Source organism: Ovis aries, chromosome 5 (assembly GCF_016772045.2).
Source record: "Ovis aries strain OAR_USU_Benz2616 breed Rambouillet chromosome 5, ARS-UI_Ramb_v3.0, whole genome shotgun sequence".
NCBI classification, from domain to species: Eukaryota; Metazoa; Chordata; class Mammalia; order Artiodactyla; family Bovidae; genus Ovis; species Ovis aries.
Genome location: NC_056058.1, coordinates 329,714 through 395,910, shown reverse-complemented (window position 1 = coordinate 395,910; position 66,197 = coordinate 329,714). Strand labels below are relative to the sequence as shown.

At 51.9% G+C, this 66,197-nt stretch overlaps 1 protein-coding gene and 1 non-coding gene across 4 annotated transcripts; one reads left to right on the top strand and one right to left on the bottom strand.

Moving 5' to 3' along the window:
- Positions 1–8,101: 8,101 nt before the first annotated feature.
- On the bottom strand, positions 8,102–49,888 carry FLT4 (fms related receptor tyrosine kinase 4). 3 transcript variants are annotated; one of them, XM_060416107.1, is made up of 30 exons: positions 49,810–49,888; positions 35,509–35,605; positions 34,608–34,852; positions 34,297–34,409; positions 34,010–34,172; positions 33,671–33,810; positions 33,231–33,399; positions 32,818–32,935; positions 30,108–30,262; positions 29,844–30,006; positions 28,215–28,344; positions 26,964–27,072; positions 25,621–25,983; positions 25,195–25,341; positions 24,965–25,096; positions 24,701–24,807; positions 24,288–24,423; positions 23,711–23,815; positions 23,043–23,156; positions 22,787–22,875; positions 22,516–22,666; positions 21,739–21,833; positions 21,279–21,401; positions 19,916–20,027; positions 18,651–18,750; positions 18,186–18,291; positions 17,437–17,588; positions 16,289–16,409; positions 15,130–15,215; positions 8,102–9,983 (listed from the first exon to the last, which is right to left on the bottom strand). In XM_060416107.1, exons 1-30 carry the CDS (start codon positions 49,871–49,873, stop codon positions 9,791–9,793), a joined length of 4,098 nt encoding a protein of 1,365 aa, XP_060272090.1. In that variant the 5' UTR covers positions 49,874–49,888; the 3' UTR covers positions 8,102–9,790. The 3 variants fall into 3 exon arrangements, with proteins under 3 accessions (XP_060272090.1, XP_042105388.1, XP_027825067.2); XM_042249454.1 differs by lacking the exon at positions 49,810–49,888 and adding an exon at positions 49,298–49,387; XM_027969266.2 differs by lacking the exon at positions 49,810–49,888 and adding an exon at positions 49,298–49,387 and having other exon boundaries at positions 28,215–28,341.
- Positions 49,889–61,578: 11,690 nt separating this feature from the next.
- On the top strand, positions 61,579–61,697 carry LOC114115101 (5S ribosomal RNA). Its single transcript, XR_003589598.1, has one exon. It is a non-coding gene; the product is annotated as a 5S ribosomal RNA (ribosomal RNA).
- The last annotated feature ends 4,500 nt before the right edge of the window (positions 61,698–66,197 follow it).

Here is a 66,197-nt window from a genome sequence, read left to right as displayed (position 1 = left end):
AGGAAAGTCCACCCCACAGTGCCAGCAGCGGCCCATGCGTTCTTGTTCGGCAAGTGGGAACTCACCACCTGTAACGCCTGTTCACTGCTTCCCAGTCTTCCACCAGAGCCCACACTGAGAGAATCGCAGCCACATGGCACCACGTGCTATACGGTGGCCACTGGCTTCCTCCATCCAGCGGAGCCTCAGGCTCCCCTACATGCTGGGTATTCTGCTGACTGCCTATTGTATGGCTGATCCTGTTTGTGATGCCAATTGTCTCACTGTATCTCACTGTGTGCACTGCTTGCTGAACCCAGGGTAGGCAAGGCACGAGCTGAGAGTCTGGAAAAAGACTTGAAGAGCCGTAAGAACTGCAGACACGTTTATTCTCTCCTGGCTGATGCAGTACCATAGCGGTAGACACACTATATTCTCTCCTCTAGTGGCTGAACCAAGGGACACAGCCATGAAACAGCAGTAAACGCCACTGCTTTCTAGGTGGAGCTCATATATCCCTACAACACAAAGTAGCCCGTGACCAAGTGAGCACCTCACGATGCTCATTGGCAGTGCTACAAATGATCTCAGCTGTTACATAGTCATTGTTTACAAAATGTTAGGTGAGAGAGCCTGAACACGCCATGTTGGTCAGTTTGCTCTCTCCCCCCATGGTGGCTGCCAGCATTCCTCAGCTTGTGGCCACACCACTCCAGTATCTGAGTGATCGCACATGATCACACTGCCCCTTCCTTTTATATGTGTGTGGAGAGAAAGAGAGATACATTTCTGCCTCCCTCTTAGAAGACTTATATGTGATTTCATTCAGGGCTCATTGTATAATCCAAGATAATATCCTTATTTCCAGGTAATTAACTTCATCAGATATGCTGAGAGTCTTTTTCCACATAAGGTAACATTCAGAGGTTCAGGAATTAGAAGCTGGATATTTTGGGGAAACTTCTAAGGCCACCTCATCCTTCAGGCTCTGCATGACATCCCCATCAAGTCTGTAGAGGGTGCTCAGAGGGATATTGGAAGCCCACCTGGCTCAGGGTGAGGGTGCAGAGGTGAGCAGAAGACATCAGCATCCACCTGGGCCTCCCGGATCTGGATCCTACATGCCTTCCTCCTGCTGGCAGAGGGCTGGGGTGACACAGAGATGCCCCTCCTGCAGATGACATGACCAGCCTGTCCTGGGCACCTGGGCAGTCCCAGGTGCAGTTCAAACACCAAATCTGGGGGCTGAGGCAGACTGGGACTAACCAGACCCGGGAGCCAGGCGCTCAGACAGAGCGCTTCCGCAGGGAGCTGAGAGGCTCGTGCAGCCGCCTCTGCCTGGGCCTCCTCTGCGGCTCTGACTTCAGCAAACCCCTGGAAAGGGCACCTGGCAGGGGTCCCTGTGTTGTGACAGGGACCAGTGGCTCCTTCACACTGGGCTGGGGCTAGCTTGCAAGCCACTCCCTGCCCCTGAGGTCCAAGAGATCCCTCACTCTCTTCTCATTCTCTTTCTGTTAGACCAGCATCTGTGTTTCTGGGCCCTGTCTGAGAATCTGGCTAAGTAAATTATTAAGCAAACTGGAACAGATTATGGACAACAGTTCCACTTCTCACTGAGGGTTAGGGTCAGGGTCAGCCCTAACCCAGCTTCGCCTTTCACACCAGTGGGCAGCTGGAGCCTTGGTTACTGTACATCACTGGAGGGTTCTTGATGCCCACAGGTTTTTTTTTAACAATAACTCACTGGGGTGTAGTCTCCTAATATCTGTGATGCTCCTCAAGTATAAACTCCTGCGTCAGTCTCTGAATCCAGTGCACATACCAGCCTGGAAACAGCCCCACGGTGCCTTGCCTCATTCCATGGTGCTCCTTTCCCAAGGAAGGTGGGGATGGAAGGGCAGTCTTGAGTTGGTTTCCAGGGTCTTGAGGCCCCTTTGCCATAGCCTGGTCTCAGAGACTCCCCCTGCCCTTATGGCCCCCCTCTCCCCTCCTAGGGATGTCCTCGTGGGCCAGGACTTGCCACACCAACCAGCCAGGAGAAGATCCCTCCCTCTCCTGTCCTGAGTAGTCACCACGACTCAGGCAGTCATGCCCAGGGCCCTCCTGTGAGCCCAGATGAGGCCATCCCAGCAAGGCTTCAGGGTTCTTCCTTGTACAGGTCGGAGCAGCTGATGGAAAGTCGGTGGGGGAGGGCCAGAGCAGAAGGCTTGCTGGGCTCGGAGCTGCGTGGTCTTCCCCACGGTCACACCTTGAATCTCTGCCAACACCCACTTTTGTTTCCTCCCTCTTCCTCCTACGCATTCATCTGGGCCCTGGGCTCTGGACTATGTCGCCAGCCTGTCTATTCCTGCCTCCATGGGCACCTTCCCCTGGGTCAATATTTATCTGGCTCCTTCAACTACTTCCATCTTCCCCTCCCCTGTGCAAGGCTCACCTTCTCTCAGAGTCCTGCTGTGGGGAGGGTGGACAGGGTCAGCTGCCATCCACGTGGTTTTGCTGTGTGAAAGGGGTGCACTGCACTGGTTAAAGTGATGGGCTATGGCTTAAGCAAAGAATGAAATTCTGCCTTTTCAGCTAGGTGTCTGGCAGCCAGCAGTACCAAACCTCAGACACTATTTCAGGCTAGGGGGACAAGCCTCTGTCCTCAGGGCCAGTGTTGCACTGCTCCAAGTGGCCAAGCTGTGTCCTGCATAATTAAGTCCAGTTTGCCTGTTTCAGCCTGAGCTAGTGGGATCCTACAATTCGTGGACTGAAGATACTGTCAGCAGTGGTTCCTTACGTGGAGTGGCATCACCCTTGTGAATCAGAAGAAAGGCAGCTCAGAGAATGCTGGTGACCTGCCAGGGGTCTGCAGCCAGTTCCAGGTGTGTCTGCAGGGTCTCCTTGGTCTCTCCTTATGCCTTCTAGTGCCGCTCAGGACTGCAAGGTCCCCCGCTGAATAGCACCTTGAGCTGCCTCTACACACAGGGGCTGGGAGCAGCCACCCGCCAGCTGAGCAATGGGAGTTGGTGGATCGAGCCCCGAGGAATGTCCCAGCCCAGAGCCCACCCATACAGAGATGCACTCCCTGCCATTCCAAAGTGAGGACTCTCTGAAGCTTATTCAACAGCTTCAAACCCAAGGGCTTGATAGGAATCCCTCTGTTATTCCCATCTCTCACAGGCCATGGAGGGAAGCATGATATCCGTCAGTGCCCAGGGTGGGCAGACTCCCTTCTAGGAGTCCATGCCTGACTGTACTGATCCACACAAACCAGCTCTGACAGACATCACCCTGGGAGACATTTTGACCTGTCTAACTGGACCTTGTGTCCCATGGAGGCTGACTGAGGCTTTCAAAGATGCTGCCTTATCACCTTCCAAAGCCCTCAGTTCCGTCTCTCCAACCTCTCTGAATTCTTCCCTTAGCCCCTTTGTGTTTCCCTGTCAGTATCCCTCACCTCTACCCCCCTTCCCCTGCACTGGGCTGATGACAAACTTTGCCCCCTCTGGCTACAGCTGGGAAGTAAAGGGGTTTCCACCTGGATCTAAAGAGACAGAGGTGCTCTCATTCCGCTGTGTACCAGGCCAGGGGCGACTCACTCGCAGTGGTGGCTGTACCCAGCTGCTCTAGCATATCCTCAGAGGAGGCTCACTGACTTCCAGAAGGTGCCCGTTTGGTCTCATACAAGCGATACATTTTCTTCTATTAAGGTCATCTTGACCCTAATCCTCCTAAAAATAGGCTTTTCCACCTCCCATGTCTATTCTCCTAATGAAGCCCTAACCAACTAGCTGAGAATAACTCTGCCCCCATCCTGTGGCTGCCACCCTCAAAGTCTCTGTGATTCCTGATGGGGTATTTGTGGCGGCTTAGTTCCCATTTATTCTGCCATGGGGGGATAGGTGTGGAAATGGATGTATGTTTGTATGTGGATACGGGGCTTCCCTGATGGCTCAGACGGTAAAGAATCCACATGCCATGCGGGAGACCTGGGTTTAATCCCTGGTTTAATCCCTGGGTTTGATCCCTGGGCTGGGCAGATCTCCCGGAGAAGGAAAGGGCAACCCACTCCAATATTCTTACCTGCAAAATTCCTTGGACAGAGAAGCCTGGCAGGCTACTGTCCATGGGGTTGCAAAGAGTTGGACATGGCTGAGCGACTAACACACACACATGCACACACGCACACGCACACACACACGCACACATGCACACACGCACACACACACGCACACGCACATGTATGGATAGACAGATCCATGGATAGAGGGATGGATGCATGCATGGGTGTGGACAGATGGATGGACGGACAGATGGGTGGGTGGATGGCACAGTGGGTATCTGGATGATGAGCAGGAGAGTGAACCGATGCAGGGGAGGTGTTGGTGTTGGGTACCACCGCAGACAGGGTCTTTCCAAGCTGAATTACTGTTGCTTTGAAGGACATGACTTGGTGAGGGCAGGGCTTCCTCCTCAGTGTGGTCACTCCTAGGGGCAGTTAAATTGTTACCATCACCACCATCTCACCATCAAGGTGGCAATGTAGCAACTCACAAATAAGAGACCAATGCCCAAAGGGGCAGGGCCTGGCCCAGGGCCACCCAGCCTCAGGGTGCCGTGGGTCGCCACTCTCTGCTGCAAGAAGCCTGCAGAGCAGCCTGACCCAGACTCTCTGCCCGGTGGCTCAAGGCACCCGGGCCCCACTCAGGGGCACCGAAGGGCAGGCCTCCATCCTGGCAATGCTGCAGTTCCCGCTATGAACCTGCATGTGGGCATCTGGCGGGGTGGACCCCACGACATGGGCACCGGCTAGTGCCTCAGGCACTGTCTCCAGCGGATTATCTGGGCTGAGTGCCCGGCCTCAAGAGTTGGCATGGCACTGCTAAAGACAAGCAGCCCTAGGGATCCACGTGGGGGTGAGGGAGGCCAGTGTCTGTGAAGTTTAGAGCTGCTTTCTGGGTTCCCCCTGCAGACAGTGAACACTGAGTTCATGGGTCCTGTATGTCTGAGGGCGCTGACAGGGCTGGGCATCCTGGCCGACCCACTCGGGTGTCCCTCTGTCTCCCCAGGAGCCCAGCATTGCCACTCCATCCAGCAAGTCCTGGGTGCTTCCAATACTGCTCTCCCCTCTTTTCTCAACTATTTCTTCTCCCATTGGGACGCTGGCCCCTGCCCAGACCCGAGGAAGTCAGGAAGTCCCCTTCCTGTGTGGTGTCAGGCCCCATGTCCCCATTGTTCTCTTGTCCTTGTGGCTCTTCCCCTGGCACTTGGGTTCTTGGACTGAGAATGCCCTGGGCCTCAGGCAGTGTGGGTAGAGCAGGTTTAGGACTGGCTCTTATAGAAGTCCACTTAGGAAAAGGGATTTTTCTGCATATCTAGCCTGGATAAGGACCCTCCTAAGAGTGGAACTCCTCTGCCCTTCTGGCATCTTCCAAAGCTCTCCTCTCCCGCCCCTCACAGATCACTCTGGTGCAGCCCAGCCTCTCCCCACCAGGGTGTCACCCAGCTCCCGGGGGGTCCTGTTTTGCTCCTCTAAGAGGTGTGCTTCATAGAGCATGCATGGAAGTCGAAGATTGTTGCCGCTTTCTCTAAACTTCATTTTGGGCTGCTAGGCCCATAGGGCGGGCTCCTGTCAGCCTCTGCGCCTCACCTCCACCCACCTCTCCAGATCCCTCTTTTCTTCTGACTCAAGGCCTTCAACATCAATCTTCCTCCCTTGCAAAGCTCTGCCCACATGTCACTCCTTACAGTGGGGACTGTGGGGAAAGAGACTCTGCCGCGTTCCAGGGCCTAGGACGATGTGCGGCTCAGAGCAGGGACCGATGCTAAGGAGCAGTGGTGACATTACTGCAGAATCAAGGGACACTCAAGTGTACCCTTGGCCTGATTCCTCCTAAAGGAGGTGACTCATGACTCTCTGGTAGAAATGAGCAGGAGTGTGAGCCTGGGGAGGGGAGGAGGGGGGATGACGGAGTGAGCGGGCACCCTGTAAGGGGCTGGGGCCTGAGAGAAGAGAAGCTTCCAGGAAGTGGGAGGGGCTGAGGGGTCAAGAGGTGGGAATACTGTTGCCTGGTGAGATGCTCCCTGACAGTACCCTGCTGGCTGTGCTCCGATTCATACCGAGTCTCTGGTGCTCTAGGGACATGCCGTGCAGCCCTGAGCATGCAGCCCGGGTGGCACCAAAGAGGCCCACAAGGGCAGCCCAAATTGGAACTGGGCACAGACGGGACACTGGCTTCCGCCACATGTGGGCACTTTGGGCTGGGTAACCAGGCAGGCATCTGGATGGCTGACTCCTAGGTTGAGACATTCACCAAGGAAGAGTGGCTAAATTCAACCAATGATATTATAAAGTTAAAATGTCCAAACTCAATGGAAGTCTTTTCTGTATCCATGTTAAGGATTATTATAGAGGTAAAAATAACAGCAAGCTCAGTACCACCAAAAGCTGCCTTTGTGGGGAGGCACTCTGTCCATGGGAGAGGCAAACAAGGCTGGGACAGTGGGCATCACCTCTAGGGGTGCAGGCATCCCTGAGGAATGAGAGAAGTCTGAACAGGGTAAATGACCAGGGCCCGGCCACAGGCTGGCTTCTGACTCCTGATCTTTCTGGGCCTTGGTCTGCTCCTGAGGTGTCCACTGGGCTGGCAGCTGCGTCCATGGGACATGGCCCACTTTCCTTCCTGAGCCTTTAGCATTGCTACTGGTCTAGCCCTTCCTGGTATGCCTTCTGAGGCTGTGTCCAGAAGGCCAGTGTTACACACCAATCTAAAGTCACTATTATGCCACCCGTGAAATCACGCAAACATCCCAGGGCAGGGCTATGGAGGGCCCTGCCACACTCTCCTGACACGAGTTCATCTCTCTGGGTGGAGACTGAAGTTGGGGTCAGAATCCCCCGATCTTGAAGTTCAGGCATGTCCTAGGTCATCCCGGATGCACCCTTCAGCCGTCCTGTTCTGTCCTGTCCTCATCTGTGGGCTGTGATGGAGATGTTCACAGGCTGTTTCTGGAGGGGGCAGGTGAGACTTGGGGAGGTGACTGCAAGGACTGAGCTTGGGCTATGTTCTCAAGTCCGTGGGCCATCAGAGCTCACAGCCTGAAGTAGCATTGGGTTTTAGTAGGTGAGGACAAAATGCTGCCACTTTATTGATAAAGTAAATATTTGAGGAGTGCCCATGCTTAGCTCTCAGACGCTAAGTTAGGCACCTCTTCAGTGAGTGGAGTTGAGTCCCAGTGTCCCAGTGCTTCCAGCGCCCTCTGCTGGCGGCTTTGGGGGACTCCCCAGCAGAGTGAAAAAGCTAGCTTAAAATTCAACATTCAAAAAACAAAGATTATGGCATCTGGTCCCATCACTTCATGGCAAACAGATGGGGAAAAAGTGGAAACAGTGTCAGATTTCATCTTCTTGGGCTCCAAAGTCACTGAGGACAGTGACTGCAGCCACGAAATGAAAAGACGCTTAATCCTTGGAATAATAGTTATGACAAACCTAGACAGTATATTAAAAAGAGACATCATTTTGCTGACAAAGATCCATATAGTCAAAGCTATGGTTTTCTACATAGTCACGTATGGATGTGAGAGTTGGACCATAAAGAATGCTGAGTGCTGAAGAATTGATGCTTTCGAACTGTGGTGTTGGAGAAGGCTCTCGAGAGTCCTTTGGTCTGCAAGGAGATCAAACCAGTCAATCCTAAAGAAAATCAACCCTGAATATTCATTGGAAGGACTGATACTGAAGCTGAAGTTTCAATACGTTGGCCACCTGATGTGAAGAACTGACTGATTGGAAAGACCTTGATGCTGGGAAAGACTGAGGGCAAGAGGAGAAGTGGGTAACAGAGGATGAGATGGTTGGATGGCATCACTGACTCAGTGGACATGGGTTTGAGCAAACTCTGGAGATACTGAGGGACAGGAGAGCCTGGCATGCTGTAGTTCACAGGGTGGCCAAGAGTCAAACACAACTGATTGACTGAACAATAGCAGCGTTTTGGGCAGAGAAAGGGGGCATGGGCTGCCTCTGCTGCCGTTTCCTTTGCATGGCCTGTCCAGTGGCCTTGTAGGGCTGACGATCAGGTGGGAGGAAGGCTAGAATACAATCTTAACAGAGATCTGGAATTTAGCTGAGACTCTATTCACTGTAACTCAAGACTGGCATCACATTTATTATTATTTTTTGTTAAATACTTTATCTTTTTGGAGCATATGTCCTGCAAGGGGCAGGGGGAGGCTTTCTTCTCAGTACATTTTTGTGTGTGCAGTTATGTGGCAGGAGCATGGGTGGACACGTGTCAGGAGGGGTCTTGGGCCTGGGCCACTGCACGAAAGTCTTTGAGATGCTTCTCTGATGGAAACGCCCTCTGGACTTCAACCAGGTAAACCTGAGACCCAGGTCTCACAAGCAGGTGATATCAGGGGAGAAGGACACCTGGGGACAGTTAGGGTTACAGCCACACTTACAGTCAATGTATCTTAAAGGAACAATGTACAACGTGGTGGTGGGTGGGGGGCGGTGGTTCCTGCCGGGCATGCCCCTGCTCACTGCACGGCCGCCTGTCCTGCAAGCGTCTCGTGGTGGGGAGCGGGGTGTCAACCTCCGTGATACTAGGGATGAGGGTCTTTCTCCTGGGGTGTGGGTGGCCAGGCAGTGCGGAATGGTCCAGCCTCCAGAGGGCCCTCCACTGTTCTGTGGCAGCAGAGGCTTGACCTTCCAGACCACTGATGTCAGGTACAGACCAGGGGGCAGGAGACAGGGGCCTCCATGGGGGTGTAGGGACATCTGTGGATTGCCTCCTGGTATACAGCAATACTGGTGGGTTCTCTGGGCCAGCCCCAAAGCCTTTCTTAAGGAACCCATAGTATTTGGCTCTCATAAGGATGTTCACAGCTTGGGCGGTGCCTTGGGTAGCAGATCCAGGCCCCAGAGGGAAGAACCAGGTGGCTTTCCAATGGGCAGCTCTAGACAATCAGATGACTCTTCCAATTCTGGACCAGGCAGGTATGGCTGGGGGCCTTCTCCAGAAAGAGGTGGCAGCCACAGTGGGGTCTTTTATGCCAGCAGTTGACTGGGTGTCAGAGGCAAGAATTTTCCAGATTCAGAAACACCTTTCCTGGGTTCCCTTCAGACTGAAGTTTTTAAAAGTAAAATTTTCACAGCAGCTCAAATAGCCTCTGAAATTCTAATGAAAAAAAAAATGTTGAATAGTTCTCAGCACTCAGGAGAAGGCTGCTGTAACTGGTTTGGGACTGCAGAGATGGCTACTCTGAGCTGCTTGGTCAGCTAAGGAAAGGAGATCTCCATTCCTCTCCACTCAAATTTCTCATTTTTTGCTTTGAGTTGGAAATATGGCACCTTCTCTGAGCCTTGGAGAGGCAAATGAAGAAAGCCATTCCCATGGGACGGGGCAGGGCTGGGAGACCACACTTCAACCTCGACTATTATGTTATTCCCATATTTCTCATCAGAAGTCAGGGATCACACCATCTATCATGCTGAGAGAGGCACCCAAAGAGATATTTCCTATGAGAGTGCCCAGCCCAGAGCTGGCCTCTGTGGGTGTTGAACCAAGTGGAATCTGAGTCTGAAAGAGAGGAGGGCCCCAGGGATCTGCAGGGTGTCCTGGGCAGGCATGCTGATGGAATTGAAGGGAACGCTGGAGCCTGGGTTTTGCTCTTCCTAGCTAAGGAGGAAGAAATGTCTCCTGGCCCAAATTAGATGAGACAAGCTTCCAGCCTGGGTCTCTAGCCCTCTGTTCACTGGCCAGGCGTGACCCCCAACCCACTGTTAGAGCCCAGGGTCCAGGGTGGCTTGTCCGAAGCTGCTTTAGTAGCTGCTGTCTGTGAAGAAGGGCGCTCGGGCGGCTGGGGTGCTGGAGCTCTCCTCCGGGGGCCCCGCCAGCTCCCCGTACTCGCTGTTGTAGAACTCCTGGCCCTGGGGCCCCGGGTCGGGCCGCCGCCTCCCTTGGGGGTCGAGATGTGCCGCGGTCACGCTCACATTCCTGCCGGGGCCTTTACAGCTGCCGAGACAGGAAGGTGACATCAGTCAGAAACGAAGAACAGTTGGAACTGTGTTCGGGTCTGACTGGGATCACCAGAAACAACAGAGCAACAAGCAAAGCCGATGGAAACACACGCAGATGTGACTTAAATAGAAAAACAAAGCAATGTGCCGCCGGCAAACACCAGAACGTTCCTCGTCGTGCCTGGGCGCGGGACAATGGAGAAAGCCCGACTCCATCCCTCCAAACCTGCTTCTCTCCCAGTCTTGCTCATCTCTGTAAATGGCACCAACGTTGATTTAGCGTCTCAAGCACCCAGGTGTCTTCCTTTCCTCCTCCCCTTCCCTCACCCCTCACATCCAGCCCACTCGGCAGTCCTGTCCTTTCCGCGCTGAAATGCGCCTTTAGAGTGAGCTGCCACCACCGTGCGCTCTGTACTGCCCTGGCACATCTGTTTTCTCCCACTCATGCCTCCCTACAGGCCAGCCTTCAGAGATCCTTCAAGTCACACCCTTCAACACAACTTGTTCACTACAACTCACTCTCTGAATAAAGTCCAAGCTTCTGCCCCTGGCCGAGAAGGCCCTGCAGCTTCCGGTCCCCTCCTGCCTCACCGGTTCCCTCCTGCCTCACCGATGGCCCAGTGATTCCCCCTCCTTAGCACTCATTTTCTTTGAGATTTCTGCAAGTTTGTTTCATTGCTTTTGCTTTGCATGGTGCTATTGAAAAGCCTGATGCTTCAATCTCTCTCTCTTTCTCTCTTTTTTTGGTGACTTGATGTTTTACCTGAATGTTTATCTCTAGCTGAACCTGATACTTCAACTAGGAAATGTCTCAGAGTTTACTCTTTTGGGACCAGTTTTTCCAGGTACCCTTTTAACATGTAGATTTGGTCTCCTTTTATTTAAGAGCATTATCTTGAATTACATATTTAAATATTAGTTCTAGGGAGGGGGGTTCATGTTTGGGAACTCATGTAAGAATTAAAGATTTTAAAATTAAAAAAATAAAAAATTACAAAAAAAAGATCATAAAGGTAACAAAATAAAAGTAGACATTCAAAAAAAAATAAATATTAGTTCTATTTCACTGTTGGCATTTCTCTTCTTCAGAGACACCAGTTTTACATATGCGAGAGTTTTCTATTTAACTTCTAAAATTTTCACATTCCTTCTGACCCTTTAGATCTCTTGATTTATTCTCGACCTCTTTTCATATCTATCAAATGTGCCCTCCACTGCAAGTCTGATCATATTCAATTGTCCCTTGGGCACTCTGCTCTTCACTTTTGAGAGGATTTGTCTTTTATTTCAATTCCTTCCATAAATTTAGTCGGCTCCCATTTGATATTGTCACACTTTGTCCCTTTTTATTCTGAATTTTTGAATTTATGATTCATAGTGCAGCTACTTATTTCATTATGATTTATGCCGCTGTGTTGTATCACAGTTTTTCCATGCTGTTTTTGGAGTGTTTATGGCTACTGAAAAGTTTTAGTTCTGATTTCCTTTTTTATTCTTATAATAACTGTATGGATAGTGCTCATTTTTTTCTGTTCATACTTATCAGGCTGAGATTACCTTATGGGTTTGATCTGGACCGTAAGGAGATCAAACCAGTCCATCTAAAGGAAATCAGTCCTGAATATTCATTGGAAGGACGGATGCTGAAGCCGAAACTCCAATACTTTGGCCACCTGATGCAAAGAACTGACTCACTGGAAAAGACCCTGATGCTGGGAAAGATTGAAGGCAGGAGGAGAAGGGACAACAGAAGATGAGATGGTTGGATGACTTCACCAACTTGATGGACATGAGTTTGAGCAATCTCCGGGAGTTGGTGACGGACAGGGAAGCCTGGCATGCTGCAGTCCATGGGGTCGCAAAGATTCGGACACGACTGGGTGACTGAACTGAACTACCCTATGGCAGGAGGGCCAGGAATGTAGGTGTCTCCGCAGCTTTCTTCATTCCGGAGTACTGTAACAGCATAACACCTTGAATCCAGCTGCATCCCTCTCTCCAAAGGCTCCATTCACGTCCCATGCTGTATCACCAGCGGGGACTTGCCCCTCCCTTAAGAGGGAGTGCTGGACACCCCCCCAGCTGCTGCTGTGCAGCCATACTGACCAACCACAAGCCTAGCGCTTTCAGATCGCCCTTTCACCTAGACTTGGATGAACTGCCATGTCACAGGGATCCTAAGTCACATGGCATCCCAAGTGCCGCTGAAAGGACTGGGTGAGTCACCTTGAAGTGAGGATGCGTTAACTTCCCACAGGGTGAGTACTAACCAGTGGTTAACAGAAGATAGGAAAGAACAGAGGAGATAAACTCCTTCCTTCTCCCTGACAGATGCTTTCAAGGTACGTTCCATCCCACCTCTACATCTGTTTGGGGAATGTTCCATTTGCCAAGTGACCGGCTACACCTCTTTGTGGCCCATCACGATGTGTTTCTAAGGGAACCTGGGAAGAGAATAATGTCCTCTGTTGCTCCCATCATAATGTGCAGTTTCTGTAATGAAGAGACCCTTGGGTGTGTAACTGTCTTTTCAACTCTTAATATAATCTTGTTTATATAAGGCTCTTCTCCCCCACTAGGCGCCTGAGATGCACATTCCCCTCCTGCTCACTGTCCTTTCAGAAGCAGAGCCTTCCTAAGGCCGCTGTCCTGGTGCTCACACTCTGCAGTCTCCTGTCTGTGTGGCCATGGTCCCAAGGACCTTGATGGTCCCCTCTCAGGGGGCAGTTCCCAGACAGCTCTCCTGGGCCAGGCTGTGGGCATGGCTGTGCTGGTTCTGCTGCTGAGTTCTCTGCTCACACACAGCTGGGTCTCTCCCTCGCTCATGTCACAGTCACGGGCTCTGAGAGGTCTTGTTTCCTGTGCTGATTTTAGAAAGATGTGTGGAGACTGGAATTTAAGGAGTTAACATCTTCTGGCTCATCCTCTTACTGAAATACTTTTTGGGGAGATTAGAAAACAAACAAACAACTGTTTGGTAAAGAAAAATTAGCCAGAAACTATTTTTGTTGAATAAGTAAAAAGCATTAGTTTTTCAAAACTCGGTTACTCATACAGGTTACGTGACAGAATCAATAAAAACAAAGAAGGAGGTCAAGATGCATGCTGGAGGTACAGCAGTCATCTGCAGGCATGCGACCCCACGAACCTCTGCGTTCACAGTGCTGCAAACATGTCTTTGCAGGCTGCTGGGAAGGTAACAGATATTTGGCTAAGTTGCAGAGATCTTAATGATACCTACAAGAAAGGTGAAGAATGACCTCAACTATCCTGCTGTGATACAAATTAACACCTGTGGTCTAGGGTAAACTATTCAATGATAACACCTATTGATTCAAAAACAGCCTAGGCAGAAGACAAAGAAAACTACACCAGATGACCCCAAAAGGGGTCCCTGAAAGACACAGGTGTCACACAAGGATCTGTAAAAAGCAAAAGAGAGCACTGTTTATATTAATATAATATTTTAGGTTCTATCATTTAAACAATGAGCAAGTCGATTACTAAAGTATGAGCAAGTCGATTACTAAAGTAAATAAGTAAAAGTACAGCTGGATACGGGGCACATGAAAAGATGCTCAATATCACTAACCATGAGAGAAATGAAAATAAAAATTACAGTGAGCTATCACTTCACACTGGTTAAAATGGCCATCACCAAAAAACCCACTAAGAATAAACGTTGGAGAGGGTGTGGAGAGAAGGAAGCCCTTCTTCACTGTTGGTGGGAATATAAATTGATAGAGTCACTATGGAGAACAGTATGGAGGTTCCTTATAACACAAAAAATAGAGCTACCATGTGGCCCTGCAATCCCAACTCCTGGGCATATATCCAGAGAAAAACATGATCTGAAAGGATGCATGCATCTCAATATTCATTGCAGCACTGCTTACAATAGCCAAGACATGGAAGCGACCTAAATGTCCATTGACAGAGGGACGGATAAAGATGCGGTGCACAGATACACTGGAATATGACTCAGCCATGAAGAAGAATGAAATAATGCCAGGTGGAGCAACACGGACGGGCCTAGACACTGTCATACATACTGAGTGAAGTGAGTCAGACAGAGAAGGACAAAGATCATATGACATCCTTTACATGTGGGTGGAATCCAAAAAGACTTGATACAAAACAGAAGGAGACTCACAGACTTAAAGGATGAACTTACAGCTGCTGAGGGCAAAGATGTGTGGAAGGGACAGCTAGGGAGTTTGGGATGGACATGCATACGCTGCTATATTTAAAATGGCAAGCAGCAAGCATGCACTGTATAGCACATGGAACTCTGCTCCATGTTATGTGGCAGCCTAGACGGGAGGGGAGTTCGGGGGAGAATGGACACGTGTATTTATGGCTGAGTCCCTTCACTGCTCACCTGAACCTATCACAACATTGTTAGCCAGCTATACCCCAATACAAAATAAAAAGTTAAACAGGAAAGACACTGATCTTCACTTACGTGCTTCGCTTATATGCAACTGAGTATCTTAGGCCATTGCCCAGACCCATCTTTAATGCGCAGTTTCCCCTGGATTTTAAGAGACGGCTGTGTGAAAACAGAATTGTGTGTTCCAATGAAGTTGAAAAAAATGGATCAAAAGTTAAAAAAAATATGTGCTCATTTAACTATTTAATGTATACCCTTAAAAGTTTAAATATTCAGATCTATTTTTAAAGAGTGGAGGTATCTTCTTGGAAAATGGAGGTCATTGTTTATGGAGCTCACCCCCTATGCAAGCACACTGGAAGATTTCTCTGTAACTGTATTCTCATCAAAGAAGTACAACAGCCAGCTCTAAGTCACATGATCTGTGGCCTCTCCTGGCTGGGGGAAGGGTGTTACATCCATTGGACACAGCAGATGTTTCTTGGTTTCACAAAGAGGTTATTGTCTAGTATCTGTCAAAGGGGAGGGAGGTTTTTGGAGACCAGCACCAGGGTGCTGGGTCAGGACAGTGACGAGGGGTGGGGCTTATGGGAAGGCTGGTGGACAAAATCCTCAAGTCCCAGTGTGGTCTGCCTTGAACACACAAAAAGGTAATTTGGAGACACGAAAAGTTTCAGGTAAGAGAGTGAGAGGCACATCGGGCTCCCCGCGCTGGGCCCTGGCCAGGAGCGGGCTCCAGAAGCCCTACCTGAGCCTGCTCTCTTCTCTGTGCCTGCTCTCCAGCTGTTCAAACTCCTCGGAGGCCAGCACCATCCCACTGTCCGTCTGGCTGTCCTGTGCAGAGAGATCACGCCAAGATTGTGGGTGGGCCCCAAGAGGGCCCGTCTGTAGGCAGCTGCCCCTCAGACCTGCCCCACTGCTGCCTGGACGCTCATCCTTCGTGCGGGAAACAGGCCTCCGTTCCATCACGGAGGCTGTCGGTCAGGGTCTCACGCCCCTGCCGCAGAGGGAGGAACTGCGGCTGGCGGGGCCCCGCCCTATGAGTCAAGAGGGTGGCAAGACTGGGACGCCCCTGTTGGGAGATACACAAGGCGGCCATACACCTGCTCAGGACACAGCAGAGTAGGAGCACCGGGAGAAACAGGGGAAGTCTAGAAAGAATCTGACAGCTCACAGTACAGAGAAAGGATCCTCAGATACCTCCAAGGTTTGGTGGGGCTATGTCACAATCAGTGTGACTTGGAGTGGTCTTGATTTCTGTGGAGGGGGACTGAACCGCACTCTCATCAAAGATGGGGGGCCCTCCCCCTACGCCTTTATCTGACCCTGGGGATGGGAGCTCGGGTCGGCATGGCGCTGGTTCAGGGCACCCATCGCAACCCCTGTACTCAGCCTCCCCTGGGCCTGTACTCACCCCAGCCCCATCTGGATGGAGGCTACAAGGCTGTGCTTTTACACAATTGCCTGACGATTGCCTCCAGCCTTACTGAGCTGTAAGAGGTCTCCTCTGCTTGACCACATCTGGGAACATGAGTGGTCTTCCCGTGCCTCTTACCCTAGACTTCTAGTCTAGTACCCCATCTTCTCCTCTCTGGTCACGGGGCCCGATGGCCACCCACAGGGGGCCCTGACTTGGGTCGATCCCAGGAGAACCGTCTAGAAGGAGGAGCTGACTTTCCACTGGGTTTCTACCTTGCTGGGAGAGAGAGGCTGGGTGCTGGGGAGGGGAGGCCCTGGGTGGGTGAGGAGGGCACAGTGAAAGGAGCAGAGACATGGTGGCATGGGGCTCCTTGTGCTGAGCTGGCTTCTGCCACGAGCCTCAGGACTTCCTGACGTCCAGCTCCTTGTGGAAGGAGTCCAGCGGCCCTAACCTGGGGCGGCGGAACAGGCCCATGCATCCCACTTACCACTATGGCCTTGTAGGTAGTTGGGGTCATGGGAAATTCCTCAAATGTTTTCATCCTGGAGGAACCTTGGGTTTGAGTGCCTCTGGCAGGGCATCCCGGAAAGGACACACAGTTATAATATCTGTGGGGAGGAAACGGCAAGTGCTGAGAAGTGCAGCCCAGCACCCCTCCTGAATGCTCTCTCCACCTTCCCTTCTGCACCCCTCTCCTCTCAGGAAGGACCCCAGGCCTGGGGCTGAGTACAGGGGCTGGTCTAGACGGCTCCCCAGGCCCCCGAGTCTTGCCTCTGCTCCCAGGCAAGACGAGCGAACCTCCCTGAGGCCACTGCTGGGGAGGAGGTGGGAAGCAAGCAGCAGAGGGCACCTGGCCTGGGCGTGACGTGGAGCTGGAGAGAGGAGTCCTCCCTTGGGGAGGACTTCCCTCCAGGATGGGCCACCCTATGCAGGGCAGGCAGTACTGATGTCACAAGCCCCTGCCTGACCTGCACGTGTGTACGTGTGTGTGCACACTCGAGTGCCTACAGCAGGGGTGGTGGAAGGAACCTGGCACACCCAGCTGGGTGTTGCTGTTCCCCAGGCTCGGCTTGCTCTCTGCTGGGGAAGATGGCATGGAGAGTCCCGAGCTCTTCTCTCAGCAGCACCAGTGCGAATGTGGATATTCACTGGCCTCTGACCCCAAACTCTGGATACTTAGGCTCCATTCTAAATCCTGAATAAGGTTAGTGAGTGACCAGCCCCATTCTCAGGGTCCCTGGGAACTCGCCCCTCTCCCTGCCTGCAGCATTTTCTTTCCTTACAGGGTGGAGCTGGCCAGGGTGTTGTGCCTGAGAGGGGCGCTCCCTTGAAATTGATGGCGGAGGGCCTTTCAGGGCCTAGGAGTGTGGGCAAGCAGAGGAAGCCAGAGGGCAGAACGGAGGGGCATGGAGAAAAGCAATGTTGAGAGGCCACATGGGCTTGGAAGGACTCGACACTGATCACACCCACCGGAGCATCAGCGATGCTGTCACTCAGCTCTTTGAATTGATAAACAATGGCCTCTTAAGTCCTTGTCCTTCGCTTTTCCTTGATGACTGATGAGGATAAAACTTACATGTCCAAACTGCTTTCCCCTTGCCCGGGGGACCCTTGGATCTGAAGAGGGGGGCTGACCTGGCGGCCAGGCTGTGCTGGTGCAGGCTCAGCGGGCTGTCCTCTGTGTCAGCATCCATCTCTGTGATGTGCGTGGCTGTGGTGGATGCCTGCAAGAAGCTGCCTTCCTCTGGGCTCTGAGAACCACAAGGAGCCACACAGTCCTCATCTTCCTGGCAGGAATGGCACAAAAAGCCAGGTTCAGAGGCCCCCAGGCCCCACTTCGCCCCTACTCCTGCGCTTAGGACTTCTAGAGTTCCTGATCCTTCAAGTGCTGTTCTCAAGGGCTCCAAGGGCTAAAGGAGCTGGGCAAGTTCTCCTCACAGCCCTTCCAGGTGCCCCATCTAAGGAGGAGGCAGGCATAATAACGGCGTCCTCGTTCCAGAGCCTGGCTGTCCCTCAGCCTCGAGCATCAGTACTTCCCACCCTCAGCTTGGGCAGCACTGGCCACCAAGTGCCCATCTCAAGTCCCTGAGGCTGGGGCAGCAGGCAGCTCCCTGCCTCCTCCTCCAGGTCTCAGGCTGCCCTGAGCCAGCCCTGAGCTGGGGGAGGGAGATATAAGTCAGAGGTGGGTGCAGGGGGCAGAGGGGCAAAGGGGGAGGCAGAAGAACATGTCACTCTTCTGCCAGGAGGTGGGGGCTCCTTGCCAGCTCCCTGAGGACCAGCCTGGGCCTCTCTGCGGGAAAGTTGGGCTCTGACCATCCATGTGATGATCCCTGGCTTGGGGGCCAGAGGTCGCTGCAGCAGGACAGGGGGAGTCGGGGCCTCACCTGCTGGGCCCTGCCCTGAAGCAGGTTCCCCAGGATCTCCACCAGATCTGAGAAGGCAGGCCTCTCTTTGGGGTCTCCCGCCCAGCAGCTCAGCATGATGCGGCGTCTGTGGGTACAGCTGGATGCTGGACGGCCGTCTGAGTGCACCCCGCACCCGACCCCAGCAGACCCAAGTCTCCCACCTCCTGCCGATCCCTCACATCTGCTCTGCCTGCCTCCCTCCCCTGGGCTTAGGCTGGGCCATCTCTCCTACCTGCAGGGAGGAGAGCTGTCAGCAGACCCATGGTGGAGTGAGAGACGGTGTCTGCAGGCCTCCAGCTCGGCTCCTGTGCCTGAGCCCCTTCCCGCCTCCCACCCCTGCTGGCAAGCCCCATTTCCCAAGCCTGCACACAACCCCCCTTACATTTTCCTGGTGCCCACCCGCCCCTACGGCCCCTCTGCCTCGAGGCTTCCCAAGAGACTCACATGGCAGGAGTGGCTAGCTCTGGGGCCCGCATCCGGGTGCCCTCTTTCAGCCGCTGGCAGAACTCCTCATTGATCTGCACCCCAGGGTATGGGGAGGCCCCTGATGGTGGAACAGGATCGGGGCTGGGTGGGGAGCAGGCTACCGCTATTCAGCTCAGGTCCGAACCGCCTCTGCCCCGGCCCCTCATGGCAGGAGCTCACCCTGCTGCCCCCCTCCCCTCGGACGAGTCCTTTGTTTGGTTAAGAGGATGGTGGCACCCGCTTGTGAGAACTGCCATGAGCATCAGAGCTTTCACAGGCACATTGGCAGAAGCACTTCCCATTCTGGGACCGTCAGGTCAGGGTCAGTAGAGCTTTGCTGAGCCAGCTGAGCGGCCCTGTCACAATGCCCCCTCTTCAGAGAAGCCTTCTCCAGTTCTTCGTTAAGTCCTGTGTCTCTACCAGCAAAAAGGACCTAGCTCCTGCAAGCCATACAGTAGTGGAAAGGCCCTTTAAGGTAAGGGCCTCTCCCTCAAACCCTGCACGGCTCCCAGTAGACTTAAATTCCAGGCCTTCACCCCAGAGGGCCTGCAGAGGCTGCCTGGACCACCAATACAAGCTTTTGTGGCATCTCCCAATGCTGACTGCTTACATCCTGCTCAGCTCCCCAGCACAAGGACCACGGCCCTGACCAGCCCTGCACCCTGGACTGCTGTTTTGCAGGCCCTCTTGCCTCCAGCCCACCCACCGTCGTCAGCCTGCCCCTCCTGGCCCCTCCGGCTCACATCCAGCACTGTCCTTCCTGTGCGCGCCGTGCGCTTTTATCCTTACTAACAGTATTGGTCACGGTTGCCATTCAGCGTTTTCACTTTTCTACTTGTTTCCTGCCTCACCCCCACCCTGGTTGGGGCCCTTCATCTTGGATCCAGCGAGGCCTGGTTTACTATGTGAGGTGGTAGCAACTGTGGTCATCGAGGGAGCAGCCGGTCTCCTTCCAGATGCTCCCCAGCCCCATGAAGGCAGAAACAGTGTCCTCAACGGCTTGTGAGGAAGGGACTCGGCCAGGGAGGGAGGGGTCTAGGAACTCCTACGGCCTTTCCCTCTGTGACGGGTGATGGGCCCAGGAGCTGGTGGGTGAACACAGGGTTCTGCCCTGGGCACAGGCTGGACATGAAGGGGGGACCCAGGGGGCCCTCCAAGCACCTGTCTCAGAATGAGCGGGACTGCTCGGCCCAGGCGTGCACCTCTGCTGAGCCTGCCCTGCCCTGCCCCCTTCCTGTACTCACCCAGGGAGAAAATCTCCCAGAGCAGGACCCCAAAGGACCACACGTCACTCTGCGTGGTGTACACCTTGTCGAAGATGCTCTCAGGGGCCATCCACTTCAGGGGCAGCCGGGCCTGTGGGATGGACGTGTGTCCCAATGGGGAAGGGAAGAACGGAGAGAGGCCAAACCCAGGGGCACCCCTCCCCTGCCCCTCCTCTCCCCAGGACTCTGGAGTCACCGCACAAGAAAGGCTCTTAGGTCAGGCCCACCCTGTGTGCACTCAGATGGCTCCCGCAATTGCTCTGTCCCTGCCACCTCCCCCAACTCCACTCCACAGGTGCCTGGTGACTTTGAAGGCTTCTTCCCTGCAACTACTCTGGGCAGACATCCAGTCCCTCTCTTCCCCTGTGCTCTCCCAGAGAAAACTTGTAGCCTGTCTCCAGCTCCAGACCCTCTGGCCCAGTATATTGAGGGATGCTGTATCCCTGCACACCCTCACCAGCTCCACCTCTGTCCATTCACTTGGTCCCCACACTGGAAGCCTGGCATCACTCCTGAGCCCACTTTTGGTGGCTCCTAATGTGACTTCCCTCCTATGGCTTTGACCTGGGAGCCTTGAGGACCATGGGCCTTCCTGACTTGCCTCGGCCTCCACCCGACCCCCCACCCACCCCTCTTGTTATAGCTTGCAGAGGGAGTTTCTAGACAGCTGACTGTTACCTCCATAGTCCCCACATAACTGAGAGTTAGAATAAAGGACAAAAGCCTGCATGGTGGGCCTCTCATTGTTGTCTGTTGTTTAGTCACTAAGTCGTGTCTTGCAACCCCATGGACTGTAGCCCACCAGGCTCCTCTGTCCATGGAATTTCCCAAGAAAGAATATGGGAGTGGGTTGCCATTTCCTTCTCCATAGCCTGGACCCAATTTGCCTGTCAACCTCCCTCTTAGCCTCTTCATTCATCCCCTGGGGCAAAACCCTAAACAAATTTAGATGCCAGATGCCTGCTTGGCTACGTCTGAGCACCACCAATGAGACACGAGATGCACCTAGCGCCCAGGTATTCTTCTGTAACTGTGCTACACTAGGCGTGTCCGCCTCGAGGACAAACAGCATGTGGGATCTATCTCAGCATGACCAGCCCCTACTCAGCAGGTGTGTGGAGTCAGTGCCCACCTAACGGACCAAAACGGCCAGACACGGGCTCCATTTGGAGCACTGGGGCCATTGTCAGCTCCTGTCTCCACTCACCTGCTGTAGGTGCCTCAGCAGGGTCTCCAGGATCCCTGTGGGTGCAGGTCCTCAGACCTCCTGGGTGGATGGCGGTGAGTCCCCACCCTGCTCCCTGGCCCACAGCCCCCACCCCCCGCTGTGGCCTGTACTCACACTGCCCTTGCGCACATAGTCAGGGTCCTTGTAGATGTCCCGGGCCAGGCCAAAGTCACAGATCTTTACCACGTCGTTTTCTGACAGCAAGATGTTTCGAGCGGCCAGGTCCCTGTGGATACACTAGGGGGGTGAAGAGGAGCAGTGAGGCGATCAGGGCAGGTGCCTGTGGCCACACCCGCACCTAGAGCTCCAGGATACCCTGCGTGAGTCCTGCTCTCCTGAGGATAGATTCAGTGTGCCCCACGACTTGCCATGGAGTAGCTGGTGGCACTGTGCGGACAGCGGAGAAGGCTGCACAGAAGGACAGACTGGCTCTGTGCCTAGCTCTGCCCCTGAGTAGCAGAAAACCCTGGGAGTTCGGTTCTACCCTTTGGACTCAGTCTACAGCTCTGCAAAGCGGGCTCAGCTGGTGAGTTTTGGCCTTTCTCCCCTCTGAAGAGACTGCTGGGGCAGTCACCTTTCGAGAGGCCAGGAACTCCATCCCTCGGGCCACCTGGAAGCTGTAGCAGACAAGATCTTCCATGGTCAGCGGGCTCAGCCACAGGTCCTTGGCTGCACGAAGAAGTGAGGCTGGCTAGGAGGGTCCTCAGCCGTGACTCCCGCTTTCCACCCAGCCCCAAAGGGAGCTCTTACGTGTTCACTGACCCTGGCTGTGTCCCTCCTGGCCAGGCTTAACAAGCCTGCTGGTCCCCTCTCCTGCCCCTCAGCTTGCCTTCTCTCCGTGGTACCCAGAGCAGTGAGTACTGTTGCCACACTAGACCTCTGCCTTTGCTGCTTCTGCCTGGACGGCTCCTCACCATGTTTGCAGGGCAAACTCTTATTTATCTGCTGCTGCTAAATCGCTTCAGTTGTGTCCAACTCTATGCGACCCCATAGACAGCAGCCCACCAGGCTCCACCATCCTTGGGATTCTCCAGGCAAGAACACTGGAGTGGGTTGCCATTTCCTTCTCTAGAGACGACCAAATCAAACATCAGAAGTCTCACACCCCCAGGAGGTTGACCACCCGTGAGGATTAGGATTTTGAGCTCCGACATTAGGGCACACGGCTCACTGGCTATGGCGCCCTCTGGCGGGAGCATGGGTGCTTTGCTTCCTGAGGTGGCATCTTTCTAAGGCAGCAAGCATTTCATCCGCTCCCCTGTTAAGTCCCTCCAGGAGGGCCCCAGCTTGGCGTATCCCAGGGTCCTGGAGCATGCCAGCCGTTTTGGGCAAGGGGAAGCCAGACTCTTACCTTCTTGGACTGGAGCGGCCCGCCCTGCCCCGCCCTTGCCCGTTAGGAGCCTTGTGAAGAGGGCCATGTCGCAGTTCCCTGGCCTCCTTTGGTCAGCCTTGGCGCCCTCCACCATGGAGCAGAAGCGCCTTTGCTGCTCAGCAGACTTCTCCTGAGATGCACAAAGCAGGTCGGAGCGGGAGGAGGCTCGCCATCTACTGGAAAGGCACTTTCCGCCCTCCCCACCCGGCTCACCAGCAGAGGCCTGGCCCTCGGTGGGGCGCCCACCTACCGCGCAGGGATTGAAGGCCTCCCGCTTGGCGCGCAAGAAGTTGGAGAGATTGCCATACTTGCAAAACTCCACGATCACCATGAGAGGGCCTGGGGCAGGGCAGGAGGGTGCGCTGGAGGGCAAGCAGCACAGCCAAGGACCCGCCCCCAAGCCCTCCTGTGTCCAGCCCATTCCCAGCCCAGCTGGCCCTTCACACCCACAAAGATGAGGGCACCTTGGGGCTTTGCCCTCCCCGCAGGGCGCCCGAGTTCTTTACCATTGGGCTTGGTGCAAGCCCCCAGGAGGTTGACCACGTTCAGGTGGTTACCAATGTGGATTAGGATTTTGAGCTCCGACATCAGGGCGCGATGTTCGCTGGCTGTGGCGCCCTCTGGAAGCAACATGGGGGCTTTGCTTGATTCCCGGGCCCATCTGGCCCCTGACCTAGGCCCTGAATATCCCTTTTTCCGGGCCACTAGCTCAGACGGTAAAGAATCCCCCTGCAATGCAGGAGACGCAGGAGTCCCAGGTTTGATCGATCCCCTGGTCTGGAAGATCCCCTGGAGGAGGAAATGGCAACCCTCTCCAGTCTTCTTGCCTGGAGAATTCCATGGACAGAGGAGCCTGGCGGGCTATAGTCCATGGAGAAGCAAAGAGCTGGACAGGACTGAGTGATGAGCACTTTTGCTTTCAGCTGAGCTGAGGCCTGACCAGTGCTCTTGCTGGTGGGAGTGCAGTAAATATCGCTTCCCTCTGAGGCTAAAGGTTTAGGTGGGACTGGTAAGTATTACTCAGAGGGGAGCCCCAGGCCGTGGATTCCCTGCATAACCTCTGGTAAGAATCTGTTCTGAACCTGTTTCCCTTCCGGCACCACAGACCCACCAGCCCACCCAGAGTTGCTGATCCTCACCAGCTAAGCCACCCCTTCTACCCATGACCCCACACCTTTCAGCATTTTCACGGCCACAGTGTCACAGCTGCTGCCCTTGTTGATGCCAAAGGCTGAGGCTTCCACCACCTTCCCAAAGGCCCCGTGGCCGAGGACTCTCCCTGTGGGGGCAGGGAGCTGGTTCCAGGTGAGCTGTATGGGGGTGTGGGTGGAGAGGACTGGGCAGAAGGGACAACCCCTGTGGAGGGCCAGGAAGGAAGGCCCAGGAGGGGGAGGAAAGTCAGGAGCCCCCTTGCCAAACAGGAAGTGCATGGGGAGCAGGGTGGGGAGAGAGGGAGGAGAGAGACAGACAGGAAGGCCTGCATCCTCTCCCAGCAGGTGTGAGAGGCCCACCCTGCTCAGAGCAGCAGGAAGTGACCTCGGGGGGCCTGGGAATTGGAGCCCCTATAATAGTTCTGGGGATGCGTGCCTAGATGGACAGGTCAGGCCAGGTGGGGGCCAGGTGGGACTTTCTGGCATGAGTTCTGAGAATGGAGGGATTGCAGGACTCCAGCCTGCCTGACCCCAGAGCAGCTGAAGAAGTGTCCGCCCAGCAGGACTGGGTGGGTGAAGCAGGCTGGGAGCGGGTCTCACCAAGGTGCAGCCGTTCCCGGGGGAACTCCCACTGACTAGCGTCGTAGGACAGGTATTCACACTGCTCCTCCAAAGGCACCTCCCCGGGGTCCATGATGATGGACAAGTAGCCGGTCTTGATGTCTGCATGGGTTGGCTGGGAGGTGGGGATGGGGACAGCTCACTGACTCGGCCATACCGTCCTGGCTTCAGTAAAGCTGTGCTCAGGACAGATGGCCTCTCCTTAGGGACTTCCGATGTAGGAGGAGACAGATGGACAACCTCTTGTCCTCTAAGAGTGCAGCATGGAGGGGTCTGGGGGGCCTCCCAGGATACAAGGCTTCCAGGTGAGCCAGGGTGAACCATATTCCTTAACTTAGGGGCTGGGCAGAGTGGAGAGAGCCCATTAGCAGCTCGGGAGGAGGAGTGCTTACCCTCCTCATGTTACAGAAGATGAGGAGAAGGAGGACCCAGAAGAAGACAGCGATGACTCCTGTGCCAACAAGGATCACGATCTCCATGCTGCCTTTATCCTCAGAGCCTGAGTGGGCAGAAAGAGGGGGTGGCTACTGTGCACATATTGTGGGGGGGAGAGGGTGCACCCTTCTGGCAGGCTCAACTGGCAGTGAGGTGGCCGTGAGGAGACGGCATCGAGTGCGGGCAGAAGGTGGGCCGAGGGGCGCGGGGGGAGGCTGGACCTTCCACAGCCACGCTGGCAGAGGAGTTGACGCAGCCCTTGGCGTTGCACGCGCTGCACAGATAGTGGCCCGCGTCCTCCTCGCGCACGCGCTGGATGCTCAGCCTCTGGTTCGAGTCCGCCAGGTCGATTCCTGCAGCGAGGGCGGTGGACGTTTGAGTTCAAATAGGTCTGGGGCTTTGGCCTCGAGAGCTGCCTGACCCCGCCCTCCGCCCATACCCATCCCCCTACCGGACTCTTCTTCCAGCAGCCTCTCATCTTTGTACCACACGATGCTGGGTACGTGCGCCCCAGCCACTGGGCACCGCATCTCCAAGGAATCGCTCACGTTCACCAGGAGGTCGCTTAGGTTCTGTGTGAGCCGTGGGGCTTCTAGGGCTGGGGGCGGGGTCGAGAGAGAGCTGAGTGGAGCTGCAGAAAGCAGGAGGGCACTCCAGGAAAGGGCCCTCCAGTGCTAGGAGCTCTCCAAGCTGAAGGGTCAGGGTTTGAGCTCGGGGTGGGCAGGGCTGTGCACCCCCCGGAGGGGAAGGAGAGGGGCATGGGTGCTCTTGCATGCTCGGGCTTGTGAATGGACTTCCCCGGGCGCGTGCTGGGCGGAGGGGAAAGGCTCCTTGGGGAGCGCTGCCGTCCGGCCCCTCCGGCTCTGGCTTGCCTCACCCTGCACGGACAGGTACTTCTTATGGCAGTGCTTGTCGTGGCTGCGCCGGTCCTGCACCTCGCACACGTAGTCACCTTCGTGCTCTGGTGCCACACTGGGGATGGTGAGGGTGAGCGTGGCGTGGGGCTCCCCGGGTGCCCCCTCCTCCAGGCTGGCAGCCAGTGGCGTGGCAAACAGGTGCACGTTCTTGCAGTCAAGCAGCAGTGGGTTGCCCTGCGCGTCGTGCAGCGTGGACAGGTTGAGGCGGTACCAGTGCAAGTGCTCGTACGTGTAGTTGTCAGCCCGGCAGCTCAGGCGCACGGCCTGGCCCTCTAGCGCCTCTTCTGATGGCTCTGACTCTATGCTGAAGCCGTCGGGGATGGCTGGGGACGGAGGAACCACTCGCTATGACACTGAGGTGCTGGCGAACCTACCCCCCTGCTCAGGGACTCCCTCTCTTTCTCATTGACCTTTGAACTCACTCAGCTCTCAAATAGGGGTGTATGTCACCCTGCCTGGGCCAGGGACACCACTCTGGAGACCTCTTCTCTGTCTCGCTGCCAAGAGACCAACTCTCCCAAGTCAGTTCCACCAGGGGCTCCTCTTGCCGTGCCTCCCTCTAGTTTTTCCTGAACAAGCCCCAGCTGGGTACTGCCCCTACCTCTCCCAGGAGCCCAGGCCACCAATGAGTTTCTTGCCAGCAGCTGAGCAGGTGCGCGAGGGCCCATTCCCCCTCACTGCTGAGCACACTCCCACCCCGTCCTCTTCTTGACACAGTCTGGCTCCATTAGCCTTTGGCAGGGGCTCCCGATCTCCTCTGGCCCCTCTGGCTGTCCACTGTCGAGCTCCCATGGGCTCCTCTCTCCTGCAGAGTGTTTTCTTTGGCTCCACCTCTCTTCCAGGTGCCCGCATTTAAACCTCTGGGCCCAGTGACTGTCCTTCCATGGTCTTCCTAGTGTTCCTGAGGTCATTAACAGGTTTGAAAAATCTGAGGCAACCATGGACCTTCTTTCCAGGGCCAAACGCACATAAGAACCAGCTGCCGTGCAGGATCCACGGCTCAGGAAGGGGGTGGGAGGGAAGTGGAGGGAGGTGGAGCTGTGGGGAACAAGATGGCACCCCTTGGGAGGCACCTCCTGGTCTAAGAGCAGATGGTGCTGCCTCATCCCAGTTCATATGCCTGTAGCCTCCAAATCTGTCCTCCTGCTGAGGCCCAGAGGCCTGGGGGGTTGGGGTTCCTCCTGGTGCCTCACAAGACATTCAATGGGTCCCCAAAGCAGGCATATTGTCTCCTCCCAAGCCTGGCCTCCTCCTGCGCCCACCTGGCTCCTGACCTCTATCCAGGCCTGCCCAAGGCACTCACTGGCCACGTAGAAGTAGATGAGCCGCTCATCCTGGCCGACTTTGTTGAAGACCACGCATTTGTACATGGCGGACACATTGGCCTCCTGGATCACCAGCTTGCTCACCGTCTGGACAGGATACATGTCAGGTATAAGGATCCGTTTCCTGCCTACGTTCCCCTACCCTAACCTCCTCTTTCTGCATGGAAGTTGCTGTGCCCACTAGAATAATGGGGGAAACTGAGGCTCTGGGCTGGAGATGACCAAAGGACTGGTGAGGCAAGGAGAAGGTGATGAGGTCCTCGGGCAGCAGCAAGAGGTGGCTCCCCTGAAAACTCAAGGGACAGCACGATGGACAGCGGGCCTCAGCTGTGGCTGGGGTCAGAAGGCAGTGTGAGGCAGGGCCAGAGAGGCCTCTGGCTGCAGGTGGGCTCAGGGGGCTGCCGTGCTGAGGAGGCGACAGGGGCCTGGTGGCACTGGGTTGGTCCAAGCCAGAGTTCGGATGCACGCTCGGGTCACATCGAATGTCAGCCTGTGGTCCCAGGAGTCGCTGTGTGAGGCCCCTGGGATGTGCCCACAAACACTTCGGGGCTGCCCCCTGTGATGTGCCTACAAACACTTCGGGGCTGCCTGCAGAGCCTCTCAGTGCTCTGGGTCGTGGCAAGGGGAGGAGATGGGGTCCAGGGCTCCAGAAGGACTCTGGCCTGGGGGAGTGGGCAGCTTGGAGGCAGAGGAAGAGAGAGGGCCATAGTCTCTGCCTACCAGCCCAAGAGCCCACCCCCCAACCTCAAGCTGGGCACTTCCTGGCCAGCCTGGAACAGGAAGAGGCTCTGGAGGTGTGTAGGAAAACAGGAAGTGACTGTAGGAAGTGGGTGCCTTTGTTCAGCCCTTCCCCTGCTTGGCCTCTTCTAGGGATTGCCCCCAGCCTGGACCAGCCGTCTTTGGGGAGGATAGAGCTTGTCCCCAGCCCCAACTCTGCCAGCCCTTGCTAGTTTGGGCCCACAGCTGTGAATCTCAGCTTCCCTCTCTGGGAAGCAGCGGTAGGTCAGGCCCCTGTAGTCTATTGCAGGCAGGGAAGCTGATGTCCAGAGACATTGCAGAAAGGTTACTGACTCTCAGCTGCTATTGCAAGAACTCTGCAAGTCCGGTGGAGACTGAGAAGGCTAGGAGAGGACCCCACCTCTCCTTCTGATCCCACCTTTCTTCTGAAGAAAGGACCTCACCTCTCTCTTCTTCTCCCCCAGCCACTCAGTGGCCTGGCTGGTCCATACCTTATTTTTGCCCTCTACAAACTCCGTCCAGGTGTCCAGGCTCTCAATGGGGTTCACAGCATCCTGTGTGGTCACCTCCCTCCAGTCCTGGCACTGCGGCATTCGGTCTCGCTGCTGCCGCCGCCTGCTGCTGAAGACAAGGAAGGACAAGGGCAGTAAGGGATCCAGGCAGAGAGCGACTACACTAAGGGCAGGGTCAAGCTTTTCTCATACTCAGGGTCCTCTCATCTCGTGGTGGGGAAGGTTTGTGCCCCAAAGTAAGTGAGGAGGGCAGGAGCTTTGTTTCTGGCACACTGTTCAGGGCTCAGCAACCCATCCTGCATGGGCTGCCAGACACAGCCTTAGCCAGCAGACCAGGATCTGTGCCTGCAGAGCACCACACGCCTGTGACTCTGTGCCAGTCCTCTGGTCTGCTGTGCCCCCTGCCCCTAGCCACACATGTCCCTTCCTGCAAAATCCACCTAGATCTCCTGGGGCAGCAAAGTCACTCCTGTTAACTCCTGCTACAGGAAGCCCTCTCCTTCCGTCCCTCTTCTAAAGCTGCAGCCCCTCCCTGGGACGGCTGTGCATCCCAGCACCTTTGGTCTCCTGCTGGGATGAGGGCCTAAGGGGGAAGGCGTGGCTCAAGGGAGGCTCTTGTCTGCCCCTAGGGAAGCAGAACTGACCCTGGGGCTCTGTAATCATGCAGGGCATAACAGTAGAGCATCAGATGGAAACACATTTGGAGGTGCCAGTGATCTGCAGCTTCACAGTCCAGAAGATTCTCTTATGAACCCCGAATGCTGTGGGCTGGCCACCCCTACTGAACCTCCCTAACTGACCATGCCAAGGGCCACAGTCTCTCTCCCAGTGTGGCTGCCTCGTCTCCCTTGGTTTCCCAGCTACTGTCCTTCCCCAGCCTGGGACCCTGTCCCCTGTCCCTTAGGATCTCTTGCTAAATGGCCAATGTGACTAGTCCCTCCCCTGCTCAGCACCATTCACTGTCTCTCTAGTACTTTCCAGACCACTAACCACCTTGGCGCCCTCCATTCCTGGCCCTTGCTGGTTCAAGTTTTCCGTTCTCCGGGACTGACTGTCCCACTGGCACCCAAGTAGGGCAGTGTGGCCCAGCAGTTAGGCATGCTCTGCTGCTCACTGCCATGACATTAGGAAAGTCATGCCCCTTCTCCAAGCTCACTTTCTCCTCTCTAAGGGGTCATGATGAGCACTACACAGATGAGCAGGTGAGCCTGGACATGCTTAGTGTGCCTTGGAGTTCACTGAGTCCATGCCTCGCAAAACCAGCCCAGGCCTGCCTGCTTGGTGAGGGGTGTCCTCCCTAGTGCCCAGAGGCATGTCCTTGGGTCCCCTCCAGACATGCAGTTGTGTGTCTGGGGAGCATCGCTTTCAAGGGAGAGGATGGTGGGGGCTGCACCATCCCTGTGTCCAGCCTGGCCTGACAGTACAAGGGAGGGTCTGAGCCTTGTTCAGGCAAGGTGAGGTCAGGGGTTGACTGTAATGCATGAATCATGATAGGGTTTGGGTTTAAAGTGGAGCTATGGGGAGGGGTGCTGGTAGAGAGAGGGCGTTATGGTTGAAGTCGGGAATGGGGCTGGGAAGCAGGGGGAGGCCGGGTGGAGCCACACTCACAGGCTGCGCTGGCTGAAGGTCCTGCAGGGCGTCCATGGCCGCCAGTGCCACCGGATGCTGAGAGGAGGGGGCACCCCGTAGGCCGTGCAGGTGAGGGCCTGGCGACTATGGCGGGAGTAGATGCTGGGGGAGGAGGCCTCCTTTTCATGGATGTGGGGGGGTACTGGAGACACAGGCGGGCAGCCAGTCAGTCAGCATACCCCCAAACACCCCCGCCCCCCCGCCCCCGTCCCTCTCCCCCTCTCCTGTCCCACCCGCACCTACCATTCACCACCAGCTCCAGGCTGATGTTACGCCTCAGGCCAGCTGCGGTGTTCCACAGGGCCAGGGTGTAGATGCCCGCACTGGCCTCCGTCACCTCCTTGAGCACCAGAACATGGGGACTGTGGCGCCCGGACACTGCCTTTCTGTCCTTGTACCTAGCCCAGGGAAGGAGTTCAGGGGGCTGTGTGACCTCCACCCCAGCCCTGTCCTCCCTCCTTCCCTGAAGTGCCCCAGCCCTGACCACTAGGACACAGTCAGGAGATGGGAGAGGCCTCCCCGCCCCAGACCTGCTTCTGGACTGGGGGATAGACGGCTGTGCACCCCAGGCTCAGGACCAACGGGAGTCCCCAGGGGCCCTTGTCTCTGCCATAGGCTTCACGGGGCTGAGCTGTGAAGGAGTGGAGGCGTGGTCCCCGAGGGCGCAGCTCAGATCCTGACCACGTGGGGGTCTGGGAGCTCTGACCCTGACTCTGCCCTTCCTGGAGCTCTCCAGATGCCTGGGCTTCTTGTTGCCCTGCCCCTTTTCCCAGGGCCTTTGTGCTCACTTTCCTGCTTTGCTTGGATGCTAGACACCTGCAGGGCTCCCTCTCTCCTATATCCACCATCACCCAGCCATCAGAGCAGCTGTGTGGACCAGGAGCTGGCCCTCGGCCCTGTCCCTGCTCGTCTGCATGCTAGTGTTCACACACGCGCCTGTTGCTTGTCGGTTCCCACACTGAGCTGTACGTACGGCCACCGCCGTATGCCCTATGTGAGGAGTGGCACCCAGCACACATAGGCGCTCAGTGTTCATAGGTATAAATGGATGACTCATACCCCAAAGGAGACTCCCCTCCAGTCCTGAGTTGGGAATGAACCCAAGCTCTGGCCTCTGCCTGGAAGTAGCCCTCAGGCAGGCATCGTCTTCTGGTTTACTAAGCCAGAGAGACACGAGGAAAGCACGGCCCTCGGGATGGAAAGTAACAGCGAGGGGCATGCAGGGGCCTGGCTTTCAACTGCTGCACCACAGCCCATTTAGAAGAGGTTTGACTTGCCAGAAGTCACACAGCAGGGCAGGGCAGAGAAGGGCCAGGCTGGGAGGCCTGCTGGGCTCTGGTGCAGAATCCTGGTTGCTACTTGCTGCGTTTGTGATCCTAGGCACACTCCTTCATTGCCCCAAGCCCCCGAGTCTTCACCTGAAAACCAGGGAAACCACATGCTCCTTCTTGCAGGTGTGGTCAGGTCTCCCAAGATACAGCCTTGGGGTCAGCGTGGTGCTGGACACACAAAGGCTGCTTTGTGGGGAGGACCAGCCTGTCCACTAGATCTCTGTCTATTCACTTGCTAGTAATCACCACACGATTACCTGAAGAGTGGACCCTGGTGGGGCTATGCTCACCACTAAAGCCCTGGGGCAGGTGTCTCAGTGGACAGTGGGCCCAGTGGAGCACTTCTTGGAGGCAGATATTGACCAAGTGAGAAAAAAAAAGAAAGGGCCAGATGTGGTGGGAATGGCAAGAGGAAGTCAGCTGCCTGAGGATCAGGCCTGGACCAGATCTTTGCTGCAACAGAGCTGGCCACCCTCCCAGACAGGGTCAGTACTACTGGCCTTGGAAAGCAGGGGACAGGGCCTTAGCCCAGACTGCACCAGTGCCCTGCAGGATACTATCTCAAGTGTCCCGGTCCTGCACCAGGTGGCCCGGACGGACCCCAAAGCCTGTGCCTCACAGGGAGAGTCCCAGAAGTCCCAGGCCCAGGGCTTCCAGGGCCCTCCAGGGCCCTTCCGGCCTATGGCCAGAGAAGTGGGGTGCTGGCTGAGAATGTCTGGGCTTCTTCTTGCCAAGCTCTAGCCTTTCAGAAAAGGTCATCCTGCCTGGTTGGAGGTGCTCCAGGCTAGAAAGGCGAGGCTCCCCTGGCCAATTGTGAAAGGACAGAGCAGATGAGTCCCGGGAGGCACAGGGCTTGGGCAGGAATGCCCTTCCCCTTTCCTGGCCTATTTCCCTCCTGTGTGTGATGAGAGTCAGGCTAGAGTGTGATCTCCCAGGATCAGGCTGTATGGACTGCTCAGATGGCCGAAGGGTGCATGGTGGGGTGCTGCGCCTTCCCGAGTTCTCGGGGAGCGTCCGGTGAAGGTAAAGCCACCACTGAGGGATTGTCTCTCTGACTCTTGGCATACCCTGCAAGGAGTACCTTACTCTCAGGTCACACCCAGGAGTGGGGATCTTGAATTTGTAGGCCTCCCGGAAGCTCAACTCACTGCCACACAGCTCTCGGGCCCAGCCCAGAAATCCTTGTGAAACTCTTATCATATCTCCAAAATTCTGGTTAGAAGTATCCTGGGGGAGGCAACCTGTTTGGAGAGAGCCTAGGAAACCTGAGCCATTTCTCTATGACCCCCTCCAGTAAGGGCCCTCAGGGAGGCTGAGGGGGTGCAGGAAAGAGTTAGATAAAGCCCTGTGCTAGGCCCACCACACCCACACATAACAGGAGGCCAGTATTCACACTCTTTCACAGTTTAGCAGCAATGCAGGCCAACCTTCCCTCCAGCCAAAATATCACATGACGTGTATATTCCTTGGAATCTTCATAGGGGGTCCCCCACTCCAGGCACAGGTCCTCATCTAGGTCTCAGGAAGAAGACCCTGATAGGGGGAATTTTGCCCTTCCCTTTCTGTGGTTCTTTCTTACACTGGACTTGGTGGGTAGGGAGGGGCAGGAACAAGGGAGGTACCATTGGAACTCCGGTGGGGGATAAGCTGCCAGCTTCACGGGCAGCTTCACCAGCTCATCTCCTGCTGTGGCCTCTAGAACCGGACCCTTGAGCCACTCGACGGTGATGAAGGGCTTCTCTGTCAGACAGGAGACATCAGGGTAAAGCCAGGGCTGGTGGGGCTGACCCACCACCACCCAGGGATTCGCAGCCACCCCCAGTTGCTAGATGCCCTGCTCTCTGGGGCGTGGGAACTGGGCAGTCGATCCATTCATGACCCTCCCTTCCCTCTGGCTGGACTCCACATGACTCGGGTGCACCATGACCTATGGCCCGGGGCCCACACTGCACAAGAACCCTTGGGCTCCAGGCTTGACAACTGACACCCAACCTAGCCCAGGCCACGCTGGGCACAATGGCCTGACAGGCCGTACCATGCACAATGACCTCAGTGCTCTCCTGGAACTGCTGGATACCATTGTTGGCCTGGCACACGTATGGGCCCAAGTCACGCTGGCTGACGTTGTGGATGGTGAGGATGCTGGAGAGCTCTGTGTGAGTCTGCTGGGAGCGCCGCTCTGGTACCCACTTACCCCGCTCTGCCTGCCCAGGACCAGGGGAAGCACAGGGTCAGAGCAGGTGGGCTCTGACAGGACTGACCCCCATAGGCACACCCCCCCAGCCCAACCAGCAGCAGCTCCAGAAGCCCTGGACTCAGACTGACTTTTCCTTGGCATAGGAAAACTTCCCTATCAGACAGGGGCTCCTGGGACAGAGGGAAGTACGTGTGGGCCAGACCAGGGTGAGTGTGGGCCGCGACAGGGATTCCTGGGGGTGATTCAGGCACAGCCCCTGCCAGGGATGCTGAGCTCACCTGCTTCCCTGGATAGTTCCAGTCAAAGGTGACACCTGAGTTGAACTCGGCCCACACGGTACAGTTCAGGACTAGTTTTTCCCCAACCAGCAGCTCCAGTGATCTCTTGGGGAACAGCTGGATGTCGTAGAGCTCATTGCCTGGTGACACATGTACAGGAACCCCCATGCCCTTTGTAGGACGGTGCATGTGGAGTACAGGGCGCAGGGCATCCCCTGAGACCAGCCACACTGCGGCGCCTACAGCCCCGCTGCTGGGAATTAGAGGGCTCCTGTCCTCTTTCTGCTCTTCTCCTCCCAGGACGTGGGGAGGGCCCCGCAGCCCCAGGCAGCCCCCTACCTGTGATGTGCACAACGAAGGGGTTGGACAGGAAGGCCTGGCCGCCCCAGGTGGTCTCACACTGCAGGTACAGGGCATCGCGCAGCAGAGGGGTGGGCACCCGCATGCCCCGGCGGTCATCCCACACCACCTCCTGTCCATCAGGCTGCAGTGCTGAGCTTTGCTGTAGGGACGCAGTGGCTGTCAGGGCCCAGCTTCCGCCTGTCCCTTGGCCAGATGAGTGGCCATTCTCCCAGGGACAGAACCAGAGGGCCGGATCTAGGGTGGAGATCGGGGTGGGGCTGTACCGAGCGCAGCGTGACGTTCAGGCCGGGGATGGACACCAGGCAGGGCACCCACGTGGAGTCCTTCCTATTGACCAGGAGTGTGTCTGGCTTGTTGATGAATGGCTGCTCCCAGTCTGAAGAGAGGGGACAGGGTGTGGGAGGCGGGGCAGGGTTCAGGGAGTGTCTGCCCAGGTGTGGAGCCGCAGGGCAGCCCCCCTCCCCCAGGGTCCCGAGGCTGGGGTTGCAGCCACAGATGCCAGCCACCTCTTGAGGACCCAAGACCCTGCCCATGGCTCCCGAGTACCCTTGGGGTGGGTGCTGGGCCCCCTCACCTCTCACAAACACATAGGTGCTGGCTGCAGTGGTGCCCTCGATGCGAGCCTTGATGTACTTATAGTAGCAGCGGTAGCTGCCTGTGTCGTTGGCGTGCGCCTCCTGCAGCTGCAGAACCTTGCAGTAGGGCCGGGCGTCTGTGCCTTCGCAGTCTCGCACCGTCCCCGTGTCCTCACCATCCTTCTCCTCTGGGACTGGAGCAGCCTGAGCTCCCGGCCAGGCCCACTCCAGGGGGTGCTGCCCCCTGGCGAAGGAGGCAGGACATCAAGAGAGGCCCAGGCCGTAGCCCTGGGGGGCAGTCCCTGTGGAGCCTCTCAGAGGCCCAGCCTTGCTCATAGCCGATCTCACTCAGAGGTCAGGGCAGACCAGCCCTTGGGCACATAACGCAGGGTACCCCTGAGCCCCCTGGGGCCCCTGCCTGGCTCCTGGGCCTGCACTTGGCAGGCTGTCCTTCAGAAAAGCCTGGGCCTCAGATTACAGCTGGGGCTGAAGGGAAGATAACAGCTTGGCGGTCTGTGCAGGTGGGTCTGGGGCCAGTGAAGGGTGGCAACCCAGCATCTGTGTGGCTGACCTGGGGGTGGGCATGGGGTGGCCCGGGTCAGTACGGGTTGACTCAAGAATGGATGCAGGGTGATAGTCTGTGGTCCGGGAGATTGTGAGGGCTGGGTATGGGTGAAATGCGGTAGGGTGCAGGATGCCTGTGTCTACAGGGCAGGCGATGGTCTGTGCCTCTAGGAACCTACACTGAAGCCACCCCTAAGCCTTGAGGCCTCTCTGCCTTGGGGTTGGGGTGCTGCCTTCTCAGTCCTTTGCCACCATCAGCTCCGCCTTCTGCAGTCTCCTTAGCCTGCTAGGGAGGAGGGACTCAGGCCCAAGCCCCCCTGGGTGAGGGCTGAATACCTGCAGGAGATGGACAGGCTGTCACTGGAGTCGATGACATATGTCTCTTCCGTGATGTTCAGGGCTGGTGGGGTCATGGAGTAGCCACTGGCCAGGCCTGGGTTGGGAGATAGGGTTAGTGTGGGATTGGGTCATAAGTTTACATGACGATATCGATCTGGTGTTGGCGGGCCCCTCCGCAGGGCAGGTGCTGCCTAGCCTTTCAGCCCAGAGCAGGACTGATACGATCCAAGACATCTGGGAACCTCCGCCTCAGGCTCAGCCTGCCTGCTGGCTGCAGCCCCAAGTGAGCCCTGACTGAGGCCTGGGCTGAACTCAGGCCTCTGGTCCCTCAGGAGCAGAGCTGCCGACATGAAGTCAACAGGGGAGACCACAGGCTTCCTCCTACATTAGGCGAAGCCTGCAGTACACTTCCTTGGCATTAAGACGCCCCCTAGCCACTGCTTTTGAGGGGGTCCTGCACAGCGCAGTCCCCCAAACATGCCCCAGACTGAGGCCTTGGTTTCTCCCTGGGATTCTTCCTGTGGCCTTGCCCTCTTCTACATCCCATGGAATCCATCTCACATGTGCTTGGTTCCATCAGTTTCTCCTTGCCCCCAAGGGACCTTCGGGCTGCCCTTGCTCCCCACTCCCTGCTCCCCCTGCCTCAGCCCCTCCATGATTCCAACAGGTCTAACCCCCAAACAGAGAACTGCCTCGCCTGGTTAAAGACTGTCCTGTAGCCCTCCAGGACCCCGGCCCTGCTGCCCACGCGGCTTCTTAGTCTCCACCCTCCTCCCAGCAGGAGAGTGTTGCGTGCATGTGTACACGTGTGGGCATCGGCGTCTGTGGGCGTAGATCGGCGTCTATAGGACTGATGATGTGTGTGATTTTGTGCGTGTGTGTTACTGAGATGTCTGTGTGCGTGCGCATATGATCCTGGAGGAGGGTGGGAGCAGGCCCCAGGGGAGGTCTGGGCCTGGAACTCTGGCAGATGCATCCTGCCAGGACCATCCTGAGACAACAGGAAGTGAGGACTGTGTGGCTGGAGGCCCAGGGCTCTGTTCTGTCCCTCCCCCAAGTCCCTGTCCTCCTGGGGGGCACAGCCCGCTGCCCTGCCCTAGGTCCACAGGGCCAGTTCCTCTGCCCTCCCCAGTTCAGCTTCCTGAGGCTTAGAGTCTTGCCCTGGCAGCAAACTGTGGGAGGCAGACCTTGGAGGAATCCCTGCTATAGTTGGTTCTACATCACCCTGACCCCAAGCTGCCCTAGAAAGCAGCATAGGATGGCACACTCTGCACACCACGATCTCATTTCAGCATCACATGGACAAGATAGCTGCCAGGGTCTGGCCTCTTGCTGGCCCAGACTTCTCTGTGTACCACACCACCACTGGTCAGAGGCAGACGGTCCTCATTGAGCATCTAATCTAACTAGCATCTACTCCAGCCAGGGAACCTTTGGCCCTCGAGCTGGACTGCATGGCCAGCTGCTGGGACCACTATGCAGTCTCTCCTTAGCTTGAATTCAGTGCACCCCCTCCTGGCACTCAGGACAGAGGCCCCACCCTGGGGTCCCCAGGTGGGAAAGTAGCAGGTCCATTCCTTCCCAGGGTGGGTTCCGGCTCCCCATCACACTGCCTCACCTAGCCCTGGGGCTGCTCAGGTGGAGAGGCCCCACAGTGGGGAGGATTCCTTCTGGTGGTGAGGGGCTGGGAGTGGATGCCAGGAGGACACCTCTAAGGTGGGTTTTGAAAGAGAAGTAGGATTTTCCAGGCAGAGGAATGTGAATAAAGCCACTCTACAAACTGGCTTCCGACCTACAGAAGCGGAGGAGGGGCAGGGATGATGGACTTGGGTTTGGACGTGTGAAGGGTGAAAGAACCAGCTCCCAAGTGGACCACTCAGGGTTCAGGCCTGAGGCTGGCGTTTGGGCACCAGAGCAGCCAGGCAGCGGCCAGGACCTGTTTGCCCTGGGCCATTTGTGCCCCATTGTGAGGGCTCTAGTGTTATGCTGGGCTGGGAAGGCCAAGCTGGAGCCCGCTTCCCTGAGGCGCTCCTCCAGGGCATGCCCTTGGCACTAGAGCATGGCAGTCGCCAGCCCAGCCTCCTTCGGCAGCTCTCCTTTGCTTCCAAGACAAAGCGGGGAGACCCCAGGCCTCTCCTGTCTGCCCACTCGTCCTCTTTCCAGCTTTATCGAGACATCTGAGAGGCACAGACTGCTCACTATTGTCCCAGAGTGCCAGACTTCATCCTGAAGTCTCTGTGTTCATTTTTTCACCCCGGACATTTGTACTTCCTTCCCTCCTGTGGATCTGCTTCTTTAGGTTCCAATTCACGAGTCCCTCTATAAGGGGCAGTCACTCAGGAGATACTCAGGCGGTGCTGACCCCTAGGCTCATGCTGCTAGAACACTTACTAGACTAAATCATGGTTTTCTGGTCACATCTGAACAAAGACTGCATTTCATCTTCCTAACCTTAGTACAAAAGAGGTACACACCCCAAATTGAGGATATGTATTCAAGAATACGTGGGCAAACTGGGAGACTGTGGAGCGACAGGGAGGACTGATGTGCTACAGTCTATGGGGTTGCAGAGTTGGACATGGTTTGGTGAGTGAACAACAACAAATTCAAGAATGGCAGGATGGATGAAGGATGATCAGATGAATGAATGGATGATTATGTGGAAGGATGGTGGGCTGAGTGGCTGGATGGGGTATGGAGCCTACAGGAGCTTCCTCCCTAGAGGCTACCATACCGCCAAAGGAAGCATCTGAATCACGGTGCTAAATGGGAGGTTCATCCATTATGCTTGCTGACCCTTTCACCCATCTGAGAGCCTTTCCTTTATTGCCACATGCCCTGAATTTCCCCGGTGCACCTTTCCTCCGCCGTGCCGCCCCCGCCACCACTTCCACTGGACCCCGTGTGAGCAGTAGTCTGCGCTGTACACATCCCTGGCCTCCTCCATCCTTCCTGCCTTAACTGAAACCTGCATTTCTGAGGACACCGCTGTCCCTGGGGTGGTGACTGCTCCCCACTGCACACGTTGGAGAACTCCTTGTGGTCACTTCCCCTTCTCCAGCAGCACCGCCCGCTCCCCACTAAAGCTGTCATCAGCCCTGTCCTGGTCATTTCCCCTCATTCTCTGCTCCTGGCTCTCCAGGCCCCCCAACCTCAATCCAGGCCATTTCTCAGAACTTCGGCAGCCACAGGACCGAGTCACCAGCACCCCACCTTCGCGGTCCTCATGTACCCTGTCCCCCACCTCCCTGCAGCCCCTCACTTCCTGGGCATACCCGGGTCTTGGTCCACCTAGAAGCTGTCCCCATCAAGTGCCTATTTTCCTGTTCTTGCTTTGCCTCCTTCGTCTCCTGCTGAGTCTCACCAGGGCTAAGTCCTTCAACCTCATCAAAACATCCAGGCCAGGAACCCCTCTGCACTGCCACCTCCTCCTGGCCCCACCTCTCTTCTGGCTTTGCGTGGCCCACAGCTCATCATTCTGAATGCTCCCTTGCCCCTGCCTGCTCCCCCAGCCCGGCAGTGCCCATGGCCCTGAGAGGCTCAGCAAGCAGCGCAAAGCCCAGGACCCGTGCTGACTCCCCTCTCTCCTGGTGGCAAAGCCTGAGCGGCCTCGGGCTGAAGTCCAGGGCGGTCCCTCCTCCTTCCCTCTCAGCACTAATGAAGTAGAGGCATCAGATGGAGACCCCTCATCTTCCCACACTCAAATCCCACACCCTTCCCATACCCATATCTCTGACATTCCTGCTCCCAAGGCCAAGCCCTCCAACATGTCGGGGATCCCAACTCCCCCAGATCCGACCTCTGCAGATCATTTCTTTCTTTTCTGGCTACCAACTTTCCTCTATGCAATCATCTCCCATCTTGTAAACAAACAAACAAATAAACAAAAACTCTCCACTTCCTTGATCCTATATTCCCTTCCCCTTTTCTACCCCCATTCATAGTAAAAATTCTCTTCGCTGCCTCCTTCCTTTCACATTTGCTCACCTTCCCACAGAGGGCAGCCTCCCTCTACTCCCTGGAGCCCCTGGCAAGGTATCCTGTAGCCTCTGTGCCGCTGCAGGAGGCTCTCCAGGGCAGAGAGCAGAGCTGTCCCCTCTTCTGCTAGCTTCTGTGAGCTCACCCTCCTCCCCTTGTCTTCCATCCCTTCTGCCCAGCACCAAATACTGTTGCTCTTAAGTGGTCGTGTTTTAGGTTGGCCAAAAAGTCCATTCAGGTTATTCCATACGATCATATGGAAAAACCTGAACCACAGTTTTGGCTGACCCAGTACTTATAAAATCTCTGCCTCCAGCCCAGAGCCCCTTCTCTCAACTGCAGCTTTAAGGGACAAAATCATGCTTAAATTTCATCAGTGACATTCCACCATACTTCAAGGGACATCCAACCTTCTGACTGTGGCCTGCCCACCACCCTCTTTCCACACCCTCTTGACCAGGAGGTGTGGCCGCTCTGGCCTCCTGCTCTTGTCTTCCAGCCCCGTGGCCCCAGGCTGTTCCATAGCACGCCACGCTCCTTCCTACCCCAGGCTTTTACACACGCCACTCCTCCTGATGAGCCTCTGCTCACACGCCTTGTACAGCCGGGCCCTTCTCACTTTCAGGCCTCAGCGTAGACATGGCCTCTGCACTCCCACCCCCAAAACCTATTCTTGTCATAATATGTAATTTTGTCATTTACTTAGGTTATGTTTTTCCATTTCCTCTCCTAGACAATACGTTTCAATGGGGGTAAGGACCCAAACGGTCCCTTTTCCAGCCCACTCCATGCCTAGCACCGCACTTGACACAGAGCCAAGGCTCCATAAACCCTTGTTGAATGAATAAACAAACGGACAGATGAACCAAAGGACAAATGAGTGGATGGATGGAAGAATGGATGGGTGGAAGGGTAGAAGTGTGGAAAAAAGAAAGGGTGGCTAGATGGAAGGACAGATGGACAGTCAGAAGGAGGGATGGGGAGAAAGACGAATGGATGGATGGAGAGAAGGATGAATGGATGGCTGACTGAATGAATGGTTGGTTGGCTAAACAAACCTCTGCGGTCAACCTTTGGGTTAAAACTCTGTCAAACCTTGTGACTTTGTGAAAGATTCCAGTTTTAAAGGCCAGGTCCCCTGGTGACCATGAATAGCCCAGACTGCTCCGCAGCTGGGGGCGGTTCAGGCCTGTGCTGCCATGCCTGAGGCTCTATACTGCCCAGCCCCCACACGCAACCCCAAAGAAGGCGCATCCTTCCTGCCTGGCTGTTGTCTGTCCCCGCTGTCCTTCCCTTCCCGAAGCAGGAAGCACTGTCATCCCGGCCTCTGCTGCACTCCCCCTGCCTTCCTGTTCCTGGCCCAGGAACTGGCTTCTTCCTTCCCCTGGCCAGCAGCCCTGGCCCCCTGGCCTGAGCAGAGCAGTCAGGGTAGGCGCCAGGCCGAGGTCAAGGGGCCAGAGTGCATCCCTCCTCTTCCCTGTGCTGTCAGCAGCCTTGGGCAGGGGGGCCCTGGGGTCAGCCGCAGGTGCTGGGCATGGGAGCAGCACACCGGCATCCTGGGTGAGGGCAGACAGGAGGGTGGGAAGGCCGGCGGGCTAGATGCTGACCACATCCCAGCACTTGGCGCCTCATTTGATCCTTACACTTACTGGAAGGGAGGGACGGATTGGGAGCCCAGTCAACAGGGAGGACACTGAGGCTCCAGCCTCCACGTCAGCGGTAAGCAGCAGCTGTGCAGGAGCCCAAGTCTGCCCAAGTCCAGGCCCGTCCCTGCCTGGGACCCAGCCCTCACACTTCTCCATCTCCTCGTCTCCATTGCCACCGCTAGTGCCAGTCTCCTGACCTCTCTGCTTCCTAGCAGTCTCCTCCCTGGCCTCCAATTTGTCCCTCAGCCCAAAGGACACCTTCCCTGGCTCCTTGTGGCCCTCCGGATCTGTAAAGGCCCTTGGCCCAGCCTCCAGAGCTCTGCCCTGCCCCACTGGCCCCCTTCCTGGCCAGTTTCACCTCCCGGTGCTTCTGCCACACAGTCAGGATATCAGCCACACCCAACGTCCCCCGCTGAGCACCCCAGGCACTCATCTACCACACAGGAAAGGGCTGTGTCACTGAGCGGCTCCTGAGGGCCAGGATGTCCCTGGGCCACGTCTCTGTCCTGAGGCCCAGCACAGCCAACCCAGGCCCGTGATATCAGGATGGTGCTCCAGCTCGGGGGTGCCATTCCACCTCTGGCAGTGTGTGGCAGTAGTGGTTTTTGCATTTGGCAATTTCCTATTTCAGGCCCTGTCATGATCACCCAGTGGATAACAGGGGCTGTACAGCAGTTCTGGTAGTCAGATCCATGGTCTCCTGAGCAGCTGTGCCCTGCAGACTGGAGGCAAGCTGAGGGGGAAGCACCGGGGCCAGGCGAGGCCAGGTGGGGGCTCTGTGCAGCAGTCCCAGGGCTCAGCCAAGCTGGAGAGCCTGCTCTCCCTTCACTCTTGGGGCCGGGCTTGTGCACTGACCTCGGGGGAAGGCTCACGGCGTGTTCTGCCTTGGCGTTCTCCCCAGCTCCAAGTAGATGGCAGTCTCTGTGCTTCCAGAGAACAAGGGTGAGGGCATCGGTCCTCCTGCCTCCCGCCCTGCGGGGCTGAGAAGGCTAAGCCGGGAGGGGCTGTTCAGAGAGAGTGCTCAGCCCTGAGAGCCCAGCTGTGTCCCCGCCAGTGTCACTCTGAGTGTATGACCTTGGGCAAGTCACTTCCCCCAATCCACACTTATGACATGAGAATTGTCCCCGGGATCACTGAGTACCACAGACCACAAATAACGTACTATCACACGAAGAACCGTGGTAAGATATGCTGTTGCGGGCTGAGGCATACTGAGAGCCTCTTCCAGCTTTGGAAAAGCTTTGCCTTTCACAGCTGGAGCAGCTAGTGTGATTTGGTGCTCTGGCCACAGTGCCAAGGTTTGGGGCGATCAGATAAAGTCTTACCAGTGGAAGGGAGTGTTCACATGAGTTGAAAAGGACTTTGTGGAATGAATAAGAAATCGCTGGTCCAGGAGGAGGGCGCAGAGGGCAGAGGGCCCTGTGGCAGAGTGCTGGTGACCTTGGGCTGTCAGGCAGGCAGAGCTGTCAGGGCGGCGGTGCACAGCGTGGGGCAACAGGCCCCAGAGTGGGGCCACGGGTCACAGGCCTAGCCATAGGCTCTTGGCAGGCTCATTTAACTGGAGCCCTGCTCAAGGTGTGCTTCCTCCTCCTAGAGTTGGCCCCAAGACTTCAAGCCCACCTCTGAGCTCCCCCACCCTCCCTGGCAGCTCTCCTGAGCTCCAGCCCTGGGGGGCTCTGCTTCCCCGATGTTTCCTGCCAAGTGCCCCCAGCCCTAAGACCTAGACCATGCCCACTACTGAGGAGGACAAGGAGCCACAGGGCAGCACAGAAGTGTCCCCGAGCCCAGATAAGCAAGCATTTCAAGGGTAGAGAATTCCCAGTATTGGCAAGGCTGTGAGCAAACAGGCACTCACAGAAATGAAAATGATGCTCATTCACTTTGACCCTCAGATTCTGCTTACTCCAATACATCCTGTTACGACAACAGACAACAAGCGCAAACACTTTCTGTACGCCAGCACAGCCTACACACTTGTGCGTACCACACCCCTCTATTGCTCCCCTGAAAGAAGAAAGTGACAATGTTAGTCACTCGGTCATGTCCAGCTCTTTGTGACCCCCATGGACTGTAGCCTGCCAGGTTCCTCGGTCCATGGAATTCTCCAAGCGAAAATACTGAAGTGGGTAGCCATTCCCTTCTCCAAGGGATCTTCCCAACCCAGGGATCGAACCCAGGTCTCCTGCATTGCAGGCAGATTCTTTACCATCTGAACCACCAGGGAAGCCCCCTGAGGTGGGTACTATCCTGATCATTTTGCAGAAGAAAAAACTAAGACACAGAGGTTAAGTTAACTAGTCAGAGATTACCTTTGGGTGACAGGATTATGGAAACTGCTGTTTCCTCTATACCTTCTCAGAACCAGCATCAACAGCAGAGTGGCTGGAAGCCTCAGGGTTGCTTCTCGCCTCTCCCTACCACCCTGGCAAAGTGCTTTGTACTCCCAGAGCTCCAGCATTGAGCAGCAGATGTCCTCTAGCCCGAGTGTGACCCCTTGATGTTCCGGGACTGCCCTTTTCAGCCCCTTTCTTTGCCATCCGACTGGCCAGCCTCAGTGTCCCATCCCTAGGTTACCACTCTTTTGTCTCCCCACTAGTCCAGGCCTTTCGCAGTGTTTAGAGGATCCTTTGAGAACACAAATCCTTCTTCTACCTAAAACCATTTCCTGCCTCTCTGCTGCTTGGAGATGGAATCTGAGTTTCTCATATGACTCTCAAGTCACTCTTGTCACTTGCCTGGTACCTGCTCCAGCCCTAGGCTTGCATTTTTAGGTTCCTGGGAGCCTCTCTGCACATTTCCACAGCTTCATGCAGCAGCCTGACTGATTACACTCAACAGTTCCTCAACGCAAGGGTTAGATCCTTTCCAGGGTGGCATCCCCAGCATGGGACTTGGCCCTGGCTTGCTCTTGACTGGCTTTGAGGATCCAGGGAACAAAATTAGAGTGCACAGCATGTGAGCAGAGGCGGAGGTGGGGATGGAGGGGCAGAGGCCCTGCACTGAAGCCCGCACACCTGTCAGGGGCAGATCCAGGGGGAGCAACGTGTCCAGTGGCATGCTGTTTGTGAAAGCTCTCTGGGGCATCGAGGTGAAAATGTCCACGAGGTGGTCAGCAATTTAGGACCTCACATGCCCACCTTGCTGGAATATGGACACACCAGCTATGCCTGCCACTTCCTCCTCCTTAGCCCTTATGCCATGTGGCACCAGACCCCAGACACCTGTCACTTCCCTCAAAGCTGCTCTGACAATCTAAAGAGCCATTTCACCCCCCTAATTTTCTAATTAATTTTACTAATCTCCAAATTGAGGACAATAGCCTATGTCACAAGGTTAAAATCTTCACACACCCTGTGTGGAGAAATTTGATTAACCATTTCAGACTGAGGTGGGACTCACTGGTAGTGTGCGCGCGCGTGTGTATGTGTGTGTGTGCATAAGTGATGCTTCACACAAACAAAACTTCATTAGGTAGAATTCTGAAGAGCTTTGAGGATGGTGTTTAGGTTGGATAAGGATGAGAGCCTCCCGTGAACCTACCCTAAAGCTTAGATTCTGTGCTCCTGGGGCACACAAGGGGTGGGGAATGAAGCTCTCTTCCTGCCCCAGCAGATTCCTCCCACTTGGTGCAGCATCACCTTCTGCCTGAAATTCTTAGCAGCCTCTCGCATGTATGTGGAGCAGAAGAAAGCTCACACACTGAGACTGTGGTGTGGGTGCAGGCTAGGTGGATATGGGGCTTGGGCTCCTCTTGGAGGAGGCCCTCTAGCAGGAGGGCCTGTACCACCAGCCCAAGGGGACCGAGGAAGGCTCAGATCTGTGTTTCAGAGTGGTCCTGCTAAAGCAATTTTTGGAAGCAGGGAGTTTTGGAGAGGCTGAGTGGGACTGTAGGGTGCTTGAGTATCCTCAAGGGGTGAGATGGGGGAAGAGCACCCTAGTAGGTGCAGGACGCCCCGTGCAGCAGTCATGGGTGCAGCCAGCTTTACCAGGCGGTTGCCCTGGCCTTTCTGGGGTCAGGGCTCTGCTCTGTGGCGGCAGGACGGGCAGTGTTATCAGACAGCCCAGCTGGCTCAGAGGTGGCCCCCCAGTGCTGCTAAATCTGGGCCACGGGCTCCTGCTGCAGGAAGAGGGAACGCAGGCAGGATGTCCTCTCCTGTGGCCGGCAAGTCCTTTCCCATGAACCCATGCTGACCTCACTGGCCACGTGGCGGGGCTCCCCCACTTGCCACCCTGACTTGTGCGTGCTCACAGGGCCACCCGCACCCCATCCGGCCCTCGGAGATGGGGGTGGCCTGGGACACTGGAGCCAGGCAGGGCTGTGCCTCTTTCGGGCCACACCCAGCCTCAGTGGCAGCCAGTCCCAAAGCCTGCATCTTCCTGCTCCCAGACTTCTCCTTTCAGTGTGACCGGAAAACGGAGATCCCAGAGGAAGCCAGTGTCTGAAAAGGATCGAAACTCAGGAATCCCTGGCTCCAGCTGGACACGTTGGCCATGTCTTGTTCAGAGGTCGGTGCAAGGAGTGTGGGAGTCTCTGGACTCCTCTCCCTACCCATCCCCCTTCGCCAAGGGATATCTCAGGACTGTGGGGCACAGACTAGGTCCTAGTGGGAAGAAATCTGCATAGTGGGGGGAACACCAAAATGGCAGCAGGAGGGGTGTAAGCTAGATGCAGGAAAAACCTTCCCCTCATGACTGAGACCCCACTTAATTTCCCCGGATTCCCTGACTTCCCTCTATCATATCACACTCCCAACTTTCTTCCTTCCTGCCTTTGACTGGAGGCCCTGCCTCCCCAGTGGAACGCCTCATTTTCCCCATCTCCTCCTCTTCTCAGGGTTCCCGGCTGGTAAACAATTTCATGATCTATTCTGCCACTTCAGCCAGAGACTGGCACTCGTCCCTCTCTCTCCACCATGCCCTGCTGCCTCCTTCCCTGGTATATCTCCTGGGTGCACCTGCAGCCTCCTTGCTGTGGCCTTGCATCTGCTCTTGCCCCTCCGGCGATGCCTTCAGGGGAGTCTGACCCTGTGGCTCCCCGCTACACCCCCCCTTCCAGTTGTGCCGCTAGCTCCTGCATCTCCATTTCCTGTCTCTTTCACTCCATTGCTCTGCCCCCAGGACTTTAGCCTCATCTGATCACCACCTGACTTTTCTGTCTCTGGGCCTTTGAGGCAGTCTTTGTCCTACTTGGAACCCCTTTCCTGGAGTCTGCAGACCCCTCAAGGAAGCTCCAAGCTGGAAGCAACTTGGTGGAGCCCACACCGCCAGCTGGACCACACTAGGCTCACTGAGCACTATCACCCCTGGGCTACGATGTCATGGTTGTGCCCCTGCAAGTCTGGCACTTGAGAAGCTCCTGCAGAATGGACTTGGTCCAAATCTTCCCTTTGCCACCCTGAGCAGACATTATAGCTTTCACCTTGCACAGGACTATAGTCCCCTTCACTGGTTAGGCTGCCTGCCACTGCCTGGGGGTCAGGGTGGGGGTGGCACAGCAAGGAGATGGCCAGACAGTCCCCTTGTCACACCTCATGCCCAGCCTGGTGCCTGGTCATGTGGACACTGTGCTGTGGGGAGGCAAAGAGTCCTTCGGCCACACTGACCCAGTGCCTCCAGCATGCTGGGTCTGTGAGCACGCCTGTATGTGAGTCCTCAGAGCACTGAGCTAAGGCCAGTGCTGTACCTGCACTGACTCACATGCCTGCCCCTCTCCCACACCTCTGTCCACACCTGGCCCTGGCTCAGGGCTGAGGAGCAGGGACGGGAAAGAGCTGGGATGGTCATGAGTGTCTCAGCCGTGGTAGGAACCAGTAGCCTCATGGCTGGCCAACCAAGCTTCCTGGCAATTGCCTCCTTCCCCACATGTCCCTGAGCTGACTGCCCACCGTTCAGAGGCACAGACAGCCTCTATAGAGTCTAAGCCCCAAGAGATAAAGCCTGTAGGAGGTGGCCTCTGCCATCTGCCTTCTCTAGAGGGACACGATTGGGGTAAGGAGTCCAGCCCCAAGCACAGCCCCTCAGAGCGTGCCAGCTTGTTGCAGTGCTATGTGTGGGCAAACTGAGGCATAAGGAGAGGAAGGGAGGGGTCCAGGCAACACAGCAAGTAATTTAGGGGTAGAGCCAGGAAGGAGCCAGCTCTGGGACAAGCACCACATCTCTGAGGGTCGCCTTCGGGCCAGGCTGCTCACCTGCCAGCACGTGGCCTCACACTGGGGCTGCACTGGAATGTCTGAGCTTCTGCTCCAGCACTCCCATCAGTCTAGGGGCTTCTCAGGTCCTCTTCAGCCCCAAAGTGGGTGGCACAAGTATAAGGCTCAGGGACTGTGGCAATGGTCTGCTCTCAACGGGTTATCTCCCTACCAGCCGTGCCCTGGTCCAGCCAAGGCTGTCCCCCTCCACGGGCCCCTTGGCTTCATTCTTTCTCTTCTCCCTCACTGCCCAGCTTTGGTAAGAATCACCTGTACTCACTGCGAGACTGACTTATCCCCCCTCTGTCTGCTACCTTGCACTCGCTCTACTCAGGAGCACCAGGACGTGAGTCTCTCCTGGTTTTCCTTACACTCTGCACATTGGATGTTTTCTATCTCCCTGGAAGCCTCTCGCTCTCTGGTCCCCTCTTTGGGGAAGATGGTCCCATCCTGGGACAGCTTCCTCTTCAGCCTCTCTCCTGAGCCTTGGACACTGTACCCACTGCCTGCTGGATGTCTTCTCAAGGTGGGATATCCCACTCAGCCCTGAAGTCCAACCACGGCACCTGTGAAAGCCTGGGCCTGGGAAGGGTGCAGGGGAGCAAAGAAGGGCCAAGAGGCAGCCCCTCTGCTCAGACCTGCCCTGACTTGGAGGCCGGAAGTTGTCTTCTTCCATCCTCCTCCCCCTAGGTTCACCCACACTTCCCTTCACTCCACTCTCCCCAGCCCTTCAGCCCATATAGACACAGAGAATGGGGTTCTTGTATCCCAAAGACCTGGGTTGAACATGTCCTTTACTACTGGCTTCCTGAGGACTTTGGGGGAAGTTACCCCTGTCCTTGGTTCAAGTGTTCCCGTTTGTAAAAAGGGTCTAACATTTCCTTGTGAGGATTAAAAGAAATGAAACATGTAAAGCCAGTATTCAAAGCCAACAGTGTTTAAAAATAGAGGTATCCATTTCTCCCTTCAGATCTTTCAGAACTACTCCCTCAGACACTGGGGACCCATGATCGGTCCTCCGCCCTCTGACCCCCAGGGTCACTGGATCTCTCATGGGCTTCCAGCTCATCTGCCTCTCATTCCTGATGCTTTCCCCCTGACATCTGCAAACAGCCACCCCTCCCTCAATCCCCAAACTCTCTTCCCTCCGATCGCTCAGAGGCAACCTTTAGTCATGTTCCCATCACCTGTTTCCACACTGCCTCTCCTGTGTTGAAGACCCTTCTTTGCAGCCCCTGCCTTATGATCCTTAGCTTGGCCATCCAGGGTGCTACCCCCCAAATATGGCGAGGGCCGGCCTTCTGCCTCTCCTGCCATGCTGATCACTTACGAGCTGCTGACTCAAGATCAGCCTCAAAATCCAACAACTGCGCCCAGTTTTCCCGGACTACGCCTGATTCCCTGCATCCCTTGGGACTGCTCCATCCCAGCAGTCCTTGGCCTGGGGAAAGTGAACAGCAACCAGAGTTCCCTCAGGAATGCTGATCTCGAGCGCAGACTAGAGTCGCGGGGAAGTGCGCCTCCGAGACTACGACCTGGCGGGGACTGCAACCTCTGCGCTGGGGGACAACCTCAGCGCGCGCGGATCGCAGGATAGAGTAGTGCGGTGCCCCGACTCCGCAGAAAAGCGTGTAAGCAAGCGAAGGATCCAGGCTGAGGATGCAGCGCGAAGGGGCCCGGGTCCAAGGGAGCTGAACCATAGACCGTGGAGTGAAGTCGAGAACCCATCTCCACGCTGCTGGGCTGCCCCGCGGCCCGTCCTCTCCCTTTCCTCATCCCGGCAAGCCCGGCCCGACTCTCTGTGCTCCTTCCGGGATCTGAATTCCTGGCTCTCAACCCTGTCTCCCCTCGTGCCCAAGGGTCCCGCGGGCCCCGTCCCCCGACCGGTCTCGCGTCCGTGCAGTCCCACCATTTGCCCAGGGAAAGCGTCCCCGCTCGTGGCCAGCTGCGCACTGGGGCCGGCGGAGGGCTCACCACGCTCGTTGTCGAGCAGTCCGAGGCAGAGCCACAGGCGCAGGCACAACGCGGCACCCCGCTGCATCTCCGGCCGCGGTGGCGCGGATCAAACGTGCGACCGCGGCTCGCGCTTGAGTGTGGGCGCGAGGCACCGCGCAGGCGGGGCCGGGGCGGGGCTGCGGCCGGGGCGGGGCTCCCGCGGCGGCCTTGGCCTCGGAGAGCGGCCCTCGCACCTCTTAGGACCGCCCTCTCGCAGGAGACTGCCGCAGCGACGTGAGGGTGCTGGCGCGAGGGAGGGCTGGTCCGCGCCCCACTGCCGAGTCAACCGCAACCCTTCAGGTTGGCCATTGTGAGTTAAAAAGGGCACGAACCCAGCCGCCAAGATTGGACAAAACGTGGCAGCACGTATTTTTCTGTAATTTCCTTCAGTTAATAAATACTATGTTTAAAGTAGGAAAAAGAAGAAAGCAATATAATTTAAAATAGCAATATATCAAATCTTTGAGACCGTTCAGTAAACTTTATCTTACCGCCTACGTGGTGTAGATGGAGACTGGACCCTTGGGCCAGGCACCCAGTATAACTAACCTCCATCCTGCAGGCATGTCCTCTTTAGATTTCCTCCAAATAGTTTTGCTCTGAGCTCATTCAGAAGTCCTTTCATCAGGTGACAGTTTGCTCTCCGACTTGGCAACCCTTTCATAGACTTCCTTTCTCTTTTCAGGTCTGTCTCTAGATTTTTCCTATTTAAAAACAAATCCCATGAGCATGACTGTCTCCCTCTTCTGCTTTCATAATCACACTTTTACTATCCCTCCCCCTACCACCTGCAAAAGTCCATTCATCCTTGTCAAAAACCCTTGTTGGAAACAATTGTTACTAAATCTCTAATGCAAGAAAGAATGGAACTTAAGTTGTAATCATATATGGAATATTTAATAAATAATGTGAAAGGTAGGCAACCAAATAAACGAAGTTAGATCCTTTTCCTCAACCACATGTTGCTTTTCTTTCAACTTTTGTTGTTAGTTTTAACATATTGAAATTTGGTTTTAATATATTGTATTTAGTTTAAATACGTTGATATATAATCAAGGTACTATAAATGAGAATTTTAAAGCAAACACTTCTGTTTCAGTCCCACAGATTAAAGAATATAAAATGGCACAAGCTTTCCAGAAGCTTGCCCTTTCTCCTCCTTAACCCCCAAATCCTGGCTTTATCATTTCGCTGCTTTTCTTTATCATTTTATTTCCCAGATATATTTTGCTTGTTTTTAACCTGGCCTTATCATTTCCCTGCTTTTCTTTATCATTTTATTTCCCAGACATATTTTGCTTGTTCATTGCATAATCTTTTGCTCAGCATCTTTTGTGAGATTCATGTGTATTTCTATGAAGACCTATGAAAAAGTGAGTGTTAGTCATCTTGTCTGACTCTTTGTGACCCCATGGACTGTAGCCCACCAGGCTCCTCTGTCCATGGAATTCTCCAGGCAAGAATACTGGAGTGGGTTGCCATTTCCTTCTCTAGGGGATCTTCCTGACCTGGGATTGAACCTAGGTCCCCTGCATTGCAGGAACTTTACACACTGAGCCACTGGGCATGCCCTATACTTCACTGAAGACCAACACTTCACTCATTTTCACTGATGCATAGTCTTCTGTGTGATACAACACAGTTCATTTGTGCACCTACTGTTGATGGAAGTTTGAGTTGTTACCAGTTTCCAACTTTTCTGCTACAAACATATGTTTTTTGGTATACATGTGCCCTGTTCTCTAAGTTACATGTACAAGAGTGACACTACTAGATTTCTTCTACTTTGTGGTTGGTACCAACTATTCTTCCCTTATTTGTACACTTTGCACTGTGATTAGTTCCCTGTGTTCCACACCTTCACTGACACATATGTCAGTTTTAATTTTTGAATTTAGCCATTTTAATTGATTTGTAGTGGCATCTCTTTATGGTTTTCACTAGATTTTCCCTAATTAATGTTGAATTTGAGAACATCTTTTATAATTTTCCATTTGAATGTCAAGTCTTTTGCTTCTTAGCACTTCCTATTGTCTTTTTTGTATTGATTTGTAGGTTTTTTTTTTCCTTTTGGCTGCTGAAATGTTTTAATCTATTTTTTTAAACTTTTATTTTGTATTGGGATGTAGCCAGTTAACAAACAGTGCAATGTTGTGATAGTTTTAGGTGAACAGTGAGGGAACTCAGCCATATATGTATATATATATACCCCAAACTCCCCTCCCATCCAGACTGTTACATAACATTGAACAGTGTTCCATGTGCTGTAACACTAGGTCCTTGTTGGTTATCCATTTTAAATATAGCATTGTGTACATGTCCATTCCCAAATTCCTAATTATCCGTTCCCCCTGTCCTTCCCCTTGGCAACCTTAAGTTTGTTCTCTAAGTCTGTGAGTCTCTTGTTGTTTCGTAAGTAAGTTTCTTTGTATCATTTCTTTTTAGATTCCACATATAATGGATGTCATACAATATTTCTCCTTCTATGTCTAACTTACTTCATTAAGTATGACACTGTCTATGTCCATCCATGTTGCTGCAAATGGCATTATTTTGTTCTTCTTCGTGGCTGAGTAATATTCATATATATATATATATATATATATATATATATATATATATGTACCACATCTTTATCCATTCCTCTGTCGATGGACATTTAGGTTTCTTCCATGTCTTGGCTATTGTAAACAGCACTGCAATGAATATTGGGATGCATGCATCCTTTCGGATCATGTTTTTCTCTGGATATATGCCGAGGAGTGGGATTGCAGTGTCATATGGTAGCTCTATTTTTAGTTTTCTAAGGAACTTCTTTACTGTTCTCCATAGTGGCTGTATCAATTTACATTTCCACCAACAGTGTGGGAAGATTCCCCTTCTCTTCACATCCTTTCCAGCATTTATTGTTTGTGGATTAAAAAAATTAATTAGTTTGTTTTCACTGGAGAATAATTACTTTACAGTATTGTGGTGGCTTTTGCCATACATAGACATGGACCAACCACGGGTGCATATGTTTCCCCCAACTTGAACCCCCCTCCCATCTCCCTCCCACCCCATCCCTCTGGGTTGTCCCAAAGCACCAGCTTTGAGTGCCTGCTTCATGCAACAAACTTGCACTGGTCATCTGTTTTACATATGGTAATATACATGTTTCAATGCTATTATCTCAAAACATCCCACCCTTGCCTTCTCCCACAGAGTCCAAAAGTCTGTTCTTTACATCTATGTCTCTTTTGCAGACTTGCATATAGGATTGTCATTACCATATTTCTAAATTCCATATATATGCATTCATATACTGTATTGGTGTTTCTCTTTCTGACTTACTTCACTCTGTATAATAGGCTCCAGTTTCATCCACCTCATTAGAAATGACTCAAATGCATTCTTTTTTATAGCTGAGTAATATTCTATTGTGTATATGCATCACAACTTCCTTATCCATTCATCTACCAACAGACATCTAGGTTGCTTTTATGTCCTAGTTATTGTAAACAGTGCTGCAATGAACTTTGGGGTACATGTGCTTCTTTCAGTTCTGGTTTCCTTGGTGTGTATGCCCAACAGTGGGATTGTTGGTTCGTATGGCAGTTCTATTTCCACTTTTTAAAGGAATCTTGTTTGTGGATTTTTTTGGTAATAGGCATTCTGACTGGTGTGAGGTGATATCTCATTGTAGTTTGGACTTCCATTTCTCTAATAATTGGAGATGTTTAACATCTTTTCACGTGCCTATTGGCCATCTGTATGTCTTTGGAGAAATGTCTATTTAGGTCTTTTGCCCATTTTTTGAGTGGTTGTTTGTTTTGATGCCATTAGGCATCATTTGCTATTTGTAAAATTTGGAAATTAATCCCTATTGGTCATATCATTTGCAAATATTTCCTTCCAATTTTTGGGTAGTCTTTTCATTTTGTTTATTGTTTCCCTTACTGTGCAGAAGCTTTTGCATTTATTTTTGATTTTATTTTTATTATTCTGGGAAACAGATTGAAGAAGACATTGCTGTGGTTTATGTCAGAAAGTGTTCTGCCTATGTTTTCCTCTAGGAGTTTTATAGTATCTGATCTCACATTTAGGTCATTAATCCATTATGAGCTTATTTTTGTGAATGGTATTACACAAAGAATGATCTAATTTCATTTTTGTTTTTACATGTAGCTATCCAGTTTCCCCAGCACCATTTGTTGAAGAGACTGTCTTTCCAACATTGTGTAATCTTGCCTCCTTTGTCATAGATTAATTTGTCATAGGTGCATGGGTTTCAGGGTTTTCTATCCTGTAACATTGATCTATAGTTCTACTTTTGTGCCCGTATCATACTATTTTGATGAATGTAGCTTTGTAGTATAGTCTGAAGCCAGGGAGCCTGATTCCTCCAGGTTTATTGTTCTTTTTCAAGATTGATTTGGCTATTTGGGGCCTTTTGTGTCCTTATACACATTTTGAGATATTTTTCCTAATTCTCTGAAAAATGTCATTGGTAGTTTGATAGAAATTACACCAAGTCTATAGATTGCCTTGGGTAGTTTAGTCATTTTGACAGTATTCATTCTTACATTCCACAAACTTGATATATCTTTCCATCTGTTTATGACTTTGATTTTTTTCATCACCATCTTATAGTTTTTGGAGTACAGGCTTTTTATTTCCTTAGGTAGGTTTATTCCTAGGTATTTTATTCTTTTTGATGTGATAGTAAATAGAAATCTTTCTTAATTTCTTTTTCTGATCTTCCATTGTTAGTGTATAGAAATGCAACAGGTTTCTGTGTATTAACTTTGTAACCAGCAACATTACCAAGTTCATTGATGAGCTCCAGTAGTTTTCTGGTACCACCTTTAGGATTTTCTACATATAGTATCATGGCATCTGCCATTAGTGACAGTTTAACTTCTTCTCTTCCAATTTGGATTCCATTTACTTCTTTTTCTTCTTTGATTGCTGTAGCTAAGACTTCCAAAACTATGTTGAATAAAAGTGGCAAAGCAGATAGAAGAAGTAAGAACTACAATCCTGCAGTGGCTAGAATGAAAACCACAACACAGAAGGTTAATCAGAATGAAGAAGCAGAGTGTTAGTTCCCGAGATGAAGGGACAAGATGAAACCCCAGAGGGAGATTCTGGTTCAAGTTGGCAGAGTAGAAGAACCTGTGCTCCTCTCCTCCTTTGCAAACACCAAAATTGCAACTAGTTGTTGAACAGCCATTGACAGGAGGATGCTGAAACCCAGCAAAAAAGATACCATACATCCAAAGACAAAGAGGAAACTGCAACGAGATGGTAGAAGGGATGCAAACACAATAAAATAAAATCCTATACCCACTGAGTGGGCAACTCACAACCTGGAGAACCATATAATACCAACGAATCTCACTGTTATGAAGGTTCTGAGCCTCATATCAGGCTTCCCAGCCTGGGAAACTGGCAAAGGAATTGGAAATCCCCAAGAAGTCTGACTTTGAAGGCCAGTGGGATTTGATTTTAGGACTTCCACAGGACTGGGGGAAACAGAGACTCATTCTTGGATGGCACATACAAAATCTTGTGCACACTTAGACCCAAGGGAAAGGAGCAGTGATCCCACAGGAGACTGAACTGGACTTACCTGCTAGTGTTGGAGGGTCTACAGTGGAGGAGTGGGGTGACAATGGCTCACTCCGGATGGGGGCACTGGCAGCAGCGGTCCTGGAAAGAACTCCATGGCATAAGTCCTCTTGGAGGTCACTGTTAACCCTATTATAGAGTCCCCATAGACCCCAGGGCTGCATCCCCATAGGCCAAACAACTAACAGGAAGGGAAAGCACCACCACCCATCAGCAGATTTTTAGATTTAAGTTTTATTGAGCTTGGCTCTGCCCACCAATGCCCTGTTTTCCCCACCACCAGTGCCTCCCATCAGGAAGCTTATACAAGCCTCTTAGCCTCATCCATCAGAGGGCAGCAGCAGAAGAAAGAAGAACCACAATTCCACAGTGGCTAGAATCAAAATGACACCACAGAAAGTTAACCAGGATGAAGAAAACATAGGGTTTTGTCCCAGATGAAAGGGCAAGATAAAACTCTAGACAAACAACCAAATGGAGATAGGCAACCTTCCAGAAATAGAAATCAGAACAATGATAGTGAAGATGATCCAAGATTTGGGGAAAAGAATGGAGGCAAGAAATAATTACCAATGACCTAGAAAACTAAAGAACAAACAGAGATGAACAATACACTAGAAGGAATCAATTAGCAGAATAAATGATGCAGAAGAATGGATAAGTGACCTGGAGGGAAGAATGGTGGAAATCACTGCTGCAGAACAGGATGTAGAAAAATGAATGGAAAAAAAAAAAGACAGCCTAAGAGACCTCTGGAACATTAAATGCACTAACATTCGCATTATAGGGGTTCCAGAAGAAGAGAGAGAAATGACCTGAGAAAACATTGAAGAAATAATACCTGAAAACTTCCCTAATATGGGAAAGGAAATAGCCAACCAAGTCCAGGAAGCATAGAGTGTCTCAGGCAGGATAAACCCAAGGAGGAACACACCAAGACACAGAGTAATCAAATGAAGGAAAATTAAAGACAAAGATAAAGTATTAAAAGCAAGAAGGGGAAAACAACAAATAACATAAAAGGGAACATCCATAAGGTTATCAACTGATTTCTCAACAGAAACTGTACGACTCAGAAGGGAATGGCATGATACACTTAAAGTAATGAAAAAGAAGAACCTATAGCCAAGAATATTCTAACCAGCAAGACGCTTGTTCAAATTTGACAGAGAAATCAAAAGTTTTACAAACAAGCAAAAGTTAAGAGAATTCAGCACCACCAAACAAGCTTTACAACAAGTTCTAAAGGACCTCCTCTAGGCAGAAAATGCAAGCCTAGGAAAAGACCTACACAAAATAAACCCAAAACAATTTAGAAAATGTTAATATGATCATACATATCGATAATTACCTTAACTGGAAATGAATTAAATTCACAAACCACTGGGCAAAGACTGGCTAGGCAGATGAAAACATGTGCATATATATAATAATTTTCCTTCCACTTACCACATCATTCCACTTAACCCCCAAATTGTATATAATTATTTTATATTGTTAGGTTAATCATGTTTCCTTTATGGCTTGCAATTGTAATTATATTTTATATTTTGTCCAGCTATTGATTGTGAAAAGTGGTAAAGATCTTTTACTATTGTGATTATGTCAGTATTATTCACTTAATATCATGGTATCATGATTGGTCAACAGAAAACAATAGAAAAAATAAAATTAAAGTGGTGAGAGTTGACATTCTTGTCTTTTTCCTGATCTTAGAGGAAATACTTTCAGCTTTTCACTATTGAGTATGATGCTAGCTGTAGGTTTGTCATATATGATCTTTATTATGTGGAGGTATGTACACTCTATGCCCACTTTTTAGAGAGATTTTACCATAACTTGGTGCTGAATTTTGTCAAAAGCTTTTTCTGTATTTATTGAGATGATCATATGGTTTTTATTCTTCAATTTGGTGATATAGTGTAACACATTGATTGATTGGCACATGTTGAAAAATGCTTGCATCCCTGGGCTTTCCCTGTGGTTCAGTTGGTAAAGTATCTGCCCACAATGCAGGAGACCTGGGTTTGATCCCTGGGTTGGGAAGATACCCTGGAGAAGGGAAAGGCTACCCACTCCAGTATTCTGGCCTGGAGAATTCCATGGACTGTATAAACCCATGGGGCCCGCAAAGAGTCAGACACAACTGAGTGACTTTCACTTTCTCACTGGGATGAATCCCGCTTAATTATGGTGCATAATCTTTTTATTGTACTGTTGGATTCTGTTTGTTAGTATTTTATTGAGGATTTTTGCATCTTTGTTCATCACTGTAATTTGTGTGTGTGTGTGTGTATGTGTGTGTGTGTGTGGTATGTTTGTCTAGTTATGGTATCAGGGTGGTTGTGGCCTTATAAAATTAGTTTGAAAGTTTTCCTTCCTCTCCAATTTTTTGGGCACAATTTCACAAGGATAGGTGTTAACTATTCTCTAAATGTTTGCTAAAATTCACCTGTGAAGCCATCTGGTCCCGGACTTTTGTCTGTTGGGAGGTTTTTAATCACAGTTAAAATTTCAGTGCTTGTGATTTGTCAGTTCATATGTTTTATTTCTTCTTGGTTCAGTCTAGGGAGACTGTACCTTTCTAATAATTTGTCCATTTCTTCCAGGTTGTCCAATTTTTTTGTCATACAGTTGTTAATAGTAGTCTCTTATGATCCTTGGTTTTGGATTGATGCTTTTGAACTGTGATATTGGAGAAGACTCTTGAAAGTCTCTTGGAATGCAAGGAGATCAAAGCAGTCAATCCTGAAGGAAGTCAATCCTGAATAGTCATTGGAAAGACTGATGCTGAAGCTGAAACTGTAATACTTTGGCCACCTGATGCAAAGAACTGACTCATTGGAAAAGACAATGATGATGGGAAAGATTGAAGGCAGGAGGAGAAGGGAGTGACAGAGGATGTGATGGTTGGATGGCATCACCAACTTGATGGACTTGAGTAAGAGCAAGCTTTGGGAGTTGGTGATGGACAGAGAAGCCTGGCATGCTGTAGTCCACGGGGTCGCAAAAAGTCAGACATGACTGAGCGACTGAACTGATCCTTGGTATTTTCATGGAGTCAGTAACTTCTCCTTTTTCATTTCTAATTTTATTGATTTGAGTCTTCTCCATTTTTTCCCCTTGATGATTCTGGCTTAAGATTTATCAATTTTGTTTAAAATTTCAAAGATCCAGCTTTTAGTTTCATTGCATTTTTTTTTCTTTGTCCCTATTTCATTTATTTATGCTCTGCTGCTTATGATTTCTTTCCTTTTTACTGACTCTGGGTTTTGTTTTTCTATCTCTAATTGTTAAAACAATTAGATGTAAACAAAAAACCACATAAAACAGTTTAGGTGTAAGGTTAGGCTGTTTACTTGAGACTTTTCTTGTTTCTTGAAAAAAGATTAAGTATTGCTACAAACTTCACTCAGAATTGCTTTGCTGCATCAGAGAGTTTTCAGATCATTGTGCTTTCATTTTTCTCTAGATATTTTTTGATTTCCTCTTCATTCTTTTCAGTGACCCATTGGTTATTTAGTAGCATATTGTGCAGCCTCTACATGTTTGTGTTTTTTTTATAGTTTTTCTTCTTGTGGTTTATTTTTAAAGTCATAATGTTGTCATTGGAGAAGATGCTTGATATGATTTCAATTTTCTTAAATTTACCAAGGCTCATCTTGTGGCCCAGCAGGTGGTCAGTCCTGGAGAATGTATAGTGTGCTACTTTTGGATGGAGTCCTCAGTTATGTCAAACTGATCTAAAGTGTAATTTAAGGCCTCTGTTTCCATATTAATTTTCTGTCTGGATGATCTGTCCATTGATGAGAGTTGGGTGTTAAAGTTCCCACTATTATTGTGTTACTCTTGACTTCTCCCTTTATGGTTATTAGAATTTGCTTACATATTGAAGTATTCCTATGTTGGTTGTATATATATTTGTTACATCTTCTTCTTGAACTGAACTCTTGATCATTACGTAGTGTCCTTGTCTCTTATAGCAGTCTAAGTTTTAAAATCTATTTTGTCAGATACAAGTATCACTACTCAAGCTTTCTTTTAATTTCCATTTGTATGGAATACTTTCTTCCATACCATTACTTTCAATCTGTAAGTGTCCCTAGGTCTGAGGTGAGTCTCTTATAGACAGTGTATGTATGTGTATATATATATAAGGATTTTATATGTACATATATATATGTATATGTAAAATCTTGCTTTTGTATCCACCCAGCCAGTTTGTGTCTTTTGGTTGGTGAACTTAATCTATTTATATTTAAGGTAATTATTGATATATATGATCCTATTGGGCTTCACATGTGGCTCCCTGGTTAAAAAAGTTGCCTGACAAGCAGGAGATGTGGATTCAATCCCTGGGTCAGGAAGAGTCTCTGGAGAAGGAAATGGCAATCCACTCCAGTATGCTTGCCTGGGAAGTCTCTTGGGGAGAGGAGCCTGGTGGGCTACCGGGTTGCAAAATAATCAGACACGACTTAGTGACTAAAGGAGGAGTAACAACAGTAATCCTATTACCATTTTCTTAATTGTTTTGGATTTATGTTTTGTAGATTTTTCCTTCTCTGTGTTTCCTGCCTAAAGATGTTCTTTTAGCATTTGTTGCAAAAATATCTTGGTGATGCTGAATTCTCTTAACTTCTGCTTTTTTGTCTCTAAAACTTTTGATTTCTCTCTCAAATTTGAACAAGAGTCTTGCTGGTTAGAATGTTCTTGGCTATAGGTTCTTCCTTTTCATTACTTTAAATGTATCATGCCATTCCCTTCTGACTTGTACAGTTTCTGTTGAGAAATCAGTTGATAACCTTATGGGTGTTCCCTTGTATGTTATTTGTTGTTTTCCCCTTGTTGCTTTTAATATTTTATCTTTGTCTTTACTTTTAATCAGTTTGACTACTATGTGTCTGCATGTGTTTCTCTATGGTTTTATCCTGTCTGAGACTCTCTGTGCTTCCTGGACTTGGTCAACTATTTCTTTCCCATATTACAGATGTTTTCATCTATTATCTCTTCAAATATTTTCTTGGGTCCTTTCTTTCCCTTTTCTCCTTCTGGGACCCCTATAATGTGAATATTGCTGTGTTTAATGTTGTCCTAGAGGTCTCTTAGGCTGTCTTCATTTCATTTCATTTTTTTTTTTTTTAACATTCTGTTTTGTGGCAGTGATTTTCATCATTTTGTCTTTTAACTCATTTATCTGCTCTGTCTCAGTTATTCTGCTGTTTATTCCTTCTAGTGTATTGTTCATCTCTGTTTGTTTTGTAGTTCTTCTAGGTTACTGGTAGACATTTCTTTCACCTTCTCCATTATTTTTGTAATATCCGGGATCATTTTCATTATCATTATTCTGAATCTTTTCCTAGAATGCTGCCTAGCTCCACTTTATTTAGCCGTTTTTTTGGGGATTTTTACCTTGTTCCTCCATCTGGGACAGAATCCTTTTTATTTTGATTAGCTCTCTATGATTGTGGGTTTTGTCCTGAAGCCTGTGGGATTGTGGTTTTTCTTGCTTCTTCTGTCTGCCCTCTGGTGGATGAAGCTAAGAGGCTTATATACATTTCCTGATGGGAGGGACTGGCTGTGGAGAAAACTGGGTCTTGCCTTGGTACTCAGTAAAACTTTGATTTGATTATCTGCTGATGGGTGGGGCTGTGCTCCCTCCCTGTTGGTTGTTTGGCTCATGCCAGTGGTTACCTCCCAGGAGTGCTGCTGCCAGTGCCCTGCTGCAAGTTACTGTTGACTCATGCTGCCACAGGAGACCCTCTAAGACTGTCAGGGAGGTCTTTTTCAGTCTCCTGCAGGGTCACTGCTCCTTTCCTCTGAGTCCTGTTGTGGACAAGGTTTTGTTTCTACCCTCCAAGAGTGGAATCTCTGTTTTCCCCAGGCCTGTGGAAGTCATGCAATCAAATCCCACTGGCCTTCAAGGTAAGTCAGACTCTCTGGGGATCCCTAGTTTCTTTGCTGGATCCCCAGGCTGGGAAGCCGTACTTGAACCTTCACAGCAGAAACATGTGAACCTTCACAACAGTGAGAGAACCTCTTTGGTTTATTTTTCTCCAGTTTGTGGGCTGCCTGCCCAGTGGGTGTGTGATTTGACTTTATCATGATTGTGCCCTTCTACGGTCTTGTTGAAGCTTCTTTTTTCCCTTGGACATGGGTATCTTTTTCTGGTAGGTTCCAGCACCCTCATGTCAATGACTCTTCAACAGCTAGTTGTGATTTTGGTGCTCTCACAGGAGATGAGTGCACATCCTTCTACTATGTAATCTTGAATAAATCTGTTTTTGTGGTTTTGATTGGCATTTCACTCATGGTTAGTGATGTTCAACATTTTTTCTTGTACTTACTGGCCATTTGTACAAATTTGGAGAAATGTCTATGCAAGTCCTTTGCCCATTTTAAAAATTGAGTTTTCCCCCCTCCTTTACCCTTTTTTTCTTGTGTTTCTTTTGCAGAGAAGAAACAAACTCTGACTCCATGTTGTAAACTGTTTGTTTTCATTGCTTTTGTTATTATAATCATACCTAATTGCCTGCCTCAGAAGACCCTGACCTGTTACCTGAACGTAAACTAAAGTGCCTTTGTTCAGCTCAGAGAGAGATAATCTGACCCTGCCCACCTGTGAATAGAAGACATTAACACACCCCAAAATCTATGGCCATACCATCCTGAACGCACCCGATCTCTTCCGATCTCAGAAGCTAAGCAGGGTCGGGCCTGGTTAGTACTTGGGCGGGAGACCGCCTGGGAATATCGGGTGCTGTAGGCTTTGGGGGCTTCCCTGATGGCTCAGAGGTTAAAGCGTCTGCCTACAATGTGGGAGACCTGAGTTCAATCCCTGGGTTGGGAAGATCCCTTGGAGAAGGAAATGGTAACCCACTGCAGTATTCTTGCCTGGAGAATCCCATGGACAGAGAAGCCTGGTAGGCTGTAGTCCACGGGGTCACAAAGAGTCAGACATGACAGCAACTTCACTTCAACTTCCAAAGACTAGAAATGTTTTGCAAGACGGAAGATCCTTTCACTTTACTTCCCCACTGCCTCTCCCTCTCTATTCTGCCTTTTGACTTTGGTTCCTTATAGCCTCTCTTTTTGGCCCTGCAAAAGAACGTGGCTTCCAAACCCCAACAAGATGGTTACTTTGAGATATTAGTCTACCATCTTCTCTGTCAGCTGGTCCAAATAAAGTCGTATGCCTTCTCTCAACACCTTGTCCCTTGGGTTTATTGGCCTCTTGTGCAGTGAGCAGAGTGAGCTTGTACTCAGTAACATTGTTTCTGAAAATATGTATGTTTGCATTTACTTAGTTGGCTGCACTGGATCTTAGGTGTGGCACACCAGCTCTTTGATCTTCCTTGTGGCATGTGTGTTCTTTTTTTAGTTGTGTATGTGAGATCTTTTATTTGTGGTGTGTGGAGTCTTTCGTTGCAGCATGTGCAATCTTTAGTTCCTGCATATGAACCCTTAGTTGTGGCTTGTGGGATCTAGTTTCCTGACAAGGGCTTAGTCCTGGGCCCCTTCTACACTTGGGAGTGTGATGTCCTAGTCACTGAGCCAACAGGGAATTCCCCCTAGTGAATTTCCATTCAGTTCAGTTAAGTTGCCCGGTCGTGTCCAACTCTTTGTAACCCCACAGTCTGAAGCACACCAGGCTTCTCTGTCCATCACCACCTTGGAGCACTTGCTCAAACTCTTCCATTAAGTCGGTGATGCCATCCAACGATCTCATCCTCGGTTGACCCTTTTTCCTCCTACCTTCAATCTGTCCCAGCATCAGGGTCTTTTCCAATGAGTCAATCCTTTGCATCAGGTGGCCAAATTGTTGGAGTTTCCAGCTTCAGCATCAGTTCTTCCAATGAATATTCAGGATTGATTTCCTTAGGATTAACTGGTTTGATCTCCTTGTAGTCCAAGGGACTCTCAAGAGTCTTCTCCAACATCACAGTTCAAAAGCATCAATTCTCTGGTGCTCAGCTTTCTTTATGGTCCAGCTCTCACATCCATACATACATGACTATTGGAAAAACCATAGCTTTGATTATATGGACCTTTGTTGGTAAAGTAGTGTCTCTGCTTTTTCATATGCTGTCTAGGTTGGTCATAGCTTTTCTTCCAAGCAGCAAGTGTCTTTTGATTTTTTAATCACTGCAGTCACCATCTGCAGTGATTTTGGAGCCTGAGAAAATAATGTCTGTCACTCTTTCCACTGTTTCCCCATCTATTTCCCATGACGTGATGGGACCAGAGGCCATGATCTTCGTTTTCTGAATGTTGAGCTTTAAGCCAACCTTTTCAGTCTCCTCTTTCACTTTCATCAGGAGGCTCTTTCAGTTCAGTTCAGTCGCTCAGTCGTGTCCGACTCTTTGTGACCCCAAGAATCGCAGCACACCAGGCCTCCCTGTCCATCACCAACTCCTGGAGTTCACTCAGACTCACGCCCATCGAGTCAGTGGTGCCATCCAGCCATCTCATCCTCTGTCGTCCCCTTCTCCTCCTGCCCCCAAGCCCTCCCAGCATCAGAGTCTTTTCCAGTGAGTCAACTCTTCGCACGAGGTGGCCAAAGTACTGGAGTTTCAGTTTTAGCATCATTCTTTCCAAAGAAATCCCAGGGCTGATCTCCTTCAGAATGGACTGGTTGGATCTCCTTGCAGTCCAAGGGACTCTCAAGAGTCTTCTCCAACACCACAGTTCAAACGCATCAATTCTTCAGTGCTCAGCCTTCTTCACAGTCCAACTCTCACATCCATACATGACCACTGGGAAAACCACAGCCTTGGCTAGATGGACCTTAGTCGGCAAAGAAGTTCTTTATTTTCTGCCATAAGGGTGGTGTCATCTATGTATCTGAGGTTATTGATATTTCTCCATGAAATCTTGATTGCAGCTTGTGCTTTATCCAGTCCAGCATTTCACATGATGTACTCTGCATATATAAGGTAAATAATCAAGGTAACAATATACAGCCTTGACATACTCCTTTTCCAATTTGGAACCAGTCTGTTGTTCCATGTCCGATTCTAACTGTTGCTTCTTGATCTGCATTCAGATTTCTCAGGAGGCAGGTAAGGTGGTCTGGTATTCCCATCTCTTGAAGAATTTTCCGCAATTGGCTGTGATTCACATGGTCCAAGGCTTTAGCATAGTCAATGAAGCAGAAATAGATATTTTTCTGAAATTCTATTGTTTTTTTCTATGATCCAACGGATGTTGGCAATTTGATCTCTGGTTCCTCTGCCTTTTGTAAGTCCAAATTGAATGTCTGTAATTTCTCAGTTTATGTACTGTTGAAGTCCGGCTTGGAGAATTTTGAGCATTACTTTACTTGCATGTGAGATGAGTGCAATCTGTGGTAGTTTGAACAATCTTAGCATCGTCTTTTATGGGGATTGGAATGAAAACTGACCTTTTCCAGTCCCGTGGCCACTGCTGAGTTTTCCAAATTTGCTGACATATTGAGTGCAGCACTTTAACAGCATCGTCTTCTATGATTTGAAATTGCTCAGCTGGGATTCCATCACCTCCACTAGCTTTGTTCATAGTGATGTTTCCTAAGGCCCACTTGACTTTGCACTCCAAGATGCCTGGCTCTAGATGAGTGATCATACCATCGTGGTTATCTGAGTCATTAAGATCTTTTTTGTATAGTTCTTCTGTGTGTTCTTGCCACCTTTTCTTAATATTTTCTGCTTCTATTAGGTCCGTACAACTTCTGTCCTTTATTGTGCCTATCTTTCCATGAAATATTCCCTTGGTATCTCTAATTTTCTTGAAGAGATCTCTAGCCTTTCCCATTCTGTTGTTTTCCTCTATTTCTTTGTATTGACAACTTAAGAAGGCTTTCTTATCTCCTCTTGCTATTCTTTGGAATTCTGCATTCAGATGGATATATCTTTCCTTTTTTCCTTTGCCTTTTGCTTCTTTTCTTTTCTCAGCTATTTGTAAGGCCTCCTCAGACAGCCATTTTGCCCTTTTGCATTTCTTTTTCTTGGAGATGGTCTTTATCACTGCCTCCTGTACAATTTATGAACCTCTGTCCATAGTTCTGGCACTCTATCTAAGATCTAATCCCTTGAATCTATTTGTCGCTTCCACTGTATAATCATAAGAGATTTCACTTAGGTCATACCTGAACGGTCTAGTGGTGTTCCCTACTTTCTTCAATTTAAGTCTGAATTTTGCAGTAAGGAGTTCACGATCTGAGCCACAGTTATCTCCAGGTCTTGTTTTTGCTGACTGTATAGAGTTTCTCCATCTTCAGCTGCAAAAATTATAATCAATCTGATTTCAGTATTGACTACCTGGTGATGTTCATGTATAGAGTCATCTCTTGTGGTGTTGGAAGAGGGTGTTTGTTATGACCAATATGTTCTCTTGACAAAACTCTGTTAGTCCTTGCCCTGCTTCAATTTGTACTCCAAGGCCAAATTTGCCTGTTACTCCAGGTATCTCTTGACTTTCTACTTCTGCAATCCAGTCCCCTATGATGAAAAGGACATTTTTGGTTGGTGTTAGTTCTAGAAGGTTTTGTATGTCTTCATAGTACCATTCAACTTCAGCTTCTTCAGCATTAGAGGCTGGGGCATAGGCTTGGATTACCATGATAGTGAATGGTTTGCCTTGGGAATGAATAGAGATCATTCTGTCATTTTTGAGACTGCATCCAGTACTGCATTTCTGACTCTTTCGTTGACTATTATGGCTACTCCATGTCTTCTAAGGGATTCTTGCCCTCAGTAGTAAATGTAAGGGTTATTTGAATTAAATTCACCCATTCCAGCCCATTTTAATTCAGTGATTCCTAAAATGTCAATATTCACTTTTGCTATCTCCTGTTTCACCATTTCCAATTTGCCTTGATCCATGGACCTAATACTTCAGGTTTCTGTACAGTATTGTTCTTTACAGCATCTGGCTTTAATTCCATCACCAGTCACACCCACAACTGGGTGTTGTTTTTGGTTTGAGTCAAGCAAAGTGAAAGGCAGTGATTTTGTTGAATAGTTTCTATTGTAGTTTTTCAAGTTTCTTGGTGTTTTTCCAGTTTTTCTTCTGCTAATCTGCTATTTAACACTTCCAGTGAATTGTTTATTTCTGCTGTTGTAATTTTAACTCCAGTTAAAATTGATATTTTTATATATCTTGTTACTATATGTTCATTTTGTTCATTTGTTTTCCTTTAAGATTCTTCAACATGTTTATAACTTTTAAAGTCATTGTCCACTTATCCCAGCATCTCTCTAATTATGGTTTTGTTTCTGTTGACTGGTTT

Coding starts and splice junctions, on each gene's coding strand:
- FLT4 (XM_042249454.1), bottom strand. CDS start 49,364: ATGCAGCGGGGTGCCGCGTTGTGCCTGCGCCTGTGGCTCTGCCTCGGA. Junction 17,589..18,185: donor TTCAGGGCAGGGCCCAGCAG/GTGAGGCCCCGA, acceptor CATTCCTGCCAG/GAAGATGAGGACTGTGTGGC. Junction 9,984..15,129: donor AGAGAAGAGAGCAGGCTCAG/GTAGGGCTTCTG, acceptor CTGTCTCGGCAG/CTGTAAAGGCCCCGGCAGGA.